Source organism: Xyrauchen texanus, chromosome 2 (assembly GCF_025860055.1).
Source record: "Xyrauchen texanus isolate HMW12.3.18 chromosome 2, RBS_HiC_50CHRs, whole genome shotgun sequence".
In the NCBI taxonomy this organism is placed as follows: domain Eukaryota; kingdom Metazoa; phylum Chordata; class Actinopteri; order Cypriniformes; family Catostomidae; genus Xyrauchen; species Xyrauchen texanus.
Window position 1 is genome coordinate 54,397,816 of NC_068277.1, and position 72,089 is coordinate 54,469,904.

Consider the following 72,089-nt stretch of genomic DNA (forward strand, 5'->3'; position numbering starts at 1 on the left):
GCCAACTTCTGCTCGACTACAAGTAATTCTCATACGGCAGTGGGGGTGTAACATATGGAACATTATCATTGCTTAGTGTGGATATGAATCATATCCAAGTCTAATATGTTTAAATCTTGAACTTATAGAATGACGTTCCCTTATTTTATGTCACTGGATTCAAAACTATAAATTCCTTCATACAATCAACACAAACCTGTACTGTACTGTATGGTTGAACTACTAATAATTGTTTATAAAAAATATATATATATACGGGCACCAGAAGTTTGGGCCTGTCAAAATACATTTTGAACCAAGAAGCCACCAGTCACAGAAATAATAGACCTTTTGGGTTTTTTTGGTATAGGAAAAATAATATGAATTATATTGTCCATAAACCAGAAAACACAAGTGTCTGTGAATCAAACTCTTTAACATTTCAATAAAAATAAAACAAACAGTACTCTATATTAAACTGTTACCACATCAGACATCAAACAAAGTTAACAAGAACAGGGCGGTGTGCGTGTGTGTGTGTGTGTGTGTGTGTGTGTGGGTAAAGGAGAGTTTAGACACCCTGGGGTCTCTAAATTAATGTTTGCTGGGTCTGCAGTATGTTGCATGTACCTTGATGAGAGGCAGTAGCGCAAAGGGAGAGTCGAAGGGAAGATAAGGGAATCCGGGCAGGGCAGAAGATCAATGATCACTGACTCTTGGCTCCATTTAAACTCAGTTGAAGATAGGGGTGTAAATTGGACATTCCATCACGATACAATCTTGAATCGATTCTCTTGGCCTGCGCTGCGATCCAATACGTGCAGATACTTCAAAGTCTGCCGGCTGCCGCGATACGATGTTAATACGTATGGATGTGGCTGACAGGAGTGTTAAATAAAGGTACATCTTAAAAAATGTCTATCGATATTTATGCATTGTATTGATAGCATTGGATTGTTGGGCATTGGATCGATGCATCAATCCAGATCAATGGATCATTACACCCCTAGTTGTAGAGCATTTTGGTGGGTTGGCAGGCTCCGTACTCATGCCCCTCCACATTAAAACTTGAGTTGTCTGTATGGTATCTGCCCGTAATCCTGGCTACACTTTGAAGTGGGAAGCACTGATTATAAGTCCCTTCTTTGTTTTGTTCTCTCTTTGCTTTGATGGCATCCCAAGTACTCACAGTACACGTTGGCAAATTTCTCCTCTTTGCACCACTCTGTTTTTACATCTCACGTGTAACACCTTGTACACTTTAATGGGCGGCCATTTTATACTCTAACTCACACTCATTATTGCTTAGGGGGCGGATCCTTAAAGTGGCAGGGCACATTTTCACTCTGCCACAGTTTTGTGATGTCTTGTTAATTTCCAAGAAAATAAAAAGAAAATCATTATTTAAAGGATTCATTCACCCAAAAAAAAAAAACTATTTGCCCATTGTTTACTCTGATGTAATAACCCTATATGACTTTCTTTTTCTTAACACAAAGGGAAAAATTTAGAAAACATTTTTGTTCTCAATGAGGTCATAAAATGGCAGTTTATGGTGACAGAATAAAAGAACCATGATAAGGCCTATGGGTAGTCTGTTGTTTAGTGAGCATTTATCAGAAGAAGAAGAACAAATCCCTGCATCAAAATTTGCAGTCTGTCAGAGTGTGTACTACATTTGATAAAGAACTTCTCTGCCGTAATTAAAGTACAGTATGTGCTAAATAGTATGAATAGCTTTCATTCCTAGACATACTTCGTCCTGGAATATGGACATTGTCCCATTCTACTGAGCTCAATACTACATATTAATTACTTATATACTGTAAGCAGAGGGAGGACAAGAGAATCAATACTTTGAGCCTTTTTCCCTTGAAATGCAATATTGAACACTTTGGAATGTAAAAACACATAACCCATGTAATTTTCAGGTTGTGGACCAGTGTGGAGAATGAAAGTCCAGGCAGAGTATTTGAATCAGCTCACTCACAATGGAAGCCCACTTGTAAAAGCACTTGACAGTTTTCCAGTTATGTGACTTCCACCAAAAGCTCAGACATCTCTCTCTCTGAAGATAACTTTTCAAATGATTGCTGCTCTGGTGTCCCTGATCATAGGCGCCTCTGGCTCTAATAGTACCACCCGGTGCCAGATGTCAGGCCCATTCATTTATGGGCAAATCTGTGATCAGTCTCTATCTGTCGACTGACACTCTCACGGTACAATGTGAAATAGAGAAATAAATGCTGGTCTTGCAACATATTTACCAAATTAAGACATTCCTAATACTCAGATGTGAGCAAAGTAGTACAAGTTACTTTAAGACAATAATTACTCAAGTAGAAGTAAGAGTACTAATATATATACTTACTTGAGTAAGAAAGTATCCAATTAAAAGAGTAGTCAAGTAGTGAGTAACTAGTTACTGTCACAGATGACATAATAGATGTTAACGCCCCTACATTCCATTACATAATATACATTTAATATGTATCAGAATTATTATTATTATTATTATTATTAATAATGGAAATTCTGTCATCATTCACCATCTTGTAGTCCATATGACTTTCTTTCTTCCATGCAACACAATAAGGAGATATTAGATAGAATGTTTACCTTAGTCACTATTTACTTTCAGTGAATGTTTTTTTCTTTGCATTCCATATTTTTAAAATGAATGGTGCAGTGTCAGTCCCCAACATTCTGTCTAACATATTTTGTGTTCCACATAATAGAAAGGGTCACACTGGTTTGGAACAACATGAAGGTAGGGAAATTATGTTAAGAAATTATATAAATTATGGCTGAGATATCAATTTAAAGGGATAGTTCACCCAAAAATGAATAATTTACTCACCCTCATGCCATCCCAGATGTGTATGACTTCCTTTCTTTTTCAGAACACTAATTAAGATTTTTAGAAGAATATTTTAGCTCTGTAGGCCAAAATTGTGATGCTCCAAAAAGCACATAAGGGCAGTATAAACGTAATCCATAACACTCCAGCAGTTAAATCCATATCTTCAGAAGTGATATGATAGGTGTGGGTGAGAAACAGATCAATATTTGTCATTTTTTTGTTAGAAATGCTTCTCCCTGCCCATCAGGGGGAAATATGCAGTGAAGAATGTGAAACATCAAAAACAATGATGTTTTTTGTATGGTCCATTGTGACCTACAGAGCATATTTGAGTTCAGCAGATGAAAGAATGGCATACACATCTGGGGTGGCATGAGGGTGAATAAATATTGAAACATTTGGAAACATTTCTAGTAATATCCTCCAAAGGACATTATATATAATACTGAAATATAAACCATGATCATGCTTTATTAATGCATATTGTTGCTATTTCACAGCTTTTAAAGAAATGCATGGATTCTTATTTCAGTGTAGTTACAGTTTTCAGTGTCAAAAGACTTTAGTTCTGTACAGCAGTACCACCGCTCTCTAAACGCTGAATATGCAGCCTGTGCAAGGCACCAATCCCGGTCGTGGAACACTACACTGCCCCGTATCCACTATATAGTGCACTATTTCGAGTGTCTCCAAATTTTGTAGGAGTGTCTGAATTCTGAGTGAGCCACTGAAAAGCCTACTTTTGTTTACTCATTCTTACCCACAATATTCTAATTTCGAGTGTACATTTGATGTGCACTCGACAATGGTTAATTGCCCACAATCCACCACAGGGAAGACAGACGAGCTGGGAGTTTACTGCTTCCATCACTCTTGCAATGTTTTATTTCATGCTGAATTTATTAAATTACTTTTTGACAAATCATTACTTGATTAAAATAACATATAGAGAGGTAAAACATACAGATACATTTTAAAACATACCACCACGTCGTTCTGCGCCTCAAACCGAGCGTAGAAGTCATTCAGTGCATCTGGAAGGGAGGCATCTTTGTCACAGGCAACTGATGTTGTCCTGTAGTTGGTGATGGCCTGGATGCCTTGCCACGTGTTGCTGCTGTCCTGGAAGTGACGTGTGCATGCTTTGCCTCTCTGATGACCTGGGACAGTTTGGCCCTCTCTGTTCTTAGGACCGCCTTGTTGTCTGCTCTGAAGGTGGAGTCTCGGGTCGTCAGTAGCGCACGCACCTTCGCAGTCATCTACGGCTTCTGTTTGGAGCGTGTGGTGACGGCCTTGGAGAAAGTGACATCATCAATGCACTTGCTGATGTAGCTGATCACTGATGTTGTGTATTCCTCCAAGATCGTAAAGTCACCATATGTTGCAGCCTCCCTGAACATGTGCCAGTCAGTACACTCAAAACAGTCCTGAAGCGCAGAGATGGCTCCTGCTGGCCAGGTTTTCACCTGCTTCTGAAGTGGTTTTGTGCGTCTGATGAGCGGTCTATATGCTGGGATTAACATAACAGAGATGTGGTCTGAGTAGACGAGGTGGTGATGGGGCTCCGCCTGGTACGCGCCTGGGATGTTTGTGTGAACAAGATCTAGCGTGTTCGCCCCTCTCGTTGCAAAGTCCACATACTGATGGAATTTAGGGAGCACTGTCCGGAAACAATAAACAATCCGTCAGGGTGAGCATTCAGCAGTTTGTCACTCTGGTTATAATGACAGTGGTGAAATCCAGAGGTAAATAAAAAAGGTCTCCATCTAACAGCCACAAGCTCCACCAGCGATGAGCAGTAGCTAGAGACTCCATTGAGTTCTTGCACCATTCCGTGTTGATGTAAACACACAAGCCACCACCACGAGTCTTATAGCACAGAGATGCATTTCTGTCGGCACGAAACTAGGCGAGCCCATCTAGCTGACTGCCGGCGTCTGGAACTCTGTCGCTGATCCAGGTCTCCGTGTAAACAAAAAACAAAGCAGTCTCTAAACTCACGCTGCGTAGTCTGAGAGCTGGATAGATGGGAGAGCCAGCCAGCTAGGGTTTGTTTTTAGCCTTGCCACGCTTCCTCTTGCGCGCCGTCCAGCAAGCCGAGGTCACGTAGCTTCTCCTGCAGATCATCATGCAGCTTGGTTGTTGCATGGATCTTATATTTGAGTAGTGTATGGCGAAGGTAAACATAAACACCGGTTGCTCTGATGTCCATGTGCAGTAAAAGTTAGGCCAAGTAACAAAAATAGCACCATTTTGGATCTGGAGTGGCCACTGCGAGCTACCGCGCCACCATCTTGGATCATTCCAAGTCTGGGAGAATTTGAGTGCCTAGTACCTCACCAACAAAATGTTGGACTCTCAACCAAAACTTCTGAATCCTAGGACAAGACCAGAAAGCATGGATATATCTCCATCCTCCAACTGGCATCGCCAGCAGGTTGGAGTATCTTTTTGACCCAACCTATACAATCTAGTGGGTGTCCAGTAGAACCGATGCAAAATCTTAAATTGCATCAGATGGACCCTTGCATCCTTAGATGCAGACTTGATGCTTATTAGGAACTTAGCCAACACTCTCACCTCCAATACCAGGTTTAAATTCTTCTCCCATAATCTCTTGATAGAAGACAAGGCTCCTTCTCCTAGACTCTGAGTTAGCATGGAGTAATACACAGATGCTTCATGACCTTTTCCAAAAGCAGAAATCACAATTTCCAGAGCATCTGCTGCTTTAGGGGGGCATATGCTACTCCAAAAATAGTTCAGAGTAGGTGTCGCAGCTATAAATACCTAAAGAACTGGGATCTAGGAATCTTAAAATGTTGAACCAAATTATCAAAAGATCTCAGTACTCCACCCTCATATATTTCACAGAGTGTAGCAACACCCCTCCCAATCCACTCTGACCAACAGAAAGGGGACTTATAAGTAATTTAGGGTTCAGCCATATGCTTGAGGCAGCATTTAAATAAATGCCAGAAATATGCACACTGGACACTTTTGAACAAATCAAGTGAAAATGTGAGATGACAGGACGTAGCTTAACTTCTCCGGTTAGTTGGATCGAAAGGCTTTGCAATGGAGAAATAGGGGCAAGGACTTCTTGTTCAGTATGAAACCAGGAAGGGGCTCTTTCAGGTGTGAGCGACCAATGGGCCAGATGTCGAAGACTGAATGCATAATAATAAATAAAAATGTTGGGTAGGCCTAGCCCACCTTTGTCAATCTGCCTATGTAACTTATTGAAATGTAACCTGAGGCACTTACCATTCCAAATGAAGGACTTTACTATGCTATCAAATTGTTTGAAATAAGAGAGGGGGACATCTACAGGGAGAGACTGTAGCATGTAGTAGAATTTTGCAATATAATTTATTTTAATAACATTAACCTTCCCAATCATAGATAAATGGAATGAAGCCCACATGCCCACATTATTTGAAAACCTTGCTAAAATTACATATATTTGCTGGGAATAAAATACCCAAATATTTAATTAACTGTTTGGGCCAATGAATGGCACCCATCTGAAAAGCTGTTACTAGGCAGTACGCTGTCAGAGCCAAAGAATTGAAATTTAGACCAATTAACTCTGTATCCTGAAAATTCTGAAATTATTGATAATTCTGTTGAGACAAGGCATAGATCTAGTAGGGTCAGAGATGAATAATAAAATATCATCTGCGTAAATCAGAAGCTTATGCCCCACACCTCCCGCAACCACCCCTGAAAATAATCCTTTCTTATCGCAGCTGCTAATGGTTCCAGGGCAAGACAGAACAATAATGGGGAAAGAAGGCAACCCTGCCGAGTGCTCTTATTCAGAGTAAAATAATCTCAAATCCATTTGTTTGTACAGACGCTACAGGGTGTCTATAAAGTAAAGTAATACATCCAATAAAAGTATCTCCGAACCCAAATATTTCCAAAATATTAAAAAGATAATCCCATTCTAATATATCAAACACCTTTTCGGCATCAAGTGAGACGGCAGTGACCGGAGTCTGATCATTCGCTACTGACCACATGATATTAATGAAACGCCTAATGTTATCAGAAGAGCTGCGACCCCGAATAAACCCCACCTGATATAAATGTATTATAGATTTTTTTATACTTAAATCGGTTAGCAAGAATTTGACAACATTTTTACATCTAGCTGGATCAGGGAAATTGGACTGTAACTTTTACACTCGCTTGGATCTTTGTTCTTTTTAAGAATCAGACTGATCCAGGCTTGCGTCATGGTTAGCGGAAGCTTTCCATTCTTTAATGATTCCGTATAAACTTCTAACAAAAGTGGAGTCAGGTCTGTTGCATGCGATCTAAAAAATTCAGCAGCAAAACCATCTGGCCCCGGAGCCTTGCCTGTTGGCAGGGACTTAATTAACTCGTCAAGCTCCTCCAACTTTATCTCAGAATCAAGAGAATTTGTTTGCTCAGCCATAAGATTAGGGAGTTCTAATGGTTCCACAAACTTTCTAATATCTTCATCTTTAGGTGAAGATGTGGAACTATAGAGAGCAAGGTAGAATTCCTTAAAAGCATTATTAATATCAGTGGCAGAGGTAAATATTTCACCACCAGAAGATTTCAGTAAGTGAGAGAATGGTGGAAAAAGACTCTTTCTGCTTTATATATCTAGTCAAAAGCTTTGTGTGGCCATTTTGCCATCATCCATAGTGTCTATTCTCAATCTGGCTGGGAACTTCAGTGCAGAAGTGATCTTCCGTCAATACTAAAGTTTCTTTAAGGAAAAGTTTTATTCCACAAATCAAACTCCAGATCCAACGCAAAAGGAAAAAAATGGCGCCCATCTTCCTCCAACAGTAGAGACAATAAACAGCGAGTCGATCCACTAACATGAGAAAAACCCAATGGTTTCCTCACCCATGTATTGTATAAAAGACAGAGCTTGTTTCCGACACATGAATAATTTGCGACCATCCTTTGGAGTCTGGCCGGAAACATCAGTGCAAAAGTGATCTTCCTCTGATGCAAGAGATTCTTATACTCCTTGAATCGCTCACATTTCTCTCATCGAATTTGCAAAGTCCGGGAACAAGAAAGCTTTACTTTGCTCCTCGCCAGGCACAGCACGAGGTCTTTATCGGATGATCTCAGAAACTGGCCAGAATTAATCAGGGCTTATTTCCCTCAGTAGATCTGCCAGCCGGGACTCTGAGCATGCTCGATTTCCAGTTTATGGCCTGTTATGTCGAGCAGATTCGAAAAGAACTCGTCCAGGAATTTCACCATATCTCTGCCCTCCTCATGTTCAGGAATTCCAACAATTCTGATGTCATTCCTGCGATTTCTATTCTCAAGATCTTCAAGCTTTCCAAGAACATGTTTCAAATCAACTTTGGTCACTGCCAGATTGGCGGATAAATCCCGCTTCGATGACTCCAGATAATCGATTCATTTCTCAACATCTGCCCCTCTTGTAACTAACTCAGTATTTAATTTGAAGCAAGAACCTTCATCAGTATCACCGACATGTTGGAAAATTGACGCTGAATCTCCTCTCCTGCTGCACCAACCAAATCAAGTCTCTGGTCTATAGGCCTGTTGGGGGTTTCATCCTGAACACGTAAGTGTCTTTTATTGTCTCCAGAGCCTGAGGATTTTGACTTCTTTGTCATGTTTTACCACAAAGAGCAAATGTGTAACTAGGTGCATCGAATTTCACCAGATTATAACATAACAATAATAAAAAATTTAGCAAAGTGCGCAGAGCTCGTCAATCACACGTTCTTGCATGGCATCATGTGACCCACCCTACCTCTTTTTTCTTAAATACAAAATTACCCAGTTCCCAAGAAAAAAAAAAAAAAACATCTCCAACTTTAAGTATCTCTTTTCATTCTTTTTCTCTTTATACACACACTCACTTATTTTCACCATCACATTATAATCATAAGATTTTAGTCAAGCTAATACAAGTACCTATTGCTCTGACATCCACATCAAGTTTAAAAGGTTTTGAAAAATCCGGAGCAGAGAGAACAGGGTAACTGCAAAGTTAAGACTTACAGAGTTGCCACCTTGTAGTAGGAACCAGAAAGTTGACTATGGCGGATACTTTTTCCTCAATAGAGAAAACTTGACCCTGACCAACCTCTTTTCCTAAATAAGTGATTGTTGCTTTGCCAAATTAACAATTGCCAAGTTAAAAGTCAGAGAGTCATTGGCCAAGTGATCAAAAATCTCTCTTAACATTTGAACAACGTCAAGAGTAAACCACGAGATCATCCAGATAAGCAGTACAGTTGGGAATGTAAGTAAAAATCTTGATCACCAACCTCTGAAAGGTTGTGGGAGCATTATGCATTCAAACGGCATAACTGTGTACTGAAGGCACCGGCTGTAGCAAAAGTACATACTTACATACTTTGAAGTGCCCACATTGTCGATGCAATCATTGATGCGAGGCAATAGAAAAATTATCTGGCACAGTCACAGTATTCACTCATCTGTAATCATTACAGAATCTAAATGTTCCATCTGGTTTGGGCACTAAAACACATGGAGAACAACACAGACTAATACTAGGAACTGCAAAACCATTCTCCAATAAATAACTCACCTCTTGTTTCATTATTTAAATTTTTGTTGCGTTGATTCTGTATGGATGTTGCTTGATTGGTTTGGCATCCTTCACCTCAATATCATGTTCCAGCACATTTGTGCATTTGGGAACATTTCCAAATATAGATAGAAAACTATGCATCAAATGCAAGATATCAGAACATTGCTCTTCAGACAACTGAGTCAGAAATTATGAGAATTTCTGAATTCTGCAGATGGTAAATGGTCTGCACTTATATAGCGCCTTTTTAACCTTAACGGTATTCAAAGCACTGTACACTGTGACTCATTCACCCATTCACACACACATTCATACACCAATGGCGGCAGAGCTGCTATGTAAGGTGCTAGCCTGCCATTGGGAGCAACTTGGGGTTCAGTGTCTTGCCCAAGGTCACTTCAGCATGTGGAGTCATGTGGGCCGGGATTCGAACCCCCAACCCTGCGATAAGTGGCCGACCCACTCTACCAACTGAGCCACAGCCGCCCCAAGATGAGAGAAATGTGCTGCAACAGCAAACCATCTTCCTCACTGCAAGCAGAATCTAGGACCATAGACAATGTTCCAACAGCAAGGCAATGAAACCACCAGTTTTTTTGTTCTTGCTCTCAGACATATGCTTTAAGCATATTAACATGAAAGATACGAGACTGCCACTTTGGGTCAAGAGTACGAACAAGATAATCTGTGTCACTTAGCTTCTTTTGGATCTCATGAGGACCAACACACCTCTCAGACAACATAGAGCCAGGAATGGACAACAGAACCAAAACTTTGCAGCCTAAGTTGAAACTTTGTGGCAGAGAATCTTGGGAGGACGACAAGGATTCTTTTGCCAAGGAGCAAGCAAGTGAAAATTGTGCACGAAATTTATATATATAATCAGACACAGTAGTCTGTGAACTCAAGTTCAGAAGGGCTAAAATCCAAAGACTCTTGAACTGTCTCACGAATTGCAAAAAGGGCAAATGGGACACCTTAATCCCAGTCTTGATCAGACTCAAGGCAAAACTTTCGTCTGGTGAAAATGCTCCAGTGCACCTTGACTCTCAGGGTGGTATGCACTGGACACCTTGTGAGTGATACCTAGCGTTTTCATAACATGTTCAAAAAGTTGAGAAATTAAATTGGTCTCTTGATCAGTTTGAACAACTTTGTAAACAAAAGTTGTAAAGAAATTCAGCAAGGCCTTTATGATCACAGTAGCTGTGATTTCAGGTTTCATGAAATCAGGTTACTGTGCACATCATGGTAAGTAGAAACAGAGTAAAATGGTTCTGCCATGACTGGTACTGGACACGTTGCCTTTACCACCACTTGATTGGGTTTCCTGGAGCGTTGACACACATCACATGTTTTACAATACTGAACAACATCTGTCTTTAGGCCTGGCCAAAGATGTGATTCAGAACACGATATTGGTGTTTTAAGTGTCTTGGGACAGTGGTTTGTTTTTCAAATCTAAGCAGTCAGCAATAACATGCAACTGTCCCAATTTATGGCAGTAAAAACACTCTTATTCTTTTCTAGGAGAATTGGATTTTGAATGGGGGAAAAAAAAGAGCAGAAGAGCAAAGAGTCTGGATACTTGCGTTATAATCTAAAATCTTTTAATTGTTGAGATAAGCAAAAGTACAAAATAAACTGGGTAAGCCAAGCTTCCACAAAACTGAGAAACAAAATAGAAAAGGGCCAATAAGTACAACTGGGAGACGACTTAACTGTGACCTGGTCACAGTAGGAACACAGCACAAAGGCTCAAGACTGAACACAAAGGGGAGAAACAAACAGATTTATATAGGGCAAAACACAGGTGAAGGGAATGAGGGTTGATGAGCAGATGGTTGAAGCGGGTTAGGGGTGTTGGTGCCATCTGCAGGAGTGGAGAGGAGCATTGCACGGGAGGACCAGGGTGAACGCCCTCTGCTGGTTTGGAGGAGAACAGCACCCCAAAGAGGAGATCCCTTACAAGGCAGAGCTGGAGCTTGTCCTCTTTTTTCAGCCTCAATTTCCAACTTTCTTACTGCCTGTTGAAACTAGTGATCTGCCTTCCTAGCTTGAACTCTTTCATCTGCCTCCAGTTGTAAGCATGTTAAATGAACCTGGAGACTTGCATCACCCAAAAAAACCCTACCTATTTTTTCTTAAATACAAAATTACCCAGTCCCCAAAAAAACAAAAAACATCTCTCTACTTTTTCAATCTCTTTTTTTTTTTCATAAGATTTCAGTCAAACTGACACAAAATATTTTCTTCAACACTCAAAATCTCCTTTTTCCCTCCATGGAAATCCTCAAACTGAGGATTTATATAGGCCCCCTAGTAACCTCTAACACTTGTGAGTACTAAATAACCCAACCAATTCAATTCACCCCAATAGTGGGGTTTAAGCATTCTCTCCATACCAGAAGAGGGAGTGAGAGAGAGGTGTAAAATGATAATAATAATAAAAAACAATTACACACTGCCAACCCAGGCAAGGATGTAACACCAATCATCTGTCAACTTGAGCTGAAATGTCAGTAATGGTTTCCATATCATGTCTACTGATGCCCAGGTGTTCGTATGACCATGTGTGAAGCAGAATGTGGAAGACGACCCTTTCTAATGAGTAAACAAAAGGACCTGTCATGTATATAATAGGCCAATTTTGCAGCAGTTTGCAAAGTGTCATCTGTGGTCAGACCAGGGAGAATGTCAGTGTGCATTTGTGCACCTAGACATGTGTTAATCTAGATTTGTCACTGCTGGAGTTGAGAAGAATTGATTAATATGGTGATCAACACTTATTTAGGTACCTAATTTGGCTTTGGCACTATGGCATATTGATGAAAGCATAATTAACGTTTAATGATATCTCATGAATGTGCTGTAACCACACATAACTATTAATGTCATGTATGTGACATGTTGTAATGGTTAAAACACATTGTCTACAGGTATGTGACGTGTGCCATAGTCTGTATACTCTCTTGATGTGAAAATGCATGTGACACTAAGTACTAAACAGTAGATATTGATCAGAGACAACCTTTTTAATGTAGGGAAGAACAGGGATAGTTGTCACCATTTTTACTTAAGTGAATATTTCTTGAGTAGATATTGTTTTGAAAGTCAATTTCTGTTAAGGCACATACCTTAAAGGCTTGGCTAAAAAGATTAAATAAAAACTAGATTGTACATTCCCACTATTATTACCCAGAAGAGAGAGAGAGAGAAAAAACAGTTAATTGAACACACGTTGACCATTTGTGAAAACATTCCCTAATAGCAGGATTTTCTTAAAATATTCCAATTGATTTAAAGGAATTGTTCACCCAAACATTACAATTCTATTATAATTTACTTACCTTCATGCCATCGCAAAATTATATGACTTTTTTCTTTCTTTCATGGAACAAAATTAAGATATTTAGAATGATATATGATTGTGAGTCAATGGGGTCCAAAACTAAAAACAGCACAGAAGTAATCCGTACGACTCGAGTGGTTTTCGTGTCTTCTGAAGCAATACAATTGATTGGGTGAGAAACAGAAAAGAATTAAGTTTATTCAGTATAAATCTGACATTCAGTCGAACTGGAACATAGTGCATGCTTCAAGATTGTTCTTTGAGAGTAGGTCACTACTCTCTGACACATTCTTTGACACTGTATGCGGTTGCCAGGTCCTCAGCACCGTATCATTATTTGTTAATAAGACACTATTTTCAACCTCTCTGTCAACTCTATAATTTTTATGGAAGCCCAAGGTGGAAAAAAAAAATGGTAAAAAAAATAAAAATAATAATTGTGTCTCAGTTCCTTAAATATTTTTTCTCTCTTCAAAAATAAAAATTTCTCTTCAAAATGTTTTTCCCCTCTCTTCAAAAAATATTTTTTTTCTCTCTGCAAATTTTTTTTCTCTCTCTTCACATCTTAATTATTTCAGCTTAAACATTTCATATTGATAAACTGGGTGGAAAATGTATTAATGTGATACTATTATATTTAAAAACTTCTCCGTTTTAGTCGTCCAGTTGAATGTGCATTTAGTCTACTGACTCATGCATTAACATTACCATGAACCCCCAACACCCGAGAATGGAATCAAGTTACTAAACTACTAATAGTTAAAACAATTAAATGTAAAACAAGAGAATAATTTTATAAAATATATATTTTAATAAAAATAAGGGAGCGATACTATATGTGATTGATCACCCCTCACCAATTTGTTTTGGATGAGCATTTTACATTGGCGTAACAGTCTAGCTCATGTTTAGACAGACCAACAATATTTGGATATTTATTTGACATTCTTCATCTGGAATTCTTCACTTCTGCTGTAGACAGTGTTTCAAAGGCATAGACAACTTTTTATATTAAAATTAGGGCTGTCAATCGATTTTTACAATTTTTAATCGAATTAATTACATCGCATATACAAATATTTGCTGAGAAAAACCCTCATATAACAATAATTAAATATATAATTATTATACATATGTATATCAATATATAATTATGCTATGCAAAAGTTTAGGCACCCCTGACAATTTCCATGATTTTCATTTATAAATAATTGGGTATTTGGATCAGCAATTTCATTTTGATCTATCAAATAACTGAAGGACACACTGACAGGTAAATATTTCGGTAGTGAAATGAGGTTCATTGGATTAACAGAAAATGTGCAATATGCATCAAAACGAAATTAGACAGGTGCATAAATTTGGGCAACCTTGTCATTTTGTTGATTTGACTACCTGTAACCTAGCACTGATTAATTGGAACACACAATTGGTTTGGTGAGCTCATTAAGCCTTGAACTTCATAGAAAGGTGCATCCAATCATGAGAAAAGGTATTTAAGGTGGCCAATTGCAAGTTGTTGTTCTCTTTCACTCTCCTCAGAAGAGTGGCAACATGGGTGCCTCAAAACAACTCTCAAATGACCTGAAAACAAAGATTGTTCAACATTATGGTTTAGAGGAAGGCTACAAAAAGCTATTGCAGAGATTTAAGCTGTCATTGTCCACTGTGAGGAACATAGTGAGGAAATGGAAGACCACAGGCACAGTTCTTGTTAAGGCCAGAAGTGGCAGGCCAAGTAAAATATCGGAGAGGCAAAGGATGGTGAGAACGGTCAAAAACAGCCCACAGACCACCTCCAAAGACCTACAACATCATCTTGCTGCAGATGGTGTCACTGTGCATCGTTCAACAATTCAGCGCACTTTGCACAAGGAGAAGCTGTACGGGAGAGTGATGCGGAAGAAGCCTTTTCTGCACACACGCCACAAACAGAGTCGCTTAAGGTATGCAAACGCACATTTGGAAAAGTCAGCTTCATTTTGGAAGAAGGTGCTGTGGACTGATGAAACAAAGATTATGCATGCCGGCAAAAGAACACCGCGTTCCAAGACAAACACTTGCTACCCACAGTAAAATTTGGTGGAGGTTCCATCATGCTGTGGCTGTGTGGCCAGTGCCTGGGAATACTGTGGCTGTGTGGCCCAGCCTGGGGTACTGGGAATCTTGTTAAAGTTGAGGGTCGCATGGATTCCACTCAATATCAGCAGATACTTGAGAATAATGAGGAATCAGTCACAAAGTTGAAGTTACACCAGGGCTGGATATTTCAACAAGACAACGACCCAAAACACTGCTCAAAATCTACTCTGGCATTTATGCAGAGGAACAAGTACAATGTTCTGGAATGGCCATCCCATTCCACAGACCTGAATATCATTGAAAATCTGTGGGGTGATTTGAAGCGGGCTGTCCATGCTCGGCAACCATCAAACCTAACTGAACTGGAGATGTTTTGCAAGGAGGAACAGTCCAAAATACCTTCATCCAGACACTCATTATAGGCTATAGGAAGCTTCTAGAGGCTGTTATTTCTGCTAAAGGAGGCTCAACTAAATATTGATGTGATATTTCTGTTGTGGTGCCCAAATTTATGCACCTGTCTAATTTCGTTTTGATGCATATTGCACATTTTCTGTTCATCCAATAAACCTAATTTCACTACCGAAATATTAGTCCCAGGCCCAGTTCTTCAGTTATTTGATAGATCAAAATGAAATTGCTGATCCAAACACCCAATTATTTATAAATGAAAATCATGAAAATTGTCAGGGGTGCCTAAACTTTTGCATACGCCTGTGTATATATAAAAATATTCAGACAATTAAAATGCATTACATTCCTGTTGCAGAAGAGTTAATTATTGATAAGACAATACAAAAAGTGGCTTTAGAATGCAATGTATTGTTTACTACCATACTATTGATCATAATCCAATCATTGGCATACAGTTCACAACAATCCATTTCACAAGTACATTTGTCAATCAGTTCCAGATTTATTTTGAGGGCTTGTTTAAGGACCCAGTCAATTTATACCAACGTCAGACATGCTTGTGTAGCGTCTCGGGTGCGTTGTGTCATAAACATAAAATGTTTAGGTCCCTGCGTCAAGTTAAATATAGTTTAATACTCCATCTTTTAACACATCTTGAGATCCCTTAGTTCGGATTTGCGCTCCATCAAGTGTTTTGAACGCAAGAACGTAACGCATGTTTGTGTTGTTCTGCCTACTGAAGTGTTTTCTTCACTGTATAAACTGCGCGTTGCTCATACAGCTGAAATTTCACTTACTGCCCTCTGGAGTAAACAGGTCGTACTACAAGCTTGCATTTCACAGGAATGTTCCTTATTAAGGTCCGGGGGCATGCGATTAATTGCGTAATTTTTTTAACGCATTCTTTTTTGTAAAATTAATCGCACTGAATTAACGCGTTAAATCGACAGCCCTAATTAAAATGTATTATTATAATTAAATTGGCACCTGGTGGCCAAGGTTGGTACTGCATTCCTTTTTGATGAGAGAAAAAAAGTAATTAAAGAAAAGTAATTAAATTAGAGAAAAAATACAGTAATTTTGTTCTGTTTGTCACCCAAAGTGATTGTACCATTTCAGAAAACATGGATTAAACAACCTGAGCCATATGGATTACATTTATGCTCCCTTTATGTCATTTTTGGAGCTTGAAAGTTTTAGACCCCATTGACTTACATTTTATGAACAAAAACCTATCATGCATCTGACTCAAGAAAGTCATACGAGTTTGAGCTGGCATGAGGGTGAGTAAATGATGAGAGATTATCATTTTTGGGTGAACTGTCCCTTCAAATTATTATATTATACAAAACCACTGCTAGAGAAAGCAAGTCTTTGTTTATTTGTGTAAGTGGACTTTTGACTCTAAATCTTATAGTTACTAAGATATAGCTCTTGTTACAACTAGCTTCTTAATGTAAAAATTGAGGCTGCTATTACTTCAGCTGACCACCAGAGGGAGCCCTCTCCCGAAAACTGACACTTAACTGTTTCTTCTATGGTGATTTCCTGTTTAAATCGTATATAAAGCCATGCCTTGCCATTGTTACCTTGCAAAGTAATGCCAGTTTCACTGCCGTACCAAGCGTTATTCTCATTGCCATTCTCATTCTCATTCTCATTCTCATTTTTATTGCCTACATGTTATGACCGTTGTGCCTGCTTTATTGGATTACTGTTTTGCTCTGTTTGCCTGATTGGACTGATTACCTGTTAACAACTACTTTGCCTGCTACACGACTACGCCTTTACCTTGTGTTTTGGATTTGTGTGCTGATTGTTAATAAACTTCCTGCATTTGGATTATTCCCTCATCTCCATGTTGAGTCCCTTACACTTAAACATTGAAATTATAGTTTTAAAGAATATCAATACACTTTCAACATGCAAATCTATGGAGAAACTGTTCACACATTTGGACACAAAGCAGATTTATTTGCTCTAAATGATTAGTTCAGCTCGCATTCACAAAATGTTTTCAGTTTAATTTTTGTATATGCTTTATAGCCTTAGTTTTACAAGTGTTTTTAATATTAGCCTATTTTATCCTTCTTTCCATTTTCCAAAATTGTAGCTTAATCATACTGAACCTCACTTGAACAAAACCATTAGCATACAAAGATGTTCAATATTAAAGACCAAAAACAAACTTGTACTAAACAAACAAGGGGGAAATAATGACCATTGCCAAACAAAATGGTCTTCAGTCTCCTGTAAGAAATGGATGTGGGTAGATGACACATAACATGTACATGGACTTTTTTGTTTTATACAACATCAAGATTTCATCTTGAAAGGGAAATAAGAGAAAGGTCCTGTAACTGATAATTATTTTATTGTTTAAAAAAGATGCAATCAAAGTGAATGGTGACTGAGGTTAACATTATGTCTAACATCTATGTAATCCATGAAAGAAAGTCATATCCAAAAACATAAAGCTGTAAAAAACTATGAAAAATAACCCAGTTGAACTAAACACATATTGTTTTTATACACATTGCAGAGACAAAAACTAGTCCGGTATTACTATGTCTTCTCTTTGATTCCACTCTGAAATAAAACAAACTGGAATAATAACATGATGGATGTATCAAATTTTAATGTTCAGTTCTTCCATTTTATGCATTTGACACTCTATGTTACTGGATACCCTTAATTATAGTAAAGTTTGTAAGAGGCCACACACTTTCATATTATGCTGCTCTGCATACATCAAGCTGCCTACTATAGATATATCCGAGAATGGCAGTCTTATGTTTTATATCCCACTTTCCTTTAGGGAATCTCCTGAATCCCTTGTAGCTAAGACTCGGCCAGTCTCCTCCCCTATAGTTTAGGTGATTTCATAATGATCTACATCAATCCTGCATAGGCGTGGGGAGAAAGAGCAATTGAGAGAGGTAATGAAAAAGAGGGAATTGAGCACGCCTGCAAATGCAGCCACATGTTGGACCTTGACGGGTCCCGCATTATGCCTGTTAGGTTGTAGGGTTCACAGGATGGCGTTGCATTCCCAAAGCGGGAGAGAGAGAGAGAGAAAGAGTTGCTTGCAGAGGTTTGTCCAGGCCAGTGGCGGTGCATGTGGTATTAATACTAAACCACAAGGGGTAGAGGCGTTAGGAAGAATGCACACCCTTGGTTAGAAACCCACATACAGAAAACCACAGATTACTTACTCTCAAAAAGAAACCTCAGGGCGAGATGGATAGATATGTATTGCTGTGTGTGTGTTACTGTCTGTTTACTCTAAAAGTTAACATAAAATCGCTGGGCCTGGGTAGCTCTGTGAGTATTGTTGTATTACAAATTTATAAAATGTTAAACATAATCATATATATAAACTGGGAAAGTAGAGTAGACTGCATTTAGCATTTAAGGTATAAATGATAAATATATCAGCTGTTAGAAAGAGTATTCCAGCAAGAGATTTCCTTCCAGTTCTGTTCTCTCTATTGTAAATTAAATTAGTCAGACTACTGACAATCTCATCCTCTGTCTTTTAATGGCTATTGGAGCCCCAGCCCCAGTTGTCTAAATAGTTAGGCTGATTGGATTAGCATCTCTGTATCTGAATAGTTATGCTGATTGGATTAGGACTGGTAACAATCTAGAGTCTAGGGTGGGTTTCCTATGCCTGTATACATCATTTGCATGCTTTAAAGTTATCACCTGGGTGCTTTGTGTCTATCTCTAAGCACTGCCCTCTAAATGCATGTATAAATTACAGTGTAAAGTTCCCTTAGTTAGATGTTGGTCCCTGCAGCTGCTGACAGCACGAATTTCTCAATAAAGAATCCTGCTTGAAGATACAACCGAGTCTCCTGGTCTTACCTTCTGAGTTTCCCACTCTCTAGAAGGATAAAAAGTTTACAACAGTTTTGGTGCCGTGACCCGGATAGAGCTACTCACCTGAATCCAGATTGAAACTTCAAGCTCAACAAAGATCTGACTACATTCCAGCCTGAATCTTTCTTACAACCAAAGTTTGGTGAGTGCTGCTCTATCCAAAAGAACCTTTAAGACCAGTACAAATCCAAATTGTCTTTTTAGAGAAGATTAGCATTACATGTTAATATTGGTTACCCTCTGTTGTTTTCAGGCAGGGAAGATTAGCATAAAAGGCTAATATTTTGTTTATCCTCTGTATCTGCAGAGAAGAATATTTGTTACCCTCTGTTTTTAGACAGAGAAGATTAGCATAAAGTGCTAGTAATTTGTGTTATCCTTTGCTTGGGTCAAAGAAGGTTAACAATAGTTGAACTGAGTTAACAAGTGTACCCTCTGTTGATCAGAGACGTTTTAGTGTTTGTTTGTGTGATAACAGAACAAAGAAAATCCACAAAATGTTTAAGAAAAGTGCTAGACTAATCCCCACAACTGAAAAAGGTGGTCTTGCGACTCCTTTGTGGTCAGATAGTGAATTCAAAACACTGTTAGGAGAACAACTGAACCTAATTGTCACTGAGAATGTTAGACAAGAACTAACTAAGAAATATGAGATTCATCCAGACAAGACTTGGTCAGTAGATGAGTGTAAAAAGGTACTAGGAGCAAGTATTCGCAAGAACAATGTGAAAGGCATTATCTGCTGCCACAGAGAATTTTGTTTAGCACTTGCTACACAACAGTCTAAGCATAACTCAGAGCTAGAGAAAGAGAACAAAGAGCTCCGTGCTAGAGTATCCTCTTTAACCAAGAAATTGAACCACAACAAAGCTGCAGAAAAAACTGTTGTAGAAGAAGTTAATCAGCCGGATAACATTTTCCCTGACTTACAAAATTTCTTTGAAACAGATGTAGCTCTCCAATCCTTAACTGCTGTGCCTGTAAATTCAGTCAATGTGTGTGGTGCTAGGAGACGATCTCAGGGAATTGAGGGAACTGAAAGTGTTTCTACCAACTCTTCTGTTGTCCAAATACAAACAGTCACAAAAGCGCTTGGACCTAAAGATATAGAGAGACTATCCCAGAGCTTACCCTCAGCACGCACACAGTTTTCTGAATTTAGAAGAGCATTGATCAACAAAATGCGTCTATATGACATGTCGTTAACAGAAGTCACACAGTTAATGTCACAAATTTTGACTGAATCTGAATTCAACAGTTTTGAATCTGCAGTGACCTCTGAACTACAGCATGCCAGTAGAAGCGACATAAGAGAAGGTGTTTTGAAAATTCTAAAGAATATCATGGGACCCAAAATAGACTGGTCAAGAATCACTAGCTGTGTACAAAAGAAAGAAGAAACTGTGAGTGAATACACTGAAAGGTTTTGTCAGTCAGCTGTAACTTACAGTGGAATTGTTGATAATTCTGAAAGTGTGTTAGATGACAAGGGACCCCTAGTCCGCATCTGGTCAGATGGCCTTTTAGTTGAGTACAGAAGAGCCTTGCCATTCCTAGATCTCACTTGGTCTAACAGAACTCTTAGAAGTAACCTAGACAGGTTGGCTACATGGGAAAGAGATGCTGATGTTAAAGCCAAAGTGAGAGTAGCAGCAGCAGCTACATTTAGCACAGAAAAACAAAAAAACAGGTGGTCCAAAAAAGAAGGCAAATGCCACTACTGTGGAAAATTAGGACATTGGGAGAAAGAATGTAGGAAGAAGTTACAAGATGCAAATAGAAATGCTATGCATAATTCTGCTCCTCCCCCGCCTGCTTACAACCCTGAAGCAGTTCAGCAAGTGTCCACTGAAACTTTAGGACAGCTCGTTCAGGCTCTTCTAAGAGCACAACAAGACCAGGAAAAAACTAATTGTTGGGGCTGAGTAGCTACCTTTCCCCTGTAATCCATCATAATGACAAAATAATTTTTGTGAAAGGTAGCATACGAGAGAAAGAGATTGATTTTTTGCTTGATACAGGTGCAGAAATTACAGTAATTCCTACAAAATTGGCTAAAAGTTTAGACATCCCGTACAAGAAAACCAAACTTTATTTAACTGGCGTAATAGGTGAAGATTCTGTTTTGTATGAAACCCCGCCCATAGAGGTACAATTTGGCCTGAAAACTCTGACTACAAAACTGCTATGTGCTCCATTAAATACAGATGCAATTTTAGGCATGGATCTCCTGAGACAAGTACATCTAACTTTAGACATGTCCTCAGAATCTGCTAGCATTAAAATTTGCTCAGCACAAGTTTCTACCAATAATGCAATCCCTCCAGAGTATGCTTTCTTACAGAATCATCCAATTTGGGCTAAAGACAAGGATGATTGTGGTTTGTTGACAGGTGTAGAACCAGTCAAATTGACAGGAACTCCACCTCCGGTCACCAAACAATATCCAATCAATAAGGAATCTATACAGGGGATCAAACCTATTGTAGAAAAGTTGCTGACACAAGGAGTGCTAGTTAAAACCAACAGTCCATGTAATTCACCCATATGGCCTATCAAGAAGACCAATGCAACATGGAGACTTACAATAGACTACAAAGTAGCCAATAAACATATTGATAAAATCACCCCTCTAGTGGCAGATCCTTCCACAATTTGTAATGGCTTGCCATTGGAGTGTAAGATTTTTTCAGTAATTGATATGTCTAATGGATTCTTTTCTGTACCGTTGCACTCTGACAGCCAGCCATGGTTAGCGTTTACAGTTGACTATGAACAATACCAGTGGACACGTTTGCCACAGGGATTTCAAAACTCCCCAACTATATACAGTGGTGGTAAGTAACGAAGTAAAAATACTTCGTTACTTTACTTAAGTATTTTTTTCGGGGATCTGTACTTTACTTGAGTATGTTTTATTTGCATCTACTTTCACTCTTACTCCACTACTATATTAAAGAAAAAAATTACTTTTTACTCCGATACATTTCCCCATGCCCGCTCCGAGTATTTACTACATTTGGCTTTCCAAAACCAATGAAAAACGTGGTTTTCTTTTGAAAAAAAAAAACAAATTAAGTATGCACGCGCGACGCGCCCGCGTTCTTTGCCAGCATACTGTAGTATGCTCACAGGCACAGCAGTCAGTTCAATTCAGTTCGCCATCGCCAGTTCTGTGGAAGATGACAACCGAAGAAACAGTGGCAGCTCTCAGCAGAAATGATGATCCCGAGATTCCCGACAGGGATCATCACCCATGGCCATATCTCAAAGATATGTTTGAATTTATAGAATTAAAGGGAGATTCGTATCGGCTGAAATGTCTACTTTGCCTGCCACGGGTGAATCAAATTTCAGCATTCAAAAATTCACCCTCGAATCTGAAAAAACATATTGAGGTGAGTTGACGTTAATTTTGTTTCTATAATGTTAGCCAAGTGATTTCATATTGAAACGTGCCTTGTAAACAGCTAATAACGCTAGTCAAGTTAACGTTAGCTAACGCACACTGTCGTGGGCATGGGGGTGGGGGGTAGACTTGGAAAAGCAGGTTTGCCGTTTGCTCCGTGTTTCCCAAACTTTTTTCTTTCGCGCCACACTATACTATGAAAACATCTCTCTGCACACCACCATGACATTAAACAGATCACTTAGAAAGTGTAAGTAAATGTAGTAAATACAGGTAGTAATAAAGCATTTAGTTGTGGTCACTGCCTGGTCAGTTAACTATTTTGCGAGCTTGTCTAAACTGAGGACTATTCATGCCTTGTAAAACATTTATAAAGGAGATTTAAAGATTTAAAATCTTCTAAACAGTAAAATGTAACACACAACACAGTGATACAGAGCATAGAAATATTTAATAGCCTTTAAATCTCCTGTATAAATGCTTTAAAGCATGAATAGTCCTCACTTTAGATGAGCTCGCAAACATAGTGAACTGACCACTACTAAATGCTTTATAACTAACTTACCGTACAGCATATGTTAATAAAGCATTTAACATACCAAGTAACCATCACTATGTGTCTGAATAATAAGATAAATGTACATTTAGATAGTTTATTAATCATTTACTTACACGTTCTAAGTAATCTTTTGAACCACTGACAACTCTTAAAATAACTGGTTTATAAAAAATGCAATTCTTCATTTAGAAATGATACACTGATCATTAATAAAGGATGAAAATACAATTTTTAAACAAATTATATATGATTTTAAATCAAGAAGAAAGCATTTATAGCTGTATTTATAAACTGCTTATTAATGTCTATTTATGCTTTATGAATTATGAATTAACTGTTTACTCATGCTTAACTAATGATTATTAGCTTGTAGTTATTATAAGTGTTACCTGCATTTTTTATCAGAAATAATGACATGAGAATGTCATTTAAAGAAATAGTAAGCCTACAATTTGAGCCATTATTATTATTTATTTATTTATTTATTTTTTTCACGAATATGAATTTTTCCTGCGCTGGGCAGCTCTTACATCACACCAGTGTGAGGCAGCATAACTTTTGGGAAACACAGTGTTAGCTAACTTGGATATCACAGCATTGATAACTTGGACCATGTTTCAATAACGCTGGCAAGCCACATGAAGTCTAATATGTTTTTTTTTAACAGTTTTATTCTTAGGGAAATGCACGCTTATTAATTAATTGTATCTTTCTTGCAGAGAAAGCATCCCCATCAGTTAGAGAGTTACTCTAAATTGACTCAGAGTCATAACAGCTCACAGAAGAGAAAGTGTCCTGCAAGTCCTCCTGCCGGTACCAGCAAGCAGCTCAAGTTGGATATGTCCAGCAGCAAACGAGTTTCAAAAGTGAACATAAACAAAGCAGTGATGAAGTTTGTTGTTGAGGGCCTTCAACCATTCAGTGTGGTGGACCTACAAGCATTTAAAGACCTAATCCAGGACCTCCAACCCAATGCCACCATCATGTCACGCCCCACTCTACGATCAAGTATAGCTGAAGCTACAAAATCTATGAAGAAGAAATTGATCGCGGCAATGAGTGAGGTGGAATACATTGCAACCACCACAGACTGCTGGACCACCAGAAGGCGCAGCTTTATTGGCATAACAGCTCACTGGCTTGATCCTGACAGTTTAGACAGGCACTCAGTAGCCCTAGCATGTAGGCAGTTAAAAGGCTCCCACACTTTTGAAGTTTTAGCGGCTGCATTAAACGACATCCATGCAGAGTACCAGATCCGTGATAAGATCGTTAGAACAACGACTGACAATGGGTCGAATTTTCTAAAAGCATTCCGCATTTATGGTGACCAAGATGAAAACAACAATGCAACGTACACTGAAGAGTTAAGCAACTCGGGTGAGGGAGATGATGATGAGGAGGAGATTCAAGAAGAGGAAGAAGTTGTTAACTACCAAGAAGTGGCAAGTATGCTTGATATAGGCGATGGCTTTGAGTATCATTTACCCAAGCATCAACGTTGCGCATGCCACCTTCTCAATTTGGTGTCAACAGTAGATGCTTTAAAGGCAAACTCGAATGAGGCCTACAAAAAAGTGTCCAGAGCCACATTTTCAAAGTGCCAGGCACTATGGAACAAGAGTGCACGATCCGCTTTAGCTGCAGAAACCATCCAAGATGCATGCAAACTTCAGCTAATAAGGCCCAATGCAACCAGATGGAACTCGATGTTCCTTGCAGTGGAGAGATTAGTGAGGATCGTCAAAGAACAGGGAGAGGGAGCCATCCGAGATGTCTGCACATCATTAAAAATTCCAATGTGAGTACTGTATTTTTGTTTATTGGGATTGTTTTCTGATGCCACTACTCCTACACTATTTAAGATAGACACACCACACCAACTTAATTGTAGCCTCTCTACAACTGTCTGATTTATTGTAACTACATACTCAATAAATTGCCCCATCCTACCCCAACTCTTAAACGTATTAACTACTCCAGTACAGTTATTCAAATAATCTACCTCACACTAATCAACCCACTACAGTTACCCCACTCTGACGGTCCTAAATCCCTAATTGAACATTATATTCCATTCTAAAGCTACTTCCTAACATTTGATTAAACTCTCTCTATGACTATCTCAGACTGAAATGAATTGTTTTTTGTTTCAGGCTCAATCCAACAGAACTGGCCTTTTTAACAGAATACTCCGCAATCATGAGTCCAATGGCCAAGGCCATCGATATTTTGCAGGCTGAAACCAACATACAAATGGGATGGCTTCTTCCCACTCTGACTCAACTGAAGGCAAAACTGGACCGGATCAAGCCATCATTAAAGTATTCCAAGCCACTTGTTGATGCCATTCAACTGGGTTTGAAGAACCGCTTCAGTGAAATCTTGGAAGACCCAGAACTGATTGCAGCCGCCATCTTGCTGCCAAAATTCAAGACGCTGTGGACCAAAGATGAAACTGTCCTGAAAAAGGGTAAGGCAAAGCGTGTTTCTTTTGAACAGATATTTTTTATTTATTTTCAAAAACCTGAATAGGGATGTCTACTGTGCATTGATCGTAGTTCATGCATTAAACCTCACATTTAAGGGGGACAGAGGTCATAGGTATAATTATTTATTTGTAATTGTTCTCTTACCATATGATTAGTTCATTGTATGACCAGTGCAATACCACTGTCCATGTAATGGCCAGAATTGGCCGGGCTCGTAACCCCACTCGATTCCTCTTATTAAAGGTTAGGGAGGGTAAGAGAACAATTAAAATATTAAATAAATATATCCTATGCAATAGATTAACACACACAATAATGCAAATAGGAAAGTAATTATATTCCAATGATTGGTTGCATGCATTCTATGACAATACAGCCAATTTTGCATGCATCTCCGAGGTGGAAGATTTTACGTCTGTTAATGGTGTAGAATGATATCATGGCTATTTGCCAAATGACAATTACAGTTAAGAACAGAACTATGAAAAATATGTCCTTTGGCCATCCATCATTAACTAATGTTCTGAATGCCATTCTCTTCCATTTCTGCGGATGTATGGGACATGCGTTGTTTTTCAGGACTGGACTATATCAATCTGGAGATGGAGCCCTTGCATCCCCTCAGCAACTTGCATGCCACCTCTTCTGATGATGACGACTTTTTCTCATCCATCAAGTCAAACTCACAAGAAAGCTCCAAAGAACTTGAGGGATATTTGGGATGCTGTGCTGACCACACCAGTCTGCTGAAGACCTTTCCCTCAATCTGCAAGTTGTCCATCAGGTTAAACACACCCCTTCCTGCCTCAGCGGCTTGTGAGAGGCTGTTTAGTACGGCAGGACTTTTATTTAGCCCCAGGAGAGCCAGGATGGACTCCAGCAATTTTGAAAATCAGCTTCTGCTAAAGCTGAACAGAAGCTTTTACAACTTTGAATAGTAATCTGTTTATCTTAATGGTGTGTTCTGAAGATTTTTCAACTTAAAGAGGTGGTTCTTCCTCATTAATATTCTGAAACAGTCTTACCTTGTATCTTGTTGATGCAGCTATTGAACATGTCTATTGTAAGTCTAACCCCCATACTGCGTTACGTTAAGGTGCTTCATTGTCTCTTATGATTGAAAATCTAACAAATTCTTAATTGCAGTATGTAATCTAATAATTTGTTCAATTAAATAATTGCATATCACTCCCAAAAATTGATCTGCTTAATTATTTATATTTACAGTTCATTGGAATATTTACTTTTTACTTTCGATACTTAAGTACTTTTTAAATCGGATACTTTTGTACTTTTACTCAAGTGATGTTTGAATGGAGGACTTTCTACTTTTACTGGAGTAATATTTTATTTAGGTATATATACTTTTACTCGAGTATAACTTTTGAGTACTTTTACCACCCCTGACTATATACCATCAGGCTGTCAGACGTGATTTGTGTGACCCAGAATGTCCGGTAAAACAGTCCACTATGATCCAATATGTCGATGATATTTTGATTGCCTCAACAGATCACGAGGTACATCAAACTGAATTGGCAGCATTGTTTGACTATTTGCATAAAAAAGGACACAAATGCAGTTTTCACAAAGCTCAAATTGCTAAAAAGCAAGTCATATTTCTGGGTCAAACAATTGGTGCAGGAAATAGATCCATCACACAGGATCGAGCGGCTTCAGTCAAATCCATACCTCCGCCTACTACCATTAAAACACTCCGCTCATTTTTAGGAACAGCAGGTTACTGTAGATTGAAGAATATGCCTCGATTGCTCAGCCTCTCTATGACTTGTTAAAAGGCCATGGTAAAGATTCAGATACTGTTTGTATGGAAGAACTTCACCTCAAAGCGTTCAATGATTTGAAGAGAGCACTATGTCAAGCACCAGCATTGGGAATTGCACAAACTAATAGACCCTTTGTTCTTTATGTCCATGAACATTTAAGCTTCATGACTGCATGTTTAATGCAAGATCATGGGGGCAGTTTACGCCCAATTCATTACTATTCTGGTAAACTTGACATAGTCGCTCAAGGTATGGGCCCATGCCTCAGAGCAGTACAGGCAGTTCATCTAGCTTCAGGCTTCATCAGGAATGGTGTTAGGACAGACTGTAAACGTAAGATGCCCTCACGCAGTGTCCGCACTAATGAATCAAGCAAAAGTCACTTCTGTCACTTCCTCTCGTTGGGGAAATTGGTTAGCAACTCTCACAGCCCCGAATATAGTTCTACAGCGTGCACCAGTCATGAACCTATCCTCATGTATGATGTCTGCAATGACTGAAGTTTTGTTAGAGGATGAAGGCGAAATGACACATGATTGTGTTACGCTTACATATACATCTACAAGTGAAGTAAAAGAAACTCCCATAGAGAATTCAGAATTTGAGTTGTTTGTTGATGGGTCAGCTCAAGTAATTGAAGGTAACAGACGAGCAGGTTATGCAGTAACATCCACCACTGAAGTGGTTGCTTCAGGTCGTCTTCCAGATAATTTTTCAGCACAAGCTGCAGAACTAGTAGCCTTAACAAGAGCATGCACACTAGCTTCAGGATCAGTTGCAAATATCTACACAGATTCCAGGTATGCTTTTGGGGTCATTCATGATTTTGGTATCATTTGGCAAACCAGACAGTTTCTAACTTCTGCTGGATCCCCATTAAGCATGCTGGATTAGTGAAAGATCTAATGTTTGCCATGAAACTTCCAAAGAAATTGGCAGTAATCAAAGTGAAAGCACATCTCACCACTAATACAATGGAAGCTAAAGGTAATGCTCTTGCTGATGTAGCAGCTAAACAAGCTTGTTCCTATGCAACTGTACAAGTGTGTTCAGGTAGTATAGCACAGAAGACAATTCTGCCTCCTGAATCAATAATTGATCTGTACAAAGACGTTCCTCTGTATGAAGCATGGACATGGTTAGACAAAGGAGCCACAGTGGATTCATCTGGCTGCTGGACCAAAGGGGAAAGTATGTTGCTCCCGAATCACTGCTGCCATATTTGGCTCAACAAATACACAATTTGGGTCACAGTGGTCCAGCAACAATGAATCACAGGTTCTCTAATCAATGGTGGAATCCAAAATTCAGAAATGTAGCCACTGAAACAGCAAAGAGGTGTGTTACATGTCAGAAAAATAATGAGGTACCAGCAGCTACTACACCAGCAATACATACCCCAGCTCCACTAGGACCATTTCAGTCACCTGCAAGTTGACTACATATCATTGCCTCCGTGTAAGGGAAAAACTGACGTTTTGGTAGTAATAGATAAGTTCTCTAGATGGGTAGAAGCTTATGTAACAGGGCGTGCTACAGCTGCACATACTGCTAAATGTCTTGTCACTGATTTCATACCCAGATGGGGATTACCAGATTGCATTGACTCAGATCAAGGTACACACTTCACAGGACAGGCAGTCAAGGAAGTGTCTAGAATGTTGAAGATTAAGTGGAATCTTCACTGCCCATACAGACCACAAGCATCAGGACAGGTTGAATGATGTAACAGAACAATTAAAACCAGGCTAAGCAAAATGCATCAGGAAGGAGTACCATGGGTAGAAGCGCTGCCAGCAGTACTGTGTAGTATGAGAGCGTCACCTAACAGATCAGTAGGACTGAGCCCTCATGAGATTATTACTGGACGCCCAATGCAAATGCCAGGTGTGATTGATCTTAGAAATGCTGATGTACACATTGCCTCAGATGCCCTGATCGCTACTGTGAAAACCTCACAAAGGCAGTACAGAGTGCCAAAGAGAGAGTTGAGTCGTGTTGGCAAACTCCACCAGAAGGTGGACACACAATCATCCCAGGTCAATGGGTCATGATAAAGACATTCAGAAATAAGCCATTAGAGCCTAAGTGGCACAGACCACATCAAGTGATGTTGATTACAGCAGCTGCAGTATTGTGTCAGGGAAAGAAAACCTGGACTCATGTGTCACACTGCAAAGTTGTTCCCCCACCTACAGGGATAGGATAGGACACAGACCAGTGAGGAGCCCAGGGAAGAACCGAATGTAATATGCATCGGGGGACAAACCCTGTGGTGAAGACTCCCTCATAGGCCTTCCCCATCCACTAGTCCAGCCTTACCTCACTGTTCTTTAGGTGTCAAAGGAATTATGAAATAGGGAAAGAAGGAACAACATTAGCAGACTCAGAAAAGGACACAACCCGGGTGTTTGAACAAATACTGCTCTACTGTCTTTTGTTTTAGGACACAACCCTGGTGTTTGAACAAATACTGCTCTACTGTCTTTTGTTTTTCTTTCTACCCTCTTTGCAGATACCACTTGATGGCTGTCCCGAGACCCATGGGCATCGACCTTCTCACCTGTGTATGAGGCCACAACTTCCAGAAAACAACTAGACCCACTGCCAAGCCCAGTATCACAAGAAGAACGAAAAAAAAAAAAAAAAAAAAATACACAACACAGAGACTCACATACGGAATCTTCAGTCATCCATCAACATGATCAAGATTGTCACATTTCTAACCATCATGGACATCGCACAAAGTGTGGACTCCAGAAACAACATATTCTTAGAGCTGATGAATATGTCAAGAAGTGCCTTGTTTGCAGGAAAGGACGTTTGCATGCCACACGCACCCTCAGTAGGAGCAGGAATCCCATGGGTGGCACACCCTATCTCCAAATGTGACATGTGTACCTTCTTTGATCATCATACCAGTGGATTATACAACAAGGATACATGTCACAATGTAACAATTCCTCCACCCTCTCCATGTTGCATTCCTGGATTACCATCCTGCAACCTAACTTCAGCTCCTCCCATTATGACAGATCTACTTTTGCCAATGACTTTTCCTTGGTGTATGGAAAATTATGTTCCAGCCTCGACTCCCTTGGGTGAAATTCCTCGTGAACTTTGCAGCTTTGTGGTCGAAGTGAGAACAAAATCCCATGTAGACATTACTCCATCAGCAGGAAAAGAGGACAAAGACTTAGAAGAGTGTCTCCACAGGACACCATCCCTTCCAAAACTCTTGGCAATAAATCAGTGGTGTATGATTCCTCCACCGACTGGCATTTTTTGGTTATGTGGAACTTCTGTCTACAATATTCTACCCAGTCGATTCAATGGCAGGTGCACCCTGGTTTATGTTTTACCGGCTATTAGAGAAAATACACACTCCACCCCAAGCTCTACACATTTACAAAATTCACCACCTTCCACAAACAAAGAAGATGGCTGCATTCCAGGACTCACTTGTGCACAAACATGGTGGTCGAGAACTCTTGGAGCAATAATCCCGTCTTATGGTGTCATGCAGGCCCTTGATCAAGTCAGAAGCTTATCAAATTCTGTACAGAAATTGGCCAATGATACGGCTTTGGCCCTTGGTAACATCAAGGACACTCTCGCCTCGCACAAGATAATGATCTTACAGAACAGAGTGGCCTTGGATTACATTCTAGCAACGCAAGGGGAGCCTGCACCATTATCGGCCCCGAGTGCTGCAATCGGTTTAATGGATCCAACAGAGAACTTGAACAAATCCAACAAGACATTCTTGATCTTGCAGCAAATTTACATCAGATGACTGAAAATAATTCTTCATGGTTTGGAAACTTGCTAGGTAAACCCTGGCTGTGGATAAAGGAAATAGCAATTCTGCTGTTCTTTTTCCTACTGGTGTACTATTTATGCGTCCACAGTATCAAGTGTTTCATTCAACAAATGACTCAAGCACCTCACGGAAAATAACAGTTCCAACCAGAAAAGATTATTACCCATAAGAAATTCACGGACCCTAATTGCATGTTTGTTCTGTGTCAGCATGCAATCACAGAAAAAAACAACACAGAGCAAGTGCTATGTGCCTGTAACGATCACAAGTTACAAGAATGAACTTTTAAGTGTCTACATTTTTATTTTGTGAGAGTTATTAGAACTCTCAAAGGGGGAATTGTTGTATTACAAATTTATAAAATGTTAAACACAATCATATATATAAACTGGGAAAGTAGAGTAGACTGCATTTAGCATTTAAGGTATAAATGATAAATATATCAGCTGTTAGAAAGAGTATTCCAGCAAGAGATTTCCTTCCAGTTCTGTTCTCTCTATTGTAAATTAAATTAGTCAGACTACTGACAATCTCATCCTCTGTCTTTTAATGGCTATTGGAGCCCCAGCCCCAGTTGTCTAAATAGTTAGGCTGATTGGATTAGCATCTCTGTATCTGAATAGTTATGCTGACTGGATTAGGACTGGTAACAATCTAGAGCCTAGGGTGGGTTTCCTATGCCTGTATACATCATTTGCATGCTTTAAAGTTATCACCTGGGTGCTTTGTGTCTTTCTCTAAGCACTGCCCTCTAAATGCATGTATAAATTACAATGTAAAGTTCCCTTAGTTAGATGTTGGTCCCTGCAGCTGCTGACAGCACGAATTTCTCAATAAAGAATCCTGCTTGAAGATACAACCGAGTCTCCTGGTCTTACCTTCTGAGTTTCCCACTCTCTAGAAGGATAAAAAGTTTACAACAGCATTAATGCTGAATATCACCCCAAGAGTCATGAGTTCGAATCCAGGGCATGCTGAGTGTCTCCAGCCTGATCTCCTAAGCAACCAAATTGGCTTGGTTGCTAGGGAGGGTAGAGTCACATGGGGTAACCTCATTGTGGTCACGATTAGTGGTTCTCACTCTCAATGGGGCGTGTGGTAAGTTGTGCGTGGATCGCGGAGAGTAGTATGAGTCTCCACATGCTGAGTATCCACGGTGTCATGCACAGCGAGTCACGTGATAAGATGCGTGGATTGACGGTCTCAGAAGCCCACCCGGATTGAGGTGAGTAACTGCGCCACCATGAGGACCTAATAAGTAGTGGGAATTGGGCATTCCAAATTGGGAGAAAAGGGGATAAAAAAAATAAATCATTAAAAAAAAGCTCAAAGGGTAAATTTGGAACCAAGTAAGGAATAATTGACGATAGACCATTTAATTATTTCTGTGGACCCCCATTAATTATAGTGGCCTACTTATGTGGGGTTTTTCCATGGTTGATTATTAAATTATTAGATATTACATAATTTAATCCTGAATATTTTGTTACATCCTTGCTTGCACTACCTTTAAGCACTTATTTGAGTAATAAGGTAGTGCATGTGTGTGAATGAGAGAGAAAAGAGAAACAGAGAGATGTGAGAATTACCTCTGTTTGCTGCAACTCTCATCAACGAGTGTTGCCATTCTTGTATATAGCTTTTCCATTGATAAACAACTGTTTATAGTCGCAGGGGTGCGCAGATATTAAGACTCTGTTTGTTGCTTGTGTGTGTGTGTGTGTGTGTGTGTGTGTGTGTGTGTATTTTAAGAGTGAAAGAGAAAGAGCGAGATAGAGAGTAAGGCAACGTGCAAGGGCGCTTTGCAACAGAAATTGAAATAAATGTAGAATAATATGGGATATCATTCTTAACTGATATACTTAGCAAATGTCTTTGTTGAAATTGGTTATTTTGCTGTTGTAGACTCTTTTTGAAATAAATTAAACAATTTGGCAGAGTGATACTGAACCATTATGCAGGTCAAGACCTAGAACTACTTCATGGCCATGTGTTTACTGAAAAAAATAGCACACCTTAAAACATCTGTCAACCAATCAGAATCAAGCATTCAACAGCCCCATTGTATAACCTGATCCACCTTGTTAGGACAGCAACATAAATAGGCTCATACTTTTAAAAGTGAAAAGTGAAGAGAAAATGCTTCCATTTCAGTGTTAAAGTCAAAGTCTGTGCTTCTAATTAAACCTACAGTATTTTGGAGCAAATTTATCAGTAACTTAATATGGTCAGTTTGCATGACATGCATTTAGCTTCAAAAACCGTAATATTAATACATTACATTAATACATACTTGGCCTCAGGATGTTTTTTTTTTACTGTGTACTATAAAAAATGTTGTCCTGTGTAGTCACAACTTGATTTCCAATGTAAAATATGCAACATAGTCTCACATCTTGTTATTATACATACACTTTTGCTAAATACATTTTAAGTGGTTCGGTGTACGTATTGTGGCATTAGAGGCACTACAACAACAATGACTTTTATTCTGTTTCACACAAATCACGAGTAAAACAGCAGTTCATAAACATTATTTTGGCCTATTCCTCACACAAGGCCATTTTATGATATCAAAACACTTTTACTATAGTGCATAACATAAACTTTTGCATTACATAACCATTGCTTTTACAAGCTTATTCAGACGCGATCAAATTGCATGATAGGATAGAGTTGTATAGCTGTAGTTCTAGGACAGAGTCCTAAAGAGCATGTGAATCGTCACATGAGCCAAAAATGTCATTGAGACACCACAACACAAAAACAATAACACATTTAAACGTGACATACAAGTATTTGTTAATACAAAAAAATATAGCCTAATCCTTTTTATTTAACTTTGAAGATTATAATTATTGCTCATGGTAACAAAATAATAATATCCATATATATATTTTTTTTAAATGTTATAATCGATATCTTTGTGTGAGTATCGATAATTTTTATACAACTTCAGTATCAGAAGTATTGATATTTAGGATCGATCTGCCCATACATCCATTCTTATCTTTCACCTTAAACCAACTCTTTCTCTGTCCTTCTCTTTGGCTGGTAATTGGTTCCAGAAATCTGGAACAGTCTCCAGAGCTGCTCTACATCATACAGTTTGGAAGGTCAGTAGTCCCTCCCTTCAGACTCCATCTCCATCATTTAAATACTCTTTACACCCAAGAAATTTGTTGGAGTGGGACAGGGACAAGTTGAAATGAGGTTTAGGACTCTTGGGTGCAGGAGGAGACAACATCAGCTTCAGACTGATGTTTGAGGATGTGTCTCATTCACTTGCGATATTAGACTTCCCGTAAAATTTTGGAGAATATCCAGACTTTCCCTTTGAATTTAACTCCAACAGCCTTCCAAATATATGCACTTTACAAACATCATGTATTATGGCTCCTAACAGTGATAATGTTGCCATATTGCATATTACACTCAAGTTTTTTATAACATGCCATTACAGAACATTATGAGTCTATGTTCCTTCCTTTCTGTGGACAGCAGATCTCCAAAACAAAAGATAAAACAGCGCAGAGGTGCTCTGAGGCAGCTGTGGAGTGTAACCTTGGCTTTCACGAGTTCACGGTAGAAGTGGAGCCAGACCAGAGGGATCTTGGATCACTCCTGGGCTGTTGGATGGAGTGTTTAGAATGTGTTAGGAGCTTCCACACTCTCACTCACTCCCATATGGTGTGTGAATCTGGCCTAGGCGCATGTTTGAGGACTAAAAAAAAATGGCCCATATGTGTGTCCGTTTCTTTTCATTTGATCCCAAACCTAACACAATCCCATCTTCTATGGATTTAACAACCTTGTGTTTTTTCCCCTGCATTTCCATAAAGAAAGAATTTGCGCATCATGCACTGTACAATGGCCCCAAAATATATTTGGAAAATTAAAGTGTATGAATGCAAGTAATATAGAAAATTTCAAACAAAGCGCCATTCATTTTAAAGTAATATAGCACAAGCCCACTTTTCTAGCAATACACGTCACAAAAAGAAGTGTGTTAGTTTAAAAAAAATGTTTTATGTACCATGAGGTCAAAGGAACTGCCAGCCGAGCTCAGAGACAGGATTGTGTTGAGGCATAGATCTGTGGAAGGCTACAAAAAACATTTGGCAGCATTTAAGGTTGCCAAGAGCACAGTGGCCTCCAAAATTCTTAAAGGAAGAAGTTTGGAACAACCAGGACTCTTCATATAGCTGGCAGCCCGGCCAAACTAAGCAATTGTGGGAGAAGGGCCTTTGTAAGAGAGGTTACCAAGAACCCAATGGTCACCTTGGTTGAGTTCCAGAGATCATAAGTGGAGATGGGAGAAACTTGCAGAAGGCAACCATCACTGCAACACTCCACCGGTCTGGGCTATACGGCAGAGAGGCCAGAAGGAAGCCACTCCTCAGTGCAAGACACCTGAAAGTCTGCTTAGAATTTGCAATTAAGCACCTAAAGGACTCTCATACGGTGATAAACAAGATTCTCTGGTCTGATGAATGAAGATCGAACTATTTGGCCTCAATTCCAAGCATCATGTCTGGAGGATACCAGGCACCGCTCATCACCTGCGCAATACCATCCTAACGGTGAAGCATGGTGGTGGTAGCATTATGATGTGGGGGTGTTTTTCAGCAGCAGGGACTGGGGTACTGGTCAGGGATTACAGAGATATCTTAATGTAAACTTGTTCCAGACCGCTCAGGACCTCAGACTGGGCAGATGGTTCACCTTCCAACAGGACAATGACCCTAAGCACACAGCCAAGACAACCCAAGAGTGGCTTAGGGACAACTCTGTGAATGCACTTGAGTGGTCCAGCCAGAGCCCGGACTTCGAACACAATTGAACATCTCTGGAGAGACCTGAAAATGGCTATTCACCAACAGTCCCCATCCAACCTGACACAGCTTGAAAGGATCTGCAGAGACGAATGGCATAAAATCCCCAAATCCAGGTGTGCAAAGCTTTTTGCATCATACCCAAAAAGACTTGAGGCTGTAATCACTGCCAAAGGTGCTTCAACTAAGTACTGAGTTATGAGTCTGAATACTTATATTTCAGTTTTTTCTTTTTAATACATTTGCTAAGTTTTCAAAAATCTTTTTTTTTCTTTGTCATTAAAAAAATTTAATAAATAAATTATTTAAAGAATATTAGCATAAGGCTGCAACATAACATAATGTGAAAAATTAAGGGTTCTGAATACTTTCTGAATGCACTGTATGCATATGGGTGCCACACAAAGAGGCCAAGCCGAGAATATTGACATTGCAACTCTGTAAAGTAAATGGTTAGTTGCACCCCTGAAATTGCCTTATACAGTACACTTTTAGTCTTTTCTTGCCAAATCTTCCTTTCCCCTTTTTGATATTTTATGAGCATACAAACTTGGTTGGTAATACAGACTGTGTTCATTTGTATTTATTTTTTTGCAAATTGTCTTTGAGGTTACACCACAGAGTGCCAAACACAAGTCTTATCAATCTTCCTTATGGAAAAATAAAGTATCACAGTTCACACAGAATGAGAAGTAGAAAATGATGGACATAGGGAGTGAGATTGTGAAAGGGTGTTATAGGGTCTCTGTGCGGTAAGCTATTACATTAGATCCACATGTTACACAAGGGAATCATACTGTATTCAAACTTGTGTGATCTGTGGTGTACATTAAAGTCCTTGTTTTAGGTAAAACATGAGAATCCTTGAAAAAGAAAAAGCACTGTTTTTTGAACAAAAAGTAAAGGGTGCAATAATTAACTTTTTGTTTTTACCCCTAAAGAAATTAATAGTAGACAGATATGTTTAAAATGATGTACACTCACATGAGAAATATAACTATGATAATTATTGCAGTTCAGTATTTACAAATAAAACAGACCATGTAGGCAAAATCATCAATATAGTCATGTAACTACAGTTTTGCCTTCCTTACCATAAACCTTGATCCACAAATAGTTTGAAATGCACTCTGATTTGGGCCAGACCACAATCAATTATACCATCCTCATATGACCACATCTCCAATCACATTGTGGAAAATTCCTCAGGGGCTCTTTAAAAACCACACATCAGAGGACAAAAGGCACTGCTCAGTCTGTCACTGCACACTTACTGAAAGAGGTCTGTGGTTGTGGAGGTTCATAAATCTACTAATAGAGAGCCAATATTGAAGTGGAACTTCTTATGGGCCACCGGCCATTTTGTCCTGCTCATTGTATTTACCTAATCTGCAGCCTGGAGGAAAAGCTTGTTGTTAGAATTGGGTGGAATGCAGGGCTCTATGTTGTGCTATCATGCAGAGCCTGGTAAGATTATATGTTGATCCTGTCAACCCAAGAGCCATGCCATCATGGTTACGGTAACAGAAAAGAAAGAATGATAAAGTAAAGCAGCAGAATGAAAGAATTTATGTGCTCTTTTGCCTCTTCCATGGTTACTGGTGTAGCTTTACTAATTTTCCTCTTTCTAACATTAATCTGTTTTGTGAGAAAATTCAGACCCATCAGCATACAGTAGATATACAGCAAGAACTTTTGATTATAAATATAAACACAGACATAGGCTTGTTTTTTACATTGAACACAAGCTTTTATAGTAGCATTGCATCTGGAAAGATCGCCACCTATATGTCAGTGGTGGTACTCTTCTTTTACATTAGTTGTACAGTAAGAGTAAACCCTTAATTATTTTGTAAAAAAGCTGATTATTGGCATACTTACACATCTGTTTGAATCAAATACAAAATCATGGTTTATATTCTATTTTTTATTATTTCAGAACATAGTGTAAATGTCCAAACAATCAGCAAAAAATTAATAATTAAATAAAATAAAATCCCCATAGACTTCTATTGAAAATATCCTCACACATATCTAGGGATCAGGATATCATAGGGACTTGAGTATTGTCTTTTTTTTTTTTTTACTTAGATCAGTAAGCAACCATCAAGCAAACATTTAGTCATGCACTAGAAACACCCTACCAATGCCCTATAACCACCCCAAACACCCTGACATTGTATAAAGTATCAAACATGTTATTTTGTTTTACTTTTTCATTTATTTATTGTTGTGGAGAATTCAAAGGTATTTGGACCAAATTAAAAAATGAATATATGTTTTCACTGTATGTTTTGAATTTTTCACACTTTAACATGTCAAATATAACTGGAACATACAGTAACAGAAAAATGTATGAGCACTTTTCCTGTATGCCACAACCATATTATGCAGACATGATGTTAATGTATGATTAGGATTATATTTTATTGGGTTTGCAGGGAATTAATTAAAATTCATTAAAAATGCAGAGATTTTTAGAGGAGACTCTAAACATTAAAAATCAGCTTCGCATGCTTGAAGTTAATTTGTTCAAAACTCATTTTACTTCCATAATTATAAATACAGCAGGATATTCAATGAAAAAATGTAGATTGGGACTTCATTTTATCCAGAAGGAATTGATTGGACTGTGAAAAATGGAATGGAGTCAGGTGGTTGAAGGGTAGGTGTTGAAGAGTAAGAGGGATTCATGACATCAGCCAAATCAGAAAGTTGTTTCAGAGGCAGAGCAAGTTAATGCATTTTTCAAGATTATGAAGACAAATTTTGATGTTTTATTTGGAATAACATACACTGACCAATCACGCACAAGACCAGGAATGTGTATTAAGAAAGTAGATAGGGTTTTTGATTTCATGTTTGCTTTAAGCTATAAGCAATAATGACAAAACTTCTAGCCACATTTTGGAGGTTGTGTCTGTGTCTATTTGTGGTTGAGACAAAGCTTTTCCTGGAAATGTTGATCATCTTTCATTAAAGGGAACCCCTGTGCTCAGTGCTCAACATACTCAGCAACACACTTACACACCAACATCTCTCAACTAGATCTGGCCATGGTCCGGGCTCAGTCAGGAATGGACCCCTTTAAGCCAAAAACTACGTGAGTGTTGTGCCAAAATAAATGGTTTGAGCCAAGGAGAGCTAATCCATTAAAGAGCGATTCCATGCTGCTGCATCACACACAGGCAGATCTGAGATCTATACATGGCTGTATTTGAAATAAAGCCTTACATAAAGTCACGTCTACTTAGTCCTGATTAACACCAGGATAACTTTTATATGTTTTCAGTTTGGTGTGACCAGCCATGTTTGTTCCTCAGCAAAGGTCCCCTTTTTACACAAGTTTGGCTATTGTTTTCTGTCCACAAACCTTTTTCAGTCAGCAGATCAACTGAACCTCACACTGTTTATATATATATATATATATATATAAAACAAAGTTCCTAGCAAGGGAGATCTGGGTCCTTTGACATCACAATGGGGTATGGACAGAGAATTTTAAATATCAGTACTAACGTCAAAAGACTCTCTTGATGTTAATCTATATTGGCATGGCTAACGTCAAAAGTAAGTTATATGAAACATCACAAAATTTTGTAAATATTTTCGTAACCAACTTTGTGCAAGACAAAATCTAATATTACATGGAATCAGGACTCTGGTTACCTTGTTCTACTCCAGTTTCTCATGTGGTTCAAACTGAACATTTATTTCTAACAACAAACAAGGAAATAATGTGCAGGTGGTTTATAAAAGAATACAACCAACTCATAAAATATCACAGACCTAATAAGGAGTAAGCATTAAAATCTTGCTTATAAAACGAACAGTTCCGAAAATAAATTCTGAAAAATGAGCCGCATTCCATGCTGTTGTAAAATGCTGGTGAATGCACAACTGTGACCACACATTCAATATTAATGCTAAATTATGATATAACTTGGCATAAGAACTGTTTATTTAGATTTTTAATTTTGAAAAAGGTGACTTTTCATCAGTGGAGTATTTTATAATATCTTTGTTGCCACTGTTTTATACAAGCAATAAGCAACTCAAGGCTGTGCATTACGGTGATTTTACCATTTTATACCGAAGAACACTCCTTGTGGTAAAATCACTGTAATCCATGGCTTCTTGTGGTTTATTGCTTTATTTAATATATAATCAATTCATGCAAGTGGGAACCTAAACAGTTCAAGACTTTGAGTTTTTGAGGGATGGAGGACTTTCTTCTCCAGAACTTGCCATAAAAGTTCAATGATGTTCATGTGGATCTCATGATAAGAGAGGCCAGGGAAGATGTTTGAAACCAATTAGATATTTTAAAGTTATGGGTGCATTATTATCCTGAAGCATTGAAAAATCATAAAAGGTCACTTGGCCATTGCTGAACCATTTTGAGCTGGAGCAAAAAGTCGTCTGTAAAGCACTGTATACTTTTCCGATAGTGCCAACATATTCTTCATTGTGCGTTTTGTTCCTTTAAGAGCCACTGTACAAGTACAAATAGAAGGCGCCAGTACAGAAAATGAGCGAATTCCAATCAAAAGGGAACACGCATATTCCCTACTCAGTACTAAGGGCACAGCATGACATGTCTCATGTGTGTCCATTTGGAACACCCTATTCAAAGGCATACTGACACTTTATGGGAACCAGTGGTCCACCTGCCTGTATGCAGAGTATGCATACTGCATACTCTGACATTACCAGCATTTCAATAATAAATTATCTGTAACGTATATTTCTTGAGTTAAATACACTGAGAAAATAGCACAAAATAAATTAGCAAAATAAATTTACACACTAAATAAATAGATAAATACATTGTAAAAAATACAAACAAATAAAAGACGTTTACAATTCCTGCTCAAACAATGGTGGAAGTTTTTTTCAGCCAATAGCAGCATGGTAATTATTTTCGATAGAATGTGATTGGTGGAGTGCTCAACGTATGTGTTTGGTTGTTAATCTGGAGTTGACAAGGAAAATGTAATAACGTTTCGTGACAGGCTCTCTTTTAATGATGTAAAAAAAAAAAGTGAAAGCAAGCAGCATTCAATTTCTGAACTTTTTAGTTCACATAAATCCAAAAATAAAAGTAGTACAGCACCAGCTGAAGCAAAAAAGTCTGGTACTACAGTTTTATCTGAGTTACCATGAATCGAGGAGATAAACACACCGAACCAGAGTGATCAAGCAACGCACACAGACCAACAAGGATCCAACGCATACACACTGAACAAGGATGACAACAAACAGGTATCAGGATCAGGGCCGGATTCAGCCAGCCCCACTAGGGGGTGCAGGTAGAATATCAGGGGGGGCAAGTCATTTAACGGAACATTTAAATTAGACAAATATAGTGATTTGATTTATATTGTGATATATATCGATATGGCCAGAAATGAAAAAATATATTGTGAAATGAAAAAATCCTATATCGCCCAGCTCTAATCTATCAGCTCCTTTGATCCATTTGATTTGTCTTATAGGTTTTATGTTGGATGCCCTTCCAGACACTACCCTCTGCATTTACCCGGGCTTGGGACCGGCACAAATAGGACACTGGCTTGTGCCCTGTTGAGGCTGCATTTATCTTTTTTTTTAATTTTTTTTTTTGTATCTGTCTGTCTGTCTGTCTGTCTGTTTGTCTTCCTGTCTGTCTTGTCTGTCTGTCTGTCCTTTCGTTTTTTATTTCAATCTTTTTTATTTCTTTTTGGGTTTTTTTGTTTTCATTTCTTTAGCTCTGTACACAGCATGGCTTCTATCAGTCATTATAGCATCAGTCGTCTGCTTTTCTGTGCAAAGGTCCTAACAAATGCGTCCATATCTAGACCTGTTGTTATAGCCTTCTCGTGAGCCAGAATAACTAAATTTCTTTTTCTCTCATGTAGCATAGTGCAGCGGAAGGGGTAAGAACATGAGACAAAGTGGAGAAAGAGCTCTCGCATGATGCAGATGATATTCCAATCACAAGTGAGGTCACATACATGCGATGGAGCTGAGGAAAGGCATTCTTATACCTGTGTAGATATGTGCAAATGGTGGAGAGGTCTACAAACTCTACGTTCTCATCATCATTAGTCTTTTTGAATTCTTTTTCCAACATTATTTTTGCGACAAGAATCTCATTGGAAAGTTTGTCACTGTCACTTTTTGCCATTTTTTGCAGAGGACTTAACATGGCAACATCCAGAAAAGAGGGAGATTGTGGTTGAAGGCAATTAACTGCTTTCATGAGATCCAGATTGCTTTTGGAGAATCTTGTCTCCATGGTGACAATGGTGATGTCCAAAATGTTGAGAAGAGCTCACTTCAGAGCCTGGCTAGGAGTCATGGAGTCTTCTGCATGGCCTACAGTGGACATAACAACGCTACCTACGAGCAGTGAGCTCATTGTTCTTTTTCTTTTAGCAGCTGGTGCAGGCATGCTGGTTAATGTCTCACTCTCCTCATCTCTCATCTGCTTCAGAGCCTGCAGAGATGCACTGACTACTTCTGAAGCACAGCACAGGTCAACAGAATGAGCCTGCAGCATAGCATTTGCAGACTTCAAGGAACCCAGAACTTTGAGGAGGAATTTTCCTATTTCAAAGAAATTATGCCTCCTTAACATCATCAACAGCCCTGATGCCTCTGTACAGATATCAACAGCAGTGGCTCTGTCCTCTGTAACCTCTGACAGGATACTCAGAATAGCATCCTGATTCTCCACAAGACACTTGGTCACATCATGGTGGCTTGTCCACCTGATCTCCAACAGTCGTTTAAGGGAGGGAACATTATAGTTCTGTGACACATAATGACGGTGAAAAAAGAGTGCAGTGATCCTGATAGATCAAAAAGATTTTTGCACACGGCTCTCCTTGCATTGCATGGACCACGGCCAAGTGCAGCTGGTGGTTATAGCAGTGGATATAAGGAATATCCTTCCCTACCTTCTTTTGCAATCAGGCCTGAACCCCACCCCTGACCCCACTCATGACAGAAGCTCCATCATAGCACTGACTGATAATTTCAGCTGCACTATAGCCTGAGTCAGAAAGATGCTCAAGAATTTGTGTGGTAATAAATTCAGCATTTAACTGACTGAGGTCAAGCAGGCCAATCAGGTGTTCCTCTGGAATGCCTTTACAGACAAATCTAACCATGATTGACATATTCTCCACATTACATCTGTCCCTCGTTCCGTCACTTTTGATGCAAAACCCAGCATAATCTGCTTTGTCATAATTACCTTTTATCTGATTTAATACCATTTTGGCCAGTGTTTCAATAATTTCATTTTGTATGTTGTGAGAGGTGTATTTTGTATTTGGTGGGATGTGTTTGTTAATTTCATTAAATTTGGGGTCCTTTGCCAGTGTGTAGTCAACCATTTTTAAGAACAGTCCTGCAGAGAAATCATCATCATTTGAACTTTCCACACTGCCACGAAGTGGAAGTTCATTTACTGCTAGGAACTGAACTACTTCTCCAATTGTTTTAATATAATACCTATTTTTTTTCCATTTGTGTGGGCCCTATTAAATTACAAATGGTCTCCCCTGTGGCCTCTCTTTGGGACATTTCAGACCAGGCTTTTGCATTTTTTATGTGGCATTGACTTGATGCGTGCTTTGAGAATCCCTTGTCCTTTTCCAATGCACTTTTCCAATGCAGTTTTCCAATTAGTAAATTGGAAAACTGTGAAAACCAAATCCCTATCATTGTTCCCCCCAAATTTCTGACACGGGAAACAAAAGCACGCATCAAGCTTTGCTGAATATTCGAGCCATGGTCTCCCACGATACCAACCTGGGCAGAATGAGCGGGAGCTCTTGCCAAAATTACGTTTGGGGAAAACCAGAGCTATGGGTTGTGACGGTGCTTCAGTGTTTAAGCCTATGTTGTATTCATCCGCAACAGCCACGGATGGGCTGGGAACGACAGGGGATTCGGTCTCTGCTGCAGCTAATGCCCTAGCAGCCTCGTTGCTGCTGCCAGTGCTAGCTTTAGCAACCAGAAATCGGCGCATACTCGACTCGTCACTCGGTGCAAATTACAAGAGAAAGCGATAGAGGGATATGGAGGGAATGAGAACACGCTTACAGAAAGAGTAACCAAATAATTTCAGTGACTGACGGCGAAGGAAACTCAAAACAGGGGCTGAGCTCAGCTGACAACAGTATGTCTGCCTGCTCCGCTCTGCAGTGACTGACTGAGATGTGAAGTGTTGCCAACTATTTTCAATGGAAAGTAGCTAAAGCCTGCTCGAAAAGTAGCTAAATGTCGCCAGATGACGTCATGCGTCATTAGCATATTAATGACGTCATCGCGTCGTATTTGCATTCTGCCTAATTTGTCGGTACTGTAGCCTACTTCAGTTTATAATAACGGTTATCTCCCCTAAACCGTGCTCATACTGTTTTTATATAAGTATATAGCCGAATGTCCAGTAAAACGGTTCTCAATTACATATTTTCTGTTAGACAACGGAACGGAACGGAACTTAGCTAACGTTACATGTTTATGAGTTTGAAGAAGGTTTATTGTTGTGTTTGGATAAGTAAAATGTATAGAGTCTGTAAATATACGATCTGAAGTCGGAGAGTTCAGAAACCGAACCGAATGAACTGATTAGTAGTGAATATAAGCGCATGCCAAGAAAAAATGGTCAAATTAAATGTTTTGAATAAAATAAAAAAGGAGAAGGCAGCTGCTATGTGATCACTGATTGGTTCCTGCTAACACAGCGTGCACATGCGCAGCTCATTCATGTCTATGTCCGCTGGCGTGCAGTCAACGGAATGTGCTGCTCCTCTCAGCCGCTCACTGAACAGAGCAGACGCAGCGGGGAAGTAAGTCACGCTTGCAGTACTGGCGATATTTGGAATTTGGAAAGTTGCTAAGGTTTGTCCAAAAAGTCGCTAGATTTGTCGCTAGTCGCTTTTTTGAAAAAATGTCGCTAAAGGGGTCTGAAAAGTCGCTAAAAATAGCGACAAAGTCGCTAAGTTGGCAACAATGTGAAGCTCAGCAGGTTCACCACAAGCCGGTGAAGCGGCCACGCCCTCCCTATGCATCTACCAATCAGTAGCTACTTTGAATGAGGGATAGAGAGCAAAGAGCGCTCACTCTGACCATTTTTATTGAAATATTTTTTAAATTTGGGATCTTTGCATGCCATCACGTTTGGGGGGGCAGTCACGGTATTTGGGGGGGCATTGCCCCTCCTTGCCCATGCCTATATCCGGCCCCGATCAGGATATGTAATGTCAATGTCAATGTTACACTAGCCCGAGCAGAGCACAATGTGCACTCTCTCTGTATTACAGATGTTGGCCTTGTTAGTGCTGTTCTAAAGTGTGCTCCAGACTAAGTAAAACAGCATGTGTTGAGAAAGAAATTTAAACCGAGTCGAGACAGGACATCTTTGGATGTATGAGAAGTGGTCCCGACGAATTTGTCAATGAGGTACTCTACCACACATTGAGTTGCAGTGTATTTTGTAAGGCTGTAAAACTGTTGTTGAATTATCTATGACAATGTTGCTTTGACCAAGTTCTGGTACATACAGAAACTATGGTGCAAATGAACTGTCAAATAAATTGGTTAAAATGCAAGTGTATCTTAAAAAAACAAAAGACAAAATTTAAATATTTAAATTAAAGTTACATTAAAACATTTGAATTAAGAAAATCATACATTCATTTTGAATAATTATGTAGGGAGAAGCACCAGGTTCAATTATTACATGCCTTTAAAGATGTTGGATTTAGGCCCCCTCTCTGATAATGCTATATGAAATACTCTTATTAATTATATGGAAATACTTCAGCTAATTTACACAAATAGATGTATATTTCAGAATGAAAGAATGAATAACTCCCTTTTTATATATAACATAAATACAAAGAATATAATTTAGGTGAAAACAGTGTTGAATAAACCACATATTAAATCCAAAATAAATTAAATGAATGTGTACAGTAGCTTTCACTTAAGCTATAGCTTAATATTTCCTAAAAGAAATAAAATACACTTTTTGTGTCAGTTTTAAAGCATTGAATCTTTTTACAATTTCATTAGTAAAGTTATTGAATAGTTATTGAAACCATCAACTGTATTAATGTATATTAAAAATGTATATGTATATTAATAACACAAAGTACTTAAAACCTCTTAACTATTGACTGTAGTGGGCCTACTCACACACACACACACACAGCAAAACACACACACACAACCCACCCCATAGCAGGCCTGTGATGTACCTTGGGTTCGTGATTCCGCAGACCTGGCCCCTAATCAGGCTAATTAGTCCCTGAGAGGGATAAAGGCCGACCAAAGACGAGAGAGAGAGAGAGAGAGAGAGAGAGAGAGAGAGAGAGAGAGAGAGAGAGAGAGAGAGAGAGAGAGAGAGATTTACGGATAGCTGTCCAACACCTATGTGTGTGTTTGTCTTTTTGGTTAAGTTTATAATTAAAATATTATATATATTGTCAAGCTGGTTCTCGCCTCCTCCTTTCCATTAATCCCTTTACAGAGAGCTATAACAAAATCAGAATTTTCTTAAATGGAATTACATAACACATTTAATCATAGAATTATATTCTAATGGGTTACATTCTCCCCCCTTCTAAATACCTCATGCCCTCATGAGATTACCCCTTTATACCTGAATTGTGACTCTGGGTTCTGCAAAAGAACTTACACGAGCACAATGAGAACTATGGGTCATAGGTGACACCACACTGTGTTGCAGGGTTTTTTCTAGACCCAAAACAATGCTCAACATTGATTTTGTGTGATCATTCCTCTATGGACTAGAGTTAAAGGTCGGTTAGTGGGCCTGCCCAGATTAGCTCAATTTGACTACTGGTTTTATTTCTGCCACTTATCTTATGGCATTACTTTAACTAGTATTTCCCCTTCTAAATCCAGATCCTCATTTACTGCTGGAACTAGATAGGAGATTTCTCCATGTTCTTTATTAGTGATATTTATTTGTATGACTTATTGGTCATTGGTTGTATGACTTATTGGATAAGTCATACAACCGTTTTTTTTTCCTCTGTTGACTTTTCAGAGCATTTTCAGTGTCTACTTGATATGATCTCTGCAACTCTGACCTCATCCTCTCCTCATATTTTTGATGTTTACTAGCTCCCTCTCCATCAGGTGTTGTCCCGAAACACACATTCAAAGGTAAACAAGCCTCTCTTCCAAATAAAAGTTAATACGGTGAGTTCCTAGTTGCCTCATTTTTTTACAGTTGTAAGCATGTACAAATTGAGTAATGTGTTGACTCCAACTACTCTTCTCGCAGGATTTAGTGTTCCAAGCATGGAGAGAAGTGTCCGATTTAACCTTTTGATGATGTTTTGGATTTTTGGATTCCCAGCATGCTTCAACAGCTCTTTTATGAGACTACTCTCAAAATCCCGTCCTTGATCTGAATGCGTGAGGGTAGTCCATAATGAACAAAGAATTTGTCATGCAGTATCTTGGCCACAGTCAACGCTTTCTGGTCCTTAGCTGCAAACTTTTGTACGTAGCATGTGAAATGGTCAGTTACTACAAGGATATTACTGATCCTTTTTGAGTCTGTTTTGATGGATTAAAGTCAATGCAGACTAGTATTATGTGGTATGATCTTTCTCGCTATGCAACGGCAACAATTCTTAACATACTGCTCTATGTATGTAAACATTTTAGGCCAGTATAAGTGATCTTTTAAGAGTTCAGTGGTTCTCTTGACCCCAAATATCCTTAGTAATTGTGTATAGAACGTAGTACTTGGACCCAGTACCTTTCAGGTAGGATGAGTGGTATCTTTTCTCTACCACAAGTACTTTTGGTAACTTGATGCAGTAGTCTGTTCTGTATCATCAACTTGGAACCCTGCATCTGTAGCAGAGTAACAGTGGTATTGGAACATTGGTAATGGAATGAATGAAAAGAAAAATCAATTAATAAAAACACATAAATAATTACATGAAACTAAATTAATAAATATAAAAAAAAAAAAAAAACTATTTGCGTAAAAAACATAATGCCTGCAAACTTAATAATAAATGAATAATAAAGAATACACTTCCAAAGACCATCTAACTTTTAAGCAGCAAAATGACAGACTATCATTGAGAAACTCCCTGTTTCCAAAGAACAATTTTAATTCAGAATGATAGTACACCACCTCAGAATGTTTCTCACACAATGTCAGGGCAGTCTGATGTTGAATTTCAAAATTAAAGCCCTGTAAAATGTCATATGTGTTCATTCTACATTCAGATAGACATTAAAAGGAAACTCCCTGTTTCCAAAGAACAGTTTAACTTCAGAGTGATAGTACACCACTTCAGAGTGTCACTCAGACAATGTCAGCGCAGCCTGATGTTGAATTTAAAAAATAAAAGTCCTCTAAAATCTCATATAAATGTGTAACGAGTATAACTAATAAGAGAAAATATTATTGTTATTTCATTGTTAATATGTCATTGGCTCCTGTAGTCTGTTATGATGCACTACCGAAAGACTCCAGCAGGGGGTAGGGCGAGCATGGAGAGTTAATAACAGGCACATTGATTTTCTTCCCCCATTCTTATAATACAGAGATCGAGGGAAACGAAAGTGTTTGTCTGTTATCTAAATTATCTATGTTCCCCTTTTTCAGGTAAGCTTCTTAATATCCTAATAATGGTGTTCACGTGAGTTTGAGTATATACAATGTTTGTATAATTGTTATATACCTGTATTGTAAAAATTTCAGCCTGGGCCACTTCACGGTTTATTTGTGCCCTCAAAGGGCCCGTTGAAAATGTGGCACCAGCACCTGCTTTGGTAGCACCTATGCAAATAATATTACATGTTATTGACAGTACAGCATTGATTTTGAGGTTGGGATGCAGATGGCAATTATGATATTAATAACAGTAACATCTGTAGGAAAAATGAACACCTAATTTTTATATGTCTAAATTGAAATATTGAAATATGCTGAAATTGGTACATTTACGAGTCGTTTGCATAAATAAATGTATGAGTGGGGCTCTGTTTTTCCACTCAGACTGCAATTTTCACACTTCTATAGGTTATAACAAACTGACCTGACACTTAGGGTTATTACATCATTGTACAGAACTTTATGTACCTAAAAAGGAAGTGCCTGCTGGCACAGTCTCAAGAGGGTATAAAGACCTTAATGAATATTTGGGTAAAATTATCCACTCCTGCTCTCTAGCTCTCCGCATCTGATTTCCTACTTGGAATCAGAATCAGAAAAAGATTTATTGCCAAGTACATTTTTTATGCATGCAAGGAATTTGTTTTGGTGTTGTAGGTGCGTGTCACACATTCTCTAAATATAAGAAACAAGTATTAAAATATGAGCAATATAAATATGTCCACACAGTATATATTAAAAGTAAGAATAAAAATAAAAGAGAGCAGTACAGCAGAGTAAGTACAGTGGCATGTAGAGCCAGAGGTGGAGTGTGGAGAGTGTCACGGTGGTACCGGGCCTTGTTGGTAAGGCAAGTGGCGGATGGGAAAAAACTGTTCTTGTGGCGTGAGGTTTTTGTCCTGATGGACCTCAGCCTTCTGCCAGAGAGGAGTGTCTCAAAGAGATTGTGGCTGGGGTGGGAGAGATCAGCCACAATCTTTCCAGCACGCTTCAGGGTCCTGGAGCGGTGGCAGATTGCAGCCAATCACCTTCTCTGTGGACCGGATGACACACTGCAGTCTGTCCTTGTCCTTGGCAGTAGTAGCAGCGTGCCATTATTCCATTAATGATGGAAGATGTGAGGATGGACTCGATGATAGCTGTGTAGAAGTGCACCATCATTGTCTTTGGCAGGTTGAATTTCTTCAGCTGCCGCAGGAAGTACATTCTCTGTTGTGCTTTCTTGGTGAGGGAGCTGATGTTCAGCTCCCACTCGAGGTCCTGGGAGATGATAGTTCCCAGGAAGCAGAAAGACTCCACAGTGTCGATTGAGGAGTCACAGAAGGTGATGAGGGCAGGTGAGGCTGAGTTCTTCCTGAAGTCCACAGCCATCTCCACTGTCTTTAGAACATTGAGCTCAAGGTTGTTTTGATTGCACCAGGTCACCAGGTGGTCAACCTCCCACCTGTAGGCGGACTCGTCACCATCAGAGATGAGTCCAATGAGGGAGGTGTCTTCCGCAAACTTCAGAAGCTTGACGGACTGGAGGTGTGTGCTGTTAGTGTACAGGAGAAAGAACGCAGCCCTGGGGGGATCCAGTGCTAATGGTCTGGAGACGTGTTTCCCCAGCTTCACATGCTGCTTCCTGTCAGACAGGAAGTCAGTGATCCACCTGCAGGTGGAGTCAGGCACACTTAGCTGGGAGAGCTTCTTCCGGAGCAGAGCCGGGATGATGGTATTAAAGGCAGAGCTGAAATCCACAAACAGGATCCTGGCGTAGGTTCCTGCGGAGCACAGGTGCTGGAGGATTTAGTGTAGGACCAAGTTGATTGCATCGTCTACAGACCTGTTGGCTCTGTATGTTAATTGGTAATTACCAATTCTTTTGTTTTATCCACATTTACCACAAGTGCACTCAGCTGACACCACTCCAAAAGGGCTTTTATGTGCTCTTGGTATGTGCGAGACCTACCTATCTCTCCTACTTGCAAAAGACACACAAGAGCCATATCATCAGCATATTTAAAAATACTTATTTCTAATTGTAAACTTGTAGTTTGTAGTTTGTTTTACATGTTCAGCAACTGAAATATATAAAGTTAACACAGCATCATCAGTACCGCTATCTTTTCTATATGCAAATTGCAGTGGATCTAGAATGTCACTCACAGAATTCATTAGATGCCTCATGATTTTTTTTTTTTTTGGTATCACAGTGACAGTAGATCTTTTCCATAAATTTGGTACTGTTTTTGCTTTTATCAAAAGCTGGAATAGTTGAGTACAAACCCCAGTCAAATGACAAATACAGAATTCAATACCTGCCCGTCCGGCCCATCAGGTCCAGGTGCCTTATTAGGCTTAATACGAGACAAACAGTATGCAATCTCATATTCTTCCAGGGCACTATTCTCAAATAAAGGAATTTCAGAGCAAACCCTATTAGATTCAGATATACATTTTCTTCCCCTTTCTTCCCATCATGACATTCAAACCCTCCCATGCCTGCTTTGCATTACCCTTAAAAAAATTACTTTCAATTTTATTCTTATATTTAAGTTTAGCACTTTTAATTTCCCCCCTAAGTTCTTTATTCTTCTCTCTAACTAATTCCTTATCACCCTTCATAAAGGCCACCCGTTTCTCATTAAGGCATTTTTTAAGATCTTTAGTGAGCCACTTATTATTATTTGGGTATATACATACTGTTTTGGTTTGAACACACAAAAATTTAAATAAGACGTTATAGTGTCTGTAATATAATGAACATTGTCACATACATTAAAAAACAATTGCCAGTCCGTTTGGTCAAAGCAATCTCTCAATTGATCTTTGCTTTGCTCAGTCCACAGGTGTATGTGCTTAACAACCGGTTTCTCCTGTTTAATCTTAGCCCGATATCTGGGGAATAAATGTACAATATTGTGGTCTGACTTCCCCAAGGGAGGGGGGCAAATAACTTTATAACAATCAGCAATATTTCCAAAACGTTTATCCAAAATGCGCGAAAGTCTAGTCAGACAATCCACATATTGGTATAGAGCGGGTAGATAGGATGACAGATCACAAGAGTTCACATCCCCCAGAATAAATACTGGTTGTTCAGATGAACGGGCCAGCACATCCAAAACATTCTATTTTGGTCCCGGCTATTTCATAGTCCGGTCCGGGAACATATACTAATATAATTACTATTTGTCCAAACTCCCTAGGGATATAAAAAGGTCTAAAAGACACAGACAGAATTTTTAAGTCCGGAGTGCACACTTGTTCATGTATTCGGAATTGAGTTGCCCATCTGTTATCATCATAGATACACAGACCTCCTCCGATAGCTTTATGAGACGCAATTTCATCTCTGTCTGCTCTTATCATTGTATATCCACTTATGTCAATATCCTGGATTTCTTCTTTTAACCAGGTCTCCGTAAAACATAATAAATTACTTTGTCTAAAATCACTATCATATTTAACTTTCAATGATCGTCCATTTTACTTCATAGGGACCGTACATTTGACAAGGTAATTACAGGCAAAGCGGGTCTGCGGCCTCTTCTTTTAAGCCTTTGGTGCACCCCACCTCTTGATCCTCGTTTCTTCAGTGAAGTCCTCTTGCATATCCTTCTCCTGGATTTCCTAAGCAGGTCATTACAATCCTCAGGCAATTCCACTTTCGGGCAGCTATTCCGTAAATGGGGGACTAATAACAGAAGTTCCTCCCGATTATACACGAGAACGCCACTCACAGCATTCACCTCCAAGCCGACTGCTGCTAGCCACATCACCATATGCGCCATCACCCAGTAAATAAAGCATCTCATTTTCATATTTAATGTACTAATTTTAGCATAGAATAAATAAATAAACAAAACAAATAACACAAAACAACAAAGAAAATAACAAACATCAATACACGATTGAAGCACTGGGTCAGCAGCAGAGCTGAGATCATCCGATAAAGATCTCGTGTTGCACCAGGTGAGGAGCAAGGGAGGGCTTTCTTGGAAGAATCACAGTATTTTCTTGTTCCTGGACTCTGCGGGTTCGACAAGAGAGAAACACGATAGGTTCAGGGAATGCAAGAAACTCTTGCATCAATGTAAGATCGCTTTTGAATTGATGTTTCCGGCCAAGCTGATAATATAAGCGAAGGACGGTCACAAAGTATTTACATGTCCAAAAAAGGCGCTGTCATTTATACAGTCAATGGGTGAGTAAACCGTTGGGTGTTTCTCATGTGAGTGGGTCAACTCGCTGTACTTACTCTGGCTTTCGGAGGAAGCTGGGCATAATTTTTGTTTCTTTTTGCGTTGGCTCCACCTAGCAGCTGGAGTTTGTTTTGTGAATAACATTTTTCCTTAAAAGAACTTCTGCATTGATGGAAGATCACTTTTACACTGAAGTTCCCGGCCAGTTAGACACTACGGATGACCGCAAAATATGTGCATGCTCACACAAAGGATGTTTTTTATAAAGTTAATGGACTGAGTAAGTCATGGTATACTTTCATGCAGCCTCTGAGTGAATTGACTTGACCATCTGAGGAACCGGGATGCTTGTTTTGTTTCTTTTTGTGTTGTTCCACCTAATAGCTGGAGTTTGTTTTGTTGAATAACACTGCTTCGAACAGCAGTGGATGAATCTGTTTGTTCCTTGTGCTTATGCCTCTGTAACAAGTTTGAGGTAGAAGGGAGCAGGACAGTTGTTGAAGTACTACAGCATGTATTCAAGTGTTCAGCTTCACAAATAAGGCACGGGCTGTCCAGCCACACAAATAAAGACCAGGCTTTTCAGATTCACTCGAGGCTTCACCAATGTAGGTGTTGCTCAGCTTCACAAATAAAACATTTACTTAGACACGCCAGTCACTGGTTTCTCGTGTCGTTCTCTCTTCCGTCACTGGTGTTCTCGGCGGCCTTTTCAAGCCCATCTCCGTCGTCACTGTAACGAGACACAGGTGTTATGTATCATTAAATCACCAGGTGATGGCCCTTACCGCTTCCTCTCTCCCCAGCGACAGACACATGACCACATCCTGCCCCACATACCCCCACTGCCCGACTCAGGCCCGTGCAACATCCTGCCAACCCCCCCCCATTCCTGGAGAGGAAATCAGCCACAACCATCTGCGGCCCCAGCCTGTGGACCTCCTTAAATTTGAAGGGCTGAAGTGCCAAGTACCAACAAGTGATCCGTGCGTTGGTATCCTTCATGTGGTGGAGCCACTAAAGCGGGGCGTGATCAGAGTGGAGGATGAAGGCCCACCCCAGCAGGTAGTAGTGAAGGGTTAAGACCACCCACTCGATGGCAAGGCACTCTTTCTCGATGGTGCTGTACCTAGTCTCCCTCAGAGAGAGCTTATAACTAATCTACAGCACAGCGCGCTCCACCCCCTCCAACTCCTGCAAGAGCACAGCCCCAACCCCCTCTCTGATGCATCAGAATGTAAAATAAAGGGGAGAGAGAAGTTAGGAGCATGTAAAAGCGGCCCACCATAGAGTGCAGATTGAACACTCATGAAAGCCTGTTGGCATGCCTCCGTCCACTGGATCGGATCTGGTGCCCCCTTTTTAGTGAGATCAGACAAGGAGCCGGTGACATCAGAAAAATAAGGAACAAACCTTCTGTAATAGCCAGCCAGCCCCATGAACTGCCTCACCTCCTATTTGGACTTGGGACGTGGGCAGGCTGCTATCGCTGCGGTCTTATCAATTTGGGGACGTACCTCCCCATGCCCCAAGTGGAAGCTCAGATACCGTAATTACACCCGCCCTATTGCACACTTTTTCGGGTGTGCCGTGAGCCCCACCCTCCTCAGCGACTTCAGAGCAGCTCGCAGATGCTGCATATGCCTCTGCTAATCATTACTGTATATAATGATATCATCTAAGTAGGCAGCGGCATATGCAATGTGCGGCCGGAGGATTTTATCCATTAAGCGCTGGAATGTGGCGGGAGCCCCGAACAAACTGAACAGAGGAGTAACAAATTGGTGTAATCCGAACAGGGTGGAAAAGGCCATTTTCTCTTGGGATAATGGAGTTAAGGGATCTGCCAATATCCCTTAGTTAAATCCAGTGTCGAATAAAATTGATCCGCACCCAACCCGTCGAGTAGTCCGTCAATTCAGGGCATCGGGTATGCATCAAATTTAGGCACCACATTGACTTTCCGGTAATCAACACAGAACCAGACTGACCCGTCACTCTTAGGTACAAGAACAACCAGGCTCGCCCAATCGCTGAGCGATTCTTCTATTACCCCCATCTTGAGCATTGCCTCTAATTCGTCCCAAATCACCTTTTTCTTGTGTTCGGGTACGCGGTATGGCCGGTTGGCCAGGGTATGATTAAATCGTTCAACCAGCCCATCTTTTTGTGAGTAATAAATGCTGTTTTGAATCTATTTAATCCCCAGAAATTCATAAAGTTCACGTATTGTAAGTGACATGAACATAGTTCCCTGGTCGGTGAGGATTTCTTTCGGAATCCCCACCCAGGAGATAATTTTGAAGAATGCTTCCACAATACTGTGTGCTGCGATGTTGCGCAGGGGCACTGCTTCCAGATATTGCGTTGCGTAGTCCACCAGGACTAACACAAACCCATATACGCATGCTCACTGATCTAGTGACCCCATGAGGTCCATGCCAATTCTTTCCAAGGGGACCTCGATTAGCAGTAACTGGCACAATGGCGCTCTTGGGGTGGCCGGTGGTTTCACCAACCGCACACATCTGCGCACATCCCCGCGAATGCCCGGCCAATAAAATTGGGTCAGTAAAAGGTGCAGTGTTCTTTCTTTCCCTATGCTATAGACCCACTATTGGATTGTGATGAGCCGCCTGGAAAAGTGTTTCCCGATGGCTCCTCAGGACTAATAACCTGGCGAGGCTTCGCAGTGGGGCGGAGCATGTAGTGTAGCGTCGGGAGGCAAAAGCACGTCCCGATGTGTCTGCGCTGTGACCTTCGTGGCCTGGAGGGCGAGGTTGGTTGCCGAGCACAGTTCCTGCAACAAGTTGGGGTCAGGACTACCCAAGTGCTGATTTTTTAGTGCCTTAGCCTGGTGAACCTGCAGGAGGGCCATGGCATGCAGGGTGGAGGCGGCCTGTCCGGTGGTGCTGTAGGCCTCAGAATGGGCATGGTGACCTGAAGGTTAGCTGTCCAGTCAAGTCTTCCACGTCAGATGCCGGAACACTCTCTGATGCAGCGCCGAATTCATTATCCAGCTCGGGGGGCTCGAGGGAGTAAACATACTGGCCGTGAGGTGAGCTACTCTCACCTTGAGCCCGGATGGTTGTGGGGATCTACCAGGCAAAACCGAGCCATCCCCAAATCACCTCCATCGCCAGCCGGGTCATCCTCAATCCCGTGGGAAGAAGGAGCGCCTTCTTTTCTTTAAGAAGGAAAGATGCGACCGCAACGTTGCCATGGTCAAGTTCTCGCAGAGAGAACATGAACCATCCACAAACGCCGCCTCAGTGTGATCATGACCCAGACACAGGAAGCAGCGGTTGTGACTGTCAGGATCGGAGAGTAATCGAACACATCCAGGAACAACGCAGGGGTGGAAGGGCATCTTTACAAAGACGAGTCCTGAAAATGACGTTCAACGCCAGCTGTGTATTGCTCTTTTAGAGAAAATAAACATTTCAGAAATATTCTCTTTTAGACGTGCTGTCAAAGCGCCCAGGGGAAAAGCTGCCCTGCTGTGCAGAGATGGAGAAAGCCACTGATATGTGACGTATATCCAACAGCAGACGCTCTACAGAGGTGAGTGGAACAGTAGTGATCTCAACTCGCTGATAGCACAACAGCTTGGCTCCGAAGAAGAAATCTGAATGAACAGATGCCCGATTCCCTCCCTTTCTCATTGGCCTTTTCTCATGTTCAGAGGTAACCGAGGCCTTCAAGAAAGTCCCCTTGTGTCACTTCACTCGACTTCTATTTTAATAGAAGTCTCTGCTAAATCTCTGGCCAAACACAAAGTTGCAAAAAAAATATATATATTATTTAAGTTGTAGAAAGAAAAGTCGACAAATTGGTCAGATGCTTATATGAGCGAATCATTTCCGGCAAATATCATCACAGAGTCTTAACAACATTTTTGTGCATTTACTGGAAACAGTTTTACTGCAATTTGATGGGTTTCATGTGTGAAAGTGGCCAATGACTTTATTTGTAGAAGTAGAAGAACACTAACACAGCTGTGATCTACAAACCAAAAGAGGTTTGATGAGAAAAATACAATAATTGTAAGAATATGTCAGAGTCCTAAAATCAGACCTATATAAATGCTGTGTTATGATTTTCAGCAGACATCTAAATCCACATTTTACAAATAAAAAGCTCTAAATTAAATTGAGTATAAGGCCAAAATACCTATGATTAGCAGCTTAAGAAAGGATTTGGTTGGAGTTACTGCCAAAAGGACATTCCAATAGTGAGTTATTTAAACCATTTGTAAATAAAATTTCACCAGCAAATGTTTTCATTTGTTTTACATTATTTATTTATATTCACAACAGATGAAGGTCTGTTCACATTAATGCAGAAATTGGGGTCAAATAGGGGTAGAAATGTGTTTTCTCTTGCAGTTGCACAGTTCATGGGTTTAGAAGAATTTCGAGAACATGTGCTCCTCATGTTAGAATCAGGATTTGATGAGGCCTTCTTTTTCATACTGGCAAAGCTGGCAATATAAAGAGTGGTAGGACTGTTTTAGCACATACGATTAGCCACAATGAAATTCCAGAGACACACAAAGGACCCATATGGACCAAAATCATAATATATGCAGTAGGCATTGTCAGAGAAAAATGGTAGTTTCCAAAGAGCATTCAGAAACACAGTTTGTTATTTTGATAATTGATTGATCTAATGCAGGGGTCCCCAAACTTTTTTCTATGAGGGCCACATCATTTTTCCTTTCTATAATGGAGGGCCGTAGTCTAACAGAAAATGGCATGATGGGCCGGAGTGATTTATTGTGGAGATTTTATTATGATTTTAAATGGATTTACAGTATTATGCCTCCTAATGCTAGATTAATTTATTATTTATGCACCATACATATCAAGTGATATATAGCCTATTAAAAGAGAATTATTACTATCGTAATGACATTTTTTCATATTCATTGCTATTGAAATCAAATTATTTACTTTCTCATGCGTATTAGGCTAATCAGTGTGAACTATGTCCCCTTGACGCGCCAACCATACAAGGAGCTCCGTCAGTCGTGATGCTGGCCAGCTTAGATCAGTCTAGATCCAACTCTTCTATCGTTTGGCACACTTTACCAAAAATATCCTCCCCTGTCGTAGTTCCTTTGAGACTTTTTAGGGCTGCCAGCTCCTCGGGCACTTCAAAGTTTGAGCTAACTCCGCGAAGAAAAATGAGCAGCTGTGCCGTGTCCTGCACGTCATTACTTTCATTCAGCGCTAATGCAAAAAAATCTAATTCTTTCACTTTTTCCTTCAGCTGGGCATATACATTATACCCCATTTCTTCAATTCGTCTGGTGATTGTACTTGCGGACAGACTTTTTTTTTTTTTTTTTTTGCGGACAGATTTAAGACGTCTTTCTTATCGAGGCACACCTCCTCCGCAACAGCATTCATACATTTCTTTACGAACTCACCATCACTGAATGGCCTACCGCAGGTTGCAATCAGTTTAGCTACCTGAAAGCTAGCTCGAATGGATGACTGGTTCAACTGGGTTTGCCGTACAAACGTATTTTGCTGAGCAGATAGTCCACTTTTTAGCTTCGACACTTTGTCTGCTCTCATTTGGCCTTGTAAACTCGCATACTTGTCTCTGTGGCGGGTTTCATAGTGTCGGCGCAGATTGTATTCTTTGAACACGGAGACTGTTTCTTGACAGATGAGGCAAACAGCCATTTCTTTGCATTGAACAAAAAAATAATCACTTGTCCACTTTTGGTTAAACACCCTGCATTCTGGATCAACTTTTCTCTTTCCCAACCGTTTGGCCATTTTGTTGTCACTTTAAATTTTCTTGCTGGATCGCGTGCACCCGCTCGATCACGATGGAACGTTAATCCGGGTGAATCTAACAAATAATTTGGCTACTTTAATAATTATAACTAAGGGAAATTTTATTTTGAAAGCCAATATGTACTATCAAACACAAATATGATATGATTAAAACGTATTTAAAATTAAATTGTAAAAATATTTCTCTGCATGGCATTGTTCAGAGGGCCGGTCCAAATGTGGGGGCGGGCCGTAGTTTGGGGACCCCTGATCTAATGATTGTTAGAATTTGACTATTCAGCAAATATTGCAACGATTAACCATTAGAATATAACTGATTATTCAGCTTGTGCTTGACTTAAAAGGTTGTATAAAATGTGCTTACTAACAATAAAAGGGACAAAATCATCTTTTAAAAATACCTCTTAATTGCATTCACGGAATTAAAGGGGAAAAAAGAGGGCCTGTGTAGCTCAGCAAGTAAAGACGTTGACTACCACAGCTGGAGTTGCAAGTTCAAATCCAGGGCATGCTGAGTGACTCCAGTCAGGCTTCCTAAGCAACCATGCATCTTAAATATAGTGTATTTTGTATTTAAGTGTATTTTTTCACTTGGTTATACTTCTGTGAGTGCAGTAAATACAAAATATACTTATATTCATGATCTATTCTCTAAACACAAGTCTAAATATCTTACATGCTGCTTCTCAGGTGAATGCATCTTTTTTTTTAAAGGACTTTTAGATATTTTAAAATATTTGAATTTGTAATATTATATTCAACATTCTCAGATAACAAATTCTGCAGTATAGCTGCATAAGTAAGAGTACGTTGTTTTAAATGAGTTTTAGATATTTATATTGGAAAACAAGCCAAAACAAAAACAAATCAAAAATGTATTTTGTTGCTGTGTATAATGGGGCAAAGACTCTCTTACCTTTCTGTTCACTTCAATTCATCTTTGACTCACAAAAAAAGTCTCTCATATTAATAAAGTTGCGTATTGCCAATTTCCAATTTTCAAAGCACAGTGACACATATACTGTATAATGATTGAATACGTTGCGAGCCATCATGTTATAATCTAGCTGCATTAAGCATGCACACAAAAGAGTGTGCATTAGCCGGGTGCAGTTTCAATGTCTCTCCTTTAGGGAAGAGGCACTGACCGCACAGAGAAATTGCAGTTTTGGAGTTTGTAGTTATTTACATTATCTGCTTCCATATTATTTGAACTTTAATAAAGCTGTAACGCATTAAATATAACGGCATTTAAGATGTAATGCTGGGGTGTTTCCTTTAAAGAGCTCCGGCTCCGCTTATTGCACAACGAGAGTGAATTCCCTTATACTTTACCATTTACATCAACTGAAGCTGTTAGGAATGTTTAGAGTGCATCTGGGCTGTGAGCTGTGTAATTCTTCTCTCACTCGTCATCATTAGAGTTTAATGTGATTTCATGTTGCATTAAATGAGATCAAATGACTATTCGACAATGAACATTTTTATGGACAATTTTTTATTGTCAACATTGTCGATAACGACAATGACTAATGACTAATCATTTCAGCCCTAGTCATCTCTTTGAAATTTTTTACACAGGACAACACCTGATAGCGTGGTCCATACATGGATGTAGAAGCTTTAAAGCCTTTTATTATACTTTGTACTGTTCACTTTGTGTTTCAGCCATAGTATACATAGTTTAACGCTAATACAGTATTTGTAATAAGACCATGGAAACCACACAAACCACAAGGCTGTACAGTAGTCTATAGATCATGAAGTATTCAACCTACACAAAGCTTATATGAACATATATACTGAGACTATATTCTTTTTACATGGGATTGTGATGAGGAGGAAGGCGGGGCCGGGCCATTACTATGCACGCCTGGCCCCCAATCAGGCTAATCAGCTGAGGGATATGTGCAGCCAGATGCAGCAGTTTGAGAGAGAGAGAGAGAGCCACACGCAGCTGCCGTGTGTGCATTTGTGTTATGTGTCTTTTTGTTTCATTAAATATTATTTTGAACGTTCAGCCAGTTACCTTCTCCTCCTTTTTCATTTTAACCTTGGTACAGTGGTGCCGAAACCCGTGAAGGAGGAGGGATGTGCTGTCGTGGAGTCCTTACCACTGCCATCCACCCAAAGGAGCAGCTGCGAACATCCGGGGGTGGGAGGAGTCGTTGCTGGCCACCTGGATGCGGAGGAATGGGCGCCGTTCGCGAAGGGAGGAGGGGCTCACTGACGGCCAACTGGAGCAGTGGAGCTAATTCCAGGGGCGGTGGGGCTCCCTACCGGCCACCAATACGCGGAAGGTGTTCCTTCCATCAAGGGTCGGAAGACTTGCTCTGGTCCGCCCACAGAGGAGCAGCTGTCATCCACAAGAGGGTGGAGGAGTGATTGAGGACCAGGCAACGGCATTTCTGTGAACCGGCGAGAAAATTTTTTGTTTTTTCTCTCACTCTCACTTGCTCTTTCCCTCTCCTCTTTTTTCCCCCTCCTCTTGTCCCCCTCCCCAGCTCTAGAGAGGTGGGGAAAAAGCAGGCCGGAAGGGCAGCGCCTCCCCCCGGAAAGGAAGGGGGATGTACGTCATGCCCCAATCAGGCTAATCTGCCGAGGAGAGGGATATGTGCAGTTCGAGAGAGACAGAGAGCAACACACAGCTGCCGTGTGTGTGTTTGTGTTGTGTGTCTTTTTGTTTCATTAAATATTATTTTGACCGTTCAGCTGTTCCCGCCTCCCCTTTCCCATTTTAACCTTGTTACGTGGATATATCTGTAGAAATCAAATACACAGTTTTAAACTGCTTTTAGAGGGGTCATTTTCATTAGGAATCAAAATGTCCTTGATATTTTTACATAAGAGGTCATTTTAAAGTTTACTTTCACAACTCAAAACTTCCTCTTCAGTCTGAAAAGAGCATTTATTGTTTCTACTCTGCAAAAATGACTCATATTGAAATTGGCCACATAGGACATAGGAAAGGGATGATCATTTAAATATCCTGCCTGCACAATATACGAATCATCATCATCGCATAATCATCATGTTGAACTGATAGTGCAGCTAAGATACTTCAATTCTGAAGCTGGTACTATTGTCACTGTAGTTTGCTTTTAACAAACTAAAATATTAAGATGTTAAAGTAGGTGCCCAGACATTGCTTTGTTCCTGGTTGTGGAAAAGCTGCATCTCTGTATAGCCTTCTGAAGGAATGAGGAAAAGAAATGTTAGGAATGCGCCATTCAGATTGGCATTAAGTGAATCTGTGTTCAAGTGGTTTAGTTCGTCTACATGTGAACAGACAGAATGCTATTTTTGCCTTTTCAGGTCTCCTGATTTAGAAACGCAGCACAGTAAAAACAGATCATGCACACATGAAAGCCAGGATCAGCCCACAGATCCACTGTGTTACTCAACTAGCTTATAAAGGATGATTTTAATACCGCCTAATAACATACGCACAAACGCCCATGCCATATGAGGTGAGGTAGTGTACGAGGGTGGAACTACCATCTGCTGAAGGCCTGGCAGAAGGTGCTGCTAATGAGGCCTGATCTGCTGCTGCACCTGCCACTGATTTAAACACACAGGCTTGCATACAATCGCTCCCTTGCTCTCCCCTCCAGGAGTAATCATTGTTTATCCTAATGGGAGAGCCCAGGATTCCAACCTGGGGAATTCATTACAGGATGAAGAAGGTTTCTAGTAATGGTGAACTTTGACCTACTTAAACCACCCCACACAACAACCACCACTCCATAACCATCCTCCTGAGAGTGCATGAGAGAGAGAGAGAGAGAGAGAGAGAGAGAGAGAGAGAGACCCTAACTCAGAGCTATGGGAAATGTTAGGACATCTTTTTCAGTACCAAGCTTTTTCAAATGTCTTTTTCCTTCGTACTTCACAAGTTGTGGATAACAAAATTTTACAATTTCAATTATACAGCAGTTAATCCACTCCTCTAATTTGATTGGACATGTGTCATTCCTAGAGTGCTGCTATTTATTATATATATAGCAGAGAAAAAATAGACGAAATAACTGTAAGATGTAAGATATTCAATATTAACTTCTTGTTTGTTGATCTAAAAGCAATATCACACAATCTTGAGTTGCCGATGTACTAAATATCAGCACGACTGTGATTACTTGTGGACAAATCCGAACTCTTGTTTGGGTGACATTGATTAATAATGACCACTTTCATATTTAGAATTTTTGTGGCCAATGGTGCTGCTATGTAGATCACCGAAAGACTTTTATTAGATTGGGTTTATGCGTTTCAAGTGTTTATGTCTTTAGAGTGGACAAATAAGCATGTTTATTTGTATCAATATAAACAGCGTAATATTCTTTCATTTATCAGACCACCCTCAAACAACAAAACAAAAACCTTTAAATCTTAACAAAACTGGCATTAATAAGCATTCCTAGACTGATCAGAGCATGCTTGCTGAGGATTCTGAACCAGTGACTATCATTCACAAGCTTTAGCCAATCCATTTCATTTAGGACCAGGAGTACACGTTGTTCCTGCAACATGTCCCTAATTCTTACAATATAATTGTTCATGTGTTGCTGACATAATATATGTTTGGAAAGTTGACATGTCCTGTGGTTACATGCTTTTTTACAGCATTTAAAAAAAAATATATATATATATTATTTTATTTATTATGCATGCAGCTTTTACCACCTCATATTAAAAATTCTGTAAACGATTTTTGTCACGGAATATTATGCAGAAAATGTTCCTACTCCCTGAAACATATGACTGAAACAGTTGTCAAACTATATTTCTCCTGTCTCTGACAGCACTAGACAGCAAACCAAAATGTGTCAGCAGGCTGCAGTCACTGATACTTTCTGCCAGTCAATCAATTTGCGTGTTCTAGTATTGCAGTTGTAGCAAATTATTAAGGCTTAAAGGAATAGTTTTCACTATTTTAACAAAATAGTTTTTACCCAAATTTTTTTATTATCTCATAATTTACTCAACCACATGCCATTCCAGATGTGTATGACTTTCTTTCTTCTGTAGAACACAAATTAAGATTTTTACAAGAAGATCTCAGCTCTGAAGGTCCTTACACAGCAGTGAATGGGTGCCAAAATTGTGATGCTCCAAAAAGCAGGACAAAAGTAATCCATATGACTCCAGTAGTTAAATCCATATCTTCAGAAGTGATATGAGAAAGTGGCTGAGAAACAGATCAATATTTGTCAATTTTTGTTAGAAATTCTTCTCCCTGCCCAGTAGGGGGCATATGCATGAATAACGTGAATCACCAAAACACAAGAAGATTAATGTGAAAGTTAAAGTGGAGATTGACTGAGCAGGGAGGAGAATTTAAAATGAAAATGGACTCAAATATGTATCTGTTTCTCACCCACACCTGTCATATCACATCTGAAGATATAGATTTAACCACTGGAGTCATATTGATTACTTTTATGCTGACTCAGAGTATGTGATTTTTGGAGCTTCAAAATTTTGGCACCCATTCACTTGCATTGTGAGTGTAATGCAGTTTAATGGAAAGGAGGCGAGAACCGGCTTGGCAATATAAATAATATTTTAATGATAAACTTAAACAAAAGATAAAAACACACACACATGATGGACATGCCCGCAAACGATCTCTCTCTCCAGCACCATCTTCCACAGTCGGCCTTTATCCCTCTCAGAGGCTTGATTAGCCTGATAAGGGACCGGGTGTGTAGAATCAAGACCCGGCCCCGCCCTCCGCCCTGCCACAGTGAGGAACAAAAGAGCTGAGATATTTCTCTAAAACTCTTTAATTGTTGTTCTGCTGAAGAAAGAAAGTCATACACATCTGGGATGGCATAAGGGTGAGTAAATGATGAAAGAATTAAAATTTTTGGGTGAACCATTCCTTTAATGCCATTTTTCTCATAACAGTTGAGGGCGTTATTTTGTTGCTGTTGTTTTTGATGATTGTTTCTCAATAAAACTCCTTTGTTATTTTTAGAGAGCTGGGTTTTGGAAAGAGGGGGTGTGGCAAATCCATTGGCTCAGGTTGTTCAAATTTAAGAATTGAACCCGGGACCCACTAGGGGGCATCAGTACACTTCCAGGGTGGCCTCAAGATCTCTTAAAATTATTTAAAATATGATAGATTATTATAATTTTCACTTCGAAGAAGCGACACTAGGGGTCTCTCTTGAGCGCCGAATATACCTCTGATCTATGAAAAAAGGCCAATGAGAAGTTGGCAAACAGAATTTGCATGTCCTGCCCCTGGACATACGGGTATAAAGGCAGGGAAATACGTCTGTTTCATTCAGAAATTTTCTTCGGAGCCGATGGTCATGTATGCAGCGAGCTGCGAGTCACACACCTGTTCCTCTTACCTCTGAGCGATCTGCTGTTGGATCTATGGTGCACTTCAGCGGCTTTCTCCTTCTCTGCATGGCAGTGAAGTTTGCCCCTGGGCGCTTCGACAGCGCAAACTAAAAAGAGTGTTTGTTAAAAGAGTGATTTTCTCTAAAAATATTTTCCTCTAAAAGAGCAATACACAGCGGCGTTGAATGTCCTTTTCAGGACGCGTCTTTATAAAGATGCATTTCCGCCCCTGTGTAGTTCCTGGATGCGGTAGAGTGCTCTCTGCTTCAGACGGCCACAGGTTCTGTCTCGTGTGTCTGGGCTACGATCACACCGAGGCAGCGTTTGTGGATGGTTCATGTTCTCACTGCGAGAACATGACCATGGCAACGTTGCGGTCGTGGCTTTCTTTCCCCCGAAGGAACCCCTCTCCAGCCGCCCCCCAAGTTGCTCTTTCACACGGGATTGAGGATGATGCGGCTGGCGATGAAGGTGATCTGGGGATGGCAGCGGGCTCGGTTTCGCTGAGTATGCCCCCGCGAACCACCCGCCCCCAGCACGCTCGTTGACTTCCGTCTGGACTCGAGGCAACAGCGGCTCGCCTCACAGGCCTCCACCGGACCTCCTCCTCAGTCACTAGCCTGTTTGAACATGCCAAATCCCTGTGCGTGGAAGTCGCGACCCTCTTACTCAAAGACGCAATAGAGCCTGTCCCTCCAACCCAGATGAAGAAGGGTTTCTACAGCCCTTACTTCATCGTACCCAAGAAAGGCAGCAACTTATGACCGATTACGACCGACTTGCGAGTTTTCAACCAGGCTTTGATCAATCTCCCATTAAAAATGCTCACGCAAAAACAAATCTTAACCCTTTCGCACGTACCATCACACCGGTTTGATCATTCCAGAGTTGTCCCTGGGGAGTACCATCAAACCGGTTTGAATAGAACGTTCGTGTCTGACGTCATCAACTGGCAAATTTTAAAATTCAAATCTGCATTCCCGCTGTTTAACTGATACTGCTACAGAGGGGGATTGGCTAAGCAATGCCATTTACATGCCTAAAAAGGCTGCTTAAACTGTCTTTTCAACCACATGTTTGTTACAGGCATTCAAACTAACACAAGACTACAAATTTACACAATGTATAACCGTGCAAAACTAACTGAAACTCACCATATCAGCTGCCGTATGGTTTAGTTGCAACATAGCACATAATGTATAAACAGCTGCTCGAACAGTCTTTTCAAATCACATGAAAATGTTTATTTTACGTTGTATGCATTCAAACAAACATAGAATAATTACGATATAAGTTTACTGTCCATATCCACACACCGCGTATTACAGCATCAAACTAGATGATAAACTCACCAAATCTGCTTTTGCGTTGCTGTATAGCTGGCGTTGCTATAGAAAGAGTGACTGATAAAATGCTTGTCATTTATGTCTAAAACAGCTGCTCGAACAGCCTTTCATTTTTATTGTAGTCAAATAAACAGAAGTATTGGAATACAATTTTCCAGCGCATATCTACACACTCCTCATGTCTATGACAACAGCGAGAAAAACTATCAAATTTCAAACGCAAAGTTTTATTCACATGAAACATATGCTGTTAATTATTTTTAATTGTGAATCTGTGTTAATATATATAATTTTTTTCAGACATCCCTGCACTTTAAAAAAAACATAATGGCTATGACCATAGCCTATCACTAGTCCCCCCCCAGTGACATCAGGTCACATTTACCTCAGACTCAATCGGAGCTCATCATCACACACACACACACACACACGAGATATATTTACAGTTTTATTTACACAATTGCCACAGAAAACTATGTCTTTAAAAAGAAAACAAATTACAGATGAGGAGATCAGATAAATATTTTTTAATACTGATGAGGAAGAGGGAAGTTTTGACAATGAGGGAAGTGACACAGATGAGGAGTTGCCCCCCAACCTCCAAGCCCTTGATGCTGAGGATGAAAATGCCTCAGCAACTGCTCCTACGCCTGTAAACACAACACCAAGGGAGGCGGAGGAGGTAAGCTCTTCCTGCTGGAGTTCTACCAGTAATTTTACCCATCCCGGACCTGGGGTTGCATTTGATGACCGGACTTGTGGCGTGTAAAACCCTCCAGAATCACCCAATGAAGTCCAGTGTTTTAAGATGTTCCTTACTGAGGAAATTGTTGATGAAACAAACTGCTATGCCTCAGAGCTGCAGAAGACAACACCACCTGATGTGAAAGGCAAGATTGCAAAGTGGGTTTCAACAAATGCTCATGAAATGTACACAATCCTGGTGGCAGTGCTGCTAATGGAAATTGTGAAAAAAAAAACTCACTTCGTGATTATTGGAGTACAGATCCCATGATCCTGACACCATTTTTTGGGGACTTTGTTTTCACAGGACTGCTTCCTTATGCTCCACCGCTGCCTTCACTTCTCCAACAATGCGATGGCAAACATCAACTACCCCTGCAAAAAATCTGAAACATTTTCACTGCTTTCACGTCATAATTTCGTAACATCTTTGTGCCCTACAGGGATCTGTGTGTCGATGAGTCGTTGATGAAATTCAAAGGTAGGCTGGCATTTCGCCAGTTCATACCAACTAAACTTCCGAGGGCAGCAGGACCAGGCGGCACTGCAAGGCCTGCCTATCCAGCACTCGCAGGACAAAGCAGAGGTGCCTCACCAAATTCATGTGTGCCATGCAACACTCCCTTGTGTGTTGCCCCATGTTTTGAGGAGTACCACACACTGAAGCATTACTGAGTTAATTACTGATTTCTAAATAAAATAAGCACATTTTAATTAAAAGTTATTATTGTTGTTATGACATTTTTATTAGTTATTGTTATTTATTGTATTTTTTCCATATAATTGGTTTATTATCTAGGAAATGTGTGCATTGCTGGCTTTTGTTTACCACAAATGCAATTTAATTGAATGTAATGAATGCTATTTATTAGTTGTTATGGTTGCTTGTATTTATTAAAATATTTATAATGTTAATTATAAATTATATTGATATTTCTTTAAAAAATAATCTATAAACAAATACATAATAAAATCATAGATCAATAGATACAATTAAATAAAATAGAATTAAGAATAATGCTAATACTGAACTTATCTCTTGTCTCTCACAGAGCAAACATTTCATACTAGTAACATATTTGAGCATCTAATGGTGATGGAAGGAAACTGTGACTACACTGCATTACAAATGTTAAACATAGTAACTATGCCAACACAGGAACAAAAATGGCTTCAAACTTTATTTTAATTGTACAGCCAAATGTCACACTCTGTTTGTTGGAATATGAGCATAGTTGAGCCAAACCCATCTGACACAAGACAGATCATAATCCAAGAGACCCGATTTCAGTTATAACTCAATTTTGTAAAATGTGTATTTTGCCTTTTGCATTAGAGTATATTGCTGATGAATTGCAGATCATGCTACTTTTGATTGCAACTCATTCCTAATATTAGCATTCGAATAGACTATACTACACACAACAGCTTTTGTTCAAAGCTAACACGATAAAATATTAGATATGTGCAATATACCCATAACATTAGTGCAGTAAACTTAGTTTTATATTTTGACATTCGTGACAATGCTCATACTCATATTCAAGCCAAACCAACTTGGAAATGCATGAATAGGTTTTCTTTGCCTAGCAAAAAGCTGAATTAAAAAAATAACTTTATTAGCACTATAAATCAATTAAACGATTTAACCATTTGATATTATGACATCACAACAAAATAAGATATGTTCTTAAAAATATCCTTTTCATGACACAAGACTCGTAATATTCTAATTCCATTAAACTCAATGACCGTTTGACCTAGAGACATGAAATCAGCTGTAAAACACTCAAAATATTATTCTTCATATAGCACAAGGCTTGTTTTTGGGGGTAAATGTTCACTACTTTTTATAGATATTATAATTCTATAGTCACTGAGATTAACAGATTTATAGGGATAATTGATTCTGTTTAAAAAATAGTGAACATTTAAACAAAGATATTCAGAGTGTTTTGCAGCTGATTTCATGTCTCTAGGTCAAACGTTCATTGAGTTTAATGGAATTAGAATATTATAAATATTTTTTTTTATTATTGAAAACATATAGAAAGTAAATTCCACAAACAGAGCCTTGTGTCATGAAAGGGATATTTTTAAGAACATTTCATATTTGTTGTGATGTCATAATATCAAATGGTTAAATTGTTCAATTGATTTATAGGGCTAATAAATGTAGTTACTTAAGTTTTTATTTATTTTTTACTTTTCCCTACACTGTTGGTAGGTCCGGTCATAGCCGTGTGCGGACAACAGCTGAGACACTTCCTGAAAGACTTTTTCATTTTGCATAACGAGAGGAACATTTGCACCTTATTGAACATGGCGTGGTTTTGCACACGGCCATTACTTTTTACAATTTGATGTTCCGTGTCGGAAATCTTTGACGCTTGTAGTGATGATTCTCTCTGACCAATCAGTGATCTGCAGGATTTTGACATCACATTTAGTATTGGCTCGGCTCGCTTGGAACCTCAACCAAGGTGGTACTAAAAAAGTACCAGGTACTATCCACAGTGGAAAACCCCCAAAAAGCGAGCAGTCTCGAGTTGTACTGTGCAGTGGAAAAGACCCATAAGCATGAGATGGAGTTGTGGAGCACGGAACAGTTCTGAAAACACCGTAACAATGGTCTAACTTAATCTAAACTGGACAGAGCAGCGCAAATAAACTTTGAAGTGAGCAGACTATTTATTTTATTAAATCGCAGCCCTTTGCAATTTAATAATCGCACAAGGACATATCGCCATTTAGATTTTATTTAGATTAATTGTGCAGCCCTACTTACCGCGCCGCCTTATGTGAGGAAGGATACTGGTATACCAGTTCCACATTCTCCTAGAAACGTTACAGGGCCTGTGGTACAGGGGGTGCAAATAGGATAAGAATGACCATGATCAACTGCAAAATGAGCAAAGAGGAAGCATAGTAGTAAAGTAGTAAGATACTCACAGAGTACATGAGAGCTGTGCAAAATTCCCATTTGTGTTAGCCCATGTTTTGAGTACCACACACTGAAGCATTACTGAGAACTGTGAAATAAAATAAGCAAATGTTAGTTATGGTTACAGTTCCATTGTTATGTATTGTAAATGGTGTATTTTTTCCTTGAAATTGGTTTATAATCTATTAAATCTGCATTGTGGGCTTTTGTTTACCACAAATGCCATATAATTGAATGTTATGAATGCTGTTTAGTAGCTGTTATGGTTATGTTGCTTGTATTTGTTAAAATATTTATATTGTTAATCATTATATTGATATTTATAAAAAAAAGTTGTATTGTCTATAAACAAATGCATATAAAAAGCATAGATCAATAAATAAAATGAAATATTTTTTTTAACTCTCACAGAGCAAAGATACATGATTTTTTTATAATGTATACCCAAGACAGATCATAATCAGAGACATTCAGTCATAACTCAATTTTGTAAAATGTGTATTTTGCCTTTCCATTAGAATATATTGCTGATGAACTACATATCATGCTACTTTCAATTGCAACCCATTTCTAATATTAGCATTAGAATAGACTATACCTCACACAACAGCTTTTAATCAAAGTGAACACGATAAAACATTAGATATGATATACCCACAACATTACACAAGCAGTGAACAGCACACGCTATTACGTAAATCACATCAAACTAAGATAAATACATAGCATGAACATATTATTAATGCATTTATCATGGTCTACACGTGTTTGCAAATAATTTTCAATCGAAAAAGACTATAAAAGTACTCACCAGTAGCAATCCTGTAATGCGTTGGCAGAAAAGTTGCATGTGGGAGTGAAATTCAAAGCCCGAGAAAATAAATAAATAAATATCAATATAAACCATTGGTTAAAACATTTATTATAGTTTATACATGTTTTAAACCAATGAGGAAGAGTTTAAAGTGAAGAAAAAAGCGAAACGCTTACCTATAATCTGTCCACCAGCTCAAAGCGTGACAAGACAGCGGTGAACCGTCATCTGACTGTCGAGAGTATCACGTGACAAGTTTGGTGCGTCACACTGGAGTTTAAAATTTGCTACGTTTTAAAATAACTGCCGAAAAAAATTCACACTGGGGGGATCAGTTAAATAATTTAGAATTTACGTGCGAAAGAGTTAACTTGCGTCCAGCATCTAGATTGGTTTGAAGTGGTAGACCTGAAGGACGCTTACTTCCAAGTCTCAATATTGCCTCGACATCGACCCAACATTCTATGGTTCGACGGCCAGGCGTATCAGTACAAGGTCCTCCCCTTCGGCATGTCCCTGTCCCTGTCCCGCATCTTTACGAAGGTCACAGAGGCACCCCTTGCCCCGCTCCGAGAAGCCGGCATCCGCATACTCAACTACCTTGACGACTTGCTCATCCTGGCCCACTCCCGAGAGTTACTATTCGCCCACAGGGACCAGGTGCTCAGGCACCTCAGCCGCTTAGGGCTTCAGGTCAACTGGGAAAAGAGCAAGCTCGTCCCGGTTCAGAGCATCTCTTTTCTCGGCATGGAGTTAGACTCAGTCTCAATGTCAGCACGCCTCACCAATGAACCCATTTCAGTTAGTGCTGAAATGCCTCGCCGCCTTCAAGATCTAGATCACAAGATCACAAAGGTGCACAGTCAGGTCAGTGCTCTCATTTCTGCAGGAGGTTGGAGGGGAGGCTGTCCCCATCCACCTTGAAGGTGTATGTAGCTGCTATCACAGCCCACCGCGACGCAGTACACGGCAAGTCTTTGGGGAAGCACGACTTAATTATCAGGTTCCTAAGAGGTACCCGGAGGTTAAATCCCTCCCGGCCACGCCTGTTACCCTCCTGGGATCTCTCAGTGGTCCTCTCGGGCCTTCAGAGACCCCCCCCTTCGAGCTGCCAGAATCAGTTGGACTCAGGACCCTCTCCCTAA

The 72,089-nt window shown here is 39.6% G+C and overlaps 1 protein-coding gene across 1 annotated transcript; it reads left to right on the forward strand.

The window, feature by feature from the left end:
• The first annotated feature begins 3,997 nt into the window (after positions 1 to 3,997).
• On the forward strand, positions 3,998 to 26,970 carry LOC127655479 (uncharacterized). The gene is made up of 4 exons (XM_052143324.1): positions 3,998 to 4,144; positions 23,855 to 24,936; positions 25,292 to 25,608; positions 26,207 to 26,970. The coding sequence occupies exons 1-4, from the start codon at positions 3,998 to 4,000 to the stop codon at positions 26,563 to 26,565; spliced, it is 1,905 nt and encodes a 634-aa protein (XP_051999284.1). The 3' UTR covers positions 26,566 to 26,970.
• The last annotated feature ends 45,119 nt before the right edge of the window (positions 26,971 to 72,089 follow it).

Bases quoted from the DNA above. Each gene is read 5' to 3' on its own strand.
- LOC127655479 (XM_052143324.1), top strand. From the start codon at position 3,998: ATGACCTGGGACAGTTTGGCCCTCTCTGTTCTTAGGACCGCCTTGTTG. The intron at 4,145-23,854 runs GTGACATCATCA...TCTTTCTTGCAG, and splicing joins TGGTGACGGCCTTGGAGAAA to AGAAAGCATCCCCATCAGTT. The intron at 25,609-26,206 runs GTAAGGCAAAGC...GTTGTTTTTCAG, and splicing joins TGAAACTGTCCTGAAAAAGG to GACTGGACTATATCAATCTG.